The sequence below is a fragment of the Triturus cristatus genome, chromosome 3_1, assembly GCF_964204655.1.
Source record: "Triturus cristatus chromosome 3_1, aTriCri1.1, whole genome shotgun sequence".
Lineage (NCBI taxonomy): Eukaryota > Metazoa > Chordata > Amphibia > Caudata > Salamandridae > Triturus > Triturus cristatus.
In genome coordinates this window covers 139,210,532-139,282,620 of record NC_140583.1, presented here as the reverse complement: position 1 = coordinate 139,282,620, position 72,089 = coordinate 139,210,532, and the positions used below count along the sequence as shown (strand labels likewise).

General features: G+C 43.2%; 1 protein-coding gene and 1 long non-coding RNA gene across 3 annotated transcripts; both read left to right on the top strand.

The window, feature by feature from the left end:
* Window positions 1–17,825: 17,825 nt before the first annotated feature.
* LOC146859843 (uncharacterized) lies at window positions 17,826–61,092 on the top strand. 2 transcript variants are annotated; one of them, XR_014979058.1, is made up of 4 exons: window positions 17,826–18,225; window positions 33,197–33,252; window positions 44,595–44,651; window positions 60,823–61,092. It is a non-coding gene; the product is annotated as an uncharacterized LOC146859843 (long non-coding RNA). The 2 variants fall into 2 exon arrangements; XR_014979059.1 differs by having other exon boundaries at window positions 44,555–44,651; window positions 60,823–60,971.
* Window positions 61,093–61,262: 170 nt separating this feature from the next.
* Window positions 61,263–61,684, top strand: SMIM38 (small integral membrane protein 38). The gene has a single exon (XM_085646299.1). It carries the CDS (start codon window positions 61,414–61,416, stop codon window positions 61,555–61,557), a length of 144 nt encoding a protein of 47 aa, XP_085502425.1. The 5' UTR covers window positions 61,263–61,413; the 3' UTR covers window positions 61,558–61,684.
* The last annotated feature ends 10,405 nt before the right edge of the window (window positions 61,685–72,089 follow it).

The window sequence follows — 72,089 nt, the reverse complement described above, 5'->3', positions numbered from 1 at the left end:
CCCTGCAAGTGGACTCGTCCTCAATCCTGTTTGCCGCTGCTGGCTCACATTACTGACATGATGGTTACCATGTCAGGTGGCCCCCGTAACATTACGGGGTGGTGCAAGCTCCGCGGCAGGACGGCCGCGTGTTACATTCTGCTCCAAAGGTTGTCCACCAGGTGAGCAGCACTCGATCAGCAGCTTTGCTTATGATAGGCATGGACGAGGATACGCTTGTAGAAGCCGCTCCGTAGTGGAATTGCCTGACGTGTTTCGAAGCTCCATATGCTTCTCTTCAGAGGCTTTAACGGAGACGGTGCTGCTGATCGAGTGCTGCTCACCAGGTGGACAACCTTTGGAGCAGAATATATATATATATATATATATATATATGGAAGAAAAGGGTTCACCACATTGCGGGACGCACTCGCAGCAAGCCGGTCAAAGCAGGGAAGGTCCGTTGGCAAACCACACCTGACGCGTTTCGGGCCTGACGCCCTTAATCATAGGCAACTGCAGCGTGAATGACCAGCAAACAAGGCTTCCATGCTATTCCCACCTCCTTTTATTTGCATATCAATCAAGTGAGCAAGATAGCAAAGCATTCTGGGAATGGAAGTCTGTACATAATGCCCAAGTGGGCTGCCGGTCTCTCACACTGACAAAGTTCTAAAATTTCAAGGTTTCACCTCGTGAACTTTTCCCCCATAAGCACAGTCACTCGCTGCTCCGAATGCCACTGTAACTGAAAGACAGCAGCGGACCCGCTCAGTTAAGCGGTGGTGACGTCCCACGACCAGGCAGGGCCGCAATATTTGGAAGAAAAGGGTTCACCACATTGCGGGACGCACTCGCAGCAAGCCGGTCAAAGCAGGGAAGGTCCGTTGGCAAACCACACCTGACGCGTTTCGGGCCTGACGCCCTTAATCATAGGCAACTGCAGCGTGAATGACCAGCAAACAAGGCTTCCATGCTATTCCCACCTCCTTTTATTTGCATATCAATCAAGTGAGCAAGATAGCAAAGCATTCTGGGAATGGAAGTCTGTACATAATGCCCAAGTGGGCTGCCGGTCTCTCACACTGACAAAGTTCTAAAATTTCAAGGTTTCACCTCGTGAACTTTTCCCCCATAAGCACAGTCACTCGCTGCTCCGAATGCCACTGTAACTGAAAGACAGCAGCGGACCCGCTCAGTTAAGCGGTGGTGACGTCCCACGACCAGGCAGGGCCGCAATATTTGGAAGAAAAGGGTTCACCACATTGCGGGACGCACTCGCAGCAAGCCGGTCAAAGCAGGGAAGGTCCGTTGGCAAACCACACCTGACGCGTTTCGGGCCTGACGCCCTTAATCATAGGCAACTGCAGCGTGAATGACCAGCAAACAAGGCTTCCATGCTATTCCCACCTCCTTTTATTTGCATATCAATCAAGTGAGCAAGATAGCAAAGCATTCTGGGAATGGAAGTCTGTACATAATGCCCAAGTGGGCTGCCGGTCTCTCACACTGACAAAGTTCTAAAATTTCAAGGTTTCACCTCGTGAACTTTTCCCCCATAAGCACAGTCACTCGCTGCTCCGAATGCAACTGTAACTGAAAGACAGCAGCGGACCCGCTCAGTTAAGCGGTGGTGACGTCCCACGACCAGGCAGGGCCGCAATATTTGGAAGAAAAGGGTTCACCACATTGCGGGACGCACTCGCAGCAAGCCGGTCAAAGCAGGGAAGGTCCGTTGGCAAACCACACCTGACGCGTTTCGGGCCTGACGCCCTTAATCATAGGCAACTGCAGCGTGAATGACCAGCAAACAAGGCTTCCATGCTATTCCCACCTCCTTTTATTTGCATATCAATCAATTGAGCAAGATAGCAAAGCATTCTGGGAATGGAAGTCTGTACATAATGCCCAAGTGGGCTGCCGGTCTCTCACACTGACAAAGTTCTAAAATTTCAAGGTTTCACCTCGTGAACTTTTCCCCCATAAGCACAGTCACTCGCTGCTCCGAATGCCACTGTAACTGAAAGACAGCAGCGGACCCGCTCAGTTAAGCGGTGGTGACGTCCCACGACCAGGCGGGGCCGCAATATTTGGAAGAAAAGGGTTCACCACATTGCGGGACGCACTCGCAGCAAGCCGGTCAAAGCAGGGAAGGTCCGTTGGCAAACCACACCTGACGCGTTTCGGGCCTGACGCCCTTAATCATAGGCAACTGCAGTGAGCAATATAGCAAGCAAGGTAGCAAGATAGCAAAGCATTCTGGGAATGGAAGTCTGTACATAATGCCCAAGTGGGCTGCCGGTCTCTCACACTGACAAAGTTCTAAAATTTCAAGGTTTCACCTCGTGAACTTTTCCCCCAAGACAGACTTCCATTCCCAGAATGCTTTGCTATCTTGCTCACTTGATTGATATGCAAATAAAAGGAGGTGGGAATAGCATGGAAGCCTTGTTTGCTGGTCATTCACGCTGCAGTTGCCTATGATTAAGGGCGTCAGGCCCGAAACGCGTCAGGTGTGGTTTGCCAACGGACCTTCCCTGCTTTGACCGGCTTGCTGCGAGTGCGTCCCGCAATGTGGTGAACCCTTTTCTTCCATATATATATATATATATAGGGGTTTTTTCAATTATGTTCAAATATTTTTATTGTTATTTAAAAGAGATAACACATTGCTAATATATTGCAATTCAACATAGCATTAGATAATAAATAGTCAGTTAAAAACAAAGGGAGTACAGATCAAAAACAGAGTTCATAGCAGCGATTGATGCACTGGGGTAGAAAAAAGATAATCATATCTCATTAGAACTAGGGAAACCCACGATATAAATAGAGATGACAAATGTGATATGTTATGATATTGAACAGATAGTATTATAAAACCCAGGTATATGAAGTAAATAGAAATACCAATATTTTTTAAGGAAAACAGGCTGCATTTGGAAAAAAGCATTGCCTTATTTAAAAGGCAGAAACAGACATGGTGGTCTGCTGTCCCCAGCAGGCCACCATCCATGTGATTGTTGGCTATTCCCAATGAGTCACAAATTGCGACCTGCCTCATGAATATTGATGAGTCAGGTCATGTGCGAGTCCATTGGGAATCGCTAAATGTGTCTGAGACACATAAGCACATTCTGTTTTGTGAGTCGCAAATTGCGAGTTGCAATAAATCACAATTTGCGACCCACCAATTGGAATCATCTTACATCTGGCCCCGAGTCTCTATCACATCAGTACCTTTAGGCCCAAATCCAACTTGCTTGCAGTACCTCAAGTGAACTCCTAACCTTTCCAGAGTAGGAGATGATTTCTGCAAACCTAGAATATGAACCTCTAGTCCCCAAGAGAGCCGTGGAAACAGATCATCACCTTTCATTCTCAATGGATTCACAAAGTCCATAGTAAACAAAAAAAGACAGAAAAGAAGTTTACAATATATTTATTGAAACTACTGTAGTCCATTTTGAAGCAAATATGCTGCGTATAGTAAACAGACACAACCGAGCAACATAATCAACATTACTAGCAGACTTGTACTAGTATACAATGAACAGCCCAACCATGGCAACTAATATGTCTAAATAGGCCTACCCTCACTAAATGAGCACCAGGATATACTAGTGATCTCTGGGATTAGTGCTGGACCCCTTACCTGGTGGGTGTAGTTAGCTGGTTCGCATCATAGGTGTAAACTCAGTTTATTCATGACTGCTGCCTCTATTCCAAGACTGGTCTCTCTGCTCACAATGTCTTATGTATGGCAAAGCAAAGGCAGCCTAAAACAGCTAATCTGTGCAACTAAGGGAGAACCAAAGGTAGTCCAAGAGGGAAATCACCACAGAGGATGCACTAAACTTTTAAAAAGTAAATATTTACTCGCTGCACAATGGTTGTGTTTTGGTTTCCCAGCTAATAATATGCTTTGTCAGTCTTCCAACTGCAGACCAACAAACCTTCAAGCCTTCCCAAGCACCCTTCAGGCTTCTGCCTACTGAAATACAGCGGCACATCTTCTCCTCTGGATAGATCCCTCCACCTGCACAGCCCATGCTTGCAGGTTTCCAGTGCCTTTCTATCACCAGGAAGACTGCCAGTTGTGACAACCATTTCCTGGATGAGAAAGCGGGCTTTCCTCTTCAATAGACTCAATGTTCACTCATAGGAGCTTGTTGGTCGTGTGCTCTAGATTCTTCTTGTGAGGTCAAAGGACCATCTTGCATTGGGATCCAATCAGGACCAAGTAATCTGTCTTCCTTTGATATCCTTAGGTTCCTTATAGTAGGGCCTAACCTGGATGAGCTATCAATCTAGAGCTATCCATCATCATCCATTCAACCCACAGAGCACCCTTAGATGGTGACTGGATGCTCTGTTCTTTGAAAGGTGACTAGAGCAGAACTGGTGCCCATGCTGCCCATGGCGACTCTGCCAAGGTAAAGAAAAGATCTGTAGCGGGATCATATTGCACCACTTTCCTGCTAGGGGAGAAGGGTCAAGCTAGGTTTTGTTACTTGAAGGCCGATAAAGCTCTGGGTTCCTTGCGTCAAAATGTGAGAAAATGTGGAAGCGCTGAATGCAGATGATGTTTTTCGGGGTTGGGAATCTTACACCTCAGAATGTAACAAGGCTCTCACAGTTGCCTATCATTGGGTGTACACCCACAGACCAAACATGCAACCTTGTCACAAGTAATCTCAAAAGTCAAAATATTCAAGCCACCCTTGTAGACTTTGTTGTGGTAGATAGGAGCAGGACCATTGAACGATTTCTGTACTGTGCAGATGGCATTAAGTTGTGATCTCTCCTTAGCTGAAACAGCATAGAGCTCGAAGCGGCTTTGATATGGAGCCCTTGCAGTTTATTTAGGGTCTCCTTTGGGAGACCCATGTACAGGCTTTTTTAATAGTCTGGACTAGAAAACACCATTGCATGTGTCAATGCAGTAATTTGGGGGTCACTAAAAGGAGCAATATGCCCAAATTAGATGTAGATGATAAACACACTTCTAGGGTATAGTGTTCACTTGATGGCTGAAGGAAAGATGTTTGTCATACAGGCTACACAAGTTGCCAAATATGGAAGATGATGAGGTTGAGATCCCACAGAGTCCGGCAAGGCTAAAAGGAAAATGTGATGGATTCACATGCTCTAAAAGGATGGTTTCTATTTTTTGGCCGTTCTTGGAAAATTGAGTTTTGTTGATCCATCTGGAACTGCCACAGGAAACTGCCTACTTTAGTTCATGAGTTCTCTTTCAATTCACATGAGCATGTGCCTTTCTGTATATTTATGATAACCAATATTATGACCCTCTAGACTGAATTAGGAGAAAAACATATGAACATTGAATACACTCTGGGGGGAGCCAGCGAATATATTAACACACAAATAAGGGAAATTGTAGGTCTGATGCAGTTGTAATCCAGTATTCAAGTTACTCAAATCGTGGACCTGGGTCATCCTTATATTTTTGGGTTTTAATACACTATTGCCATCTCCTTTGGTTCTGTTTTGACTGCAGGTTATTGATGTTGGGAAATAGGTCTCATCAAGCCATGTTAGCAAGATTGCCAACAAAATGGACTACTTTAACAAGTATGCGCCAGGCATTTTGACAGCTAATCTAAATTGTTGGGGGGGTTAGTGAGTAAGGAGGAAGAGGAAGAGTCTGGGTGCTGGTGGGCTTCGTTGCTTGGTGTGAAAGTCTGAATATTTTTTCTTCTTCTGTAGTCTGTACCTGATGCGTTTTTTGTAGTCCTGTGGGCCCTATCTGTTAGGACTGCATGTTGACAGATCAGTGGCCAAACCAGAGGAGGGTGACTGCCCTGGTTTGGTGACAAACCAGAAGCACTCTGGGTGGGTTGGTTTAGGATGTTGAAAACATTGGATATACAATTCAATTGTGAGTGGTTTGATATCTAGCTAACCAATATGGAATGCATGAGTGATTTAGGAATTTTACAATTGCTTTGAAATTTCAGTGGCAAGTCATGGATAGCTTGCAACATGCTCTTCCCATTGTTGCAACGGATAACGTTTATCAACATTTGGTGCACTTTGAAGATTGGAATGAGTAGTCCGTTGCCTCCTGAAATGTCCAGGCACATAACAGAGGGGTATCTTAGCGCTGAATAACAGATGTTTATTGTTACCTAACTGAATGGTACTCATTTTATAGACCTCAGAAGGATGAAAGACTGAGTGGACCCACCGGGATATGAACCTGTGACCATAAGGCCGAAGAGAGACCCCTACATAGGGCATATTAGTACACTAAGCCACCGGACACAGTCTCTGACAAAAGGCGATTGGAAGATGTGAAGATCTGGGGTTATATGAACAGTTTAATCATAAGGAGAATCAAATAATGATTTTTCCAACCTTTATCAGCTAATCAGAACCTCTAACATTTGGGATTTTGCTCTTGTGATTGACAAGGAGACTTGAAAAAAGCATTATGAGTACGCTGCAGGTCAGGCACTTTGTCAAAAGAGCAGTGTAGGGAGAGTTCAAAGCAACAGGAACAGGGGCCTCTAACACACGCAAAATGGTATCCGTTCGAGATGGCTGCTGCTACCCCTTGCGACAACTTTACGCTGCCGTTACGTCACGTCTGTGATGCAGGTGCGTCATAAACAATGTGCCGCGTTGCAAAATATTTACAACGTGACGCATTTACGGAGTTGTAAAGCCCTGCGCTACATTATATCTGCGTCAGGTATAATGTATGCAGTGTGGGCGTTCCCAAGCAGGAAAGTCTCATAAAAGTGACAAAGTGAAATCTACAAAACCTTGCGCCTGCTTGAAGCAGGCATAAGGAGTGACTCAGCATGTTAGGAATAGGCATTCCTAACCATTGCTGGAGTTGCGTCGTACTTGCGACACGACTCCAGCAATGCACTGTCCTTACGCCAAAGAGATGCGACACGCATCTGTCTATCCTTGCGCCATGGTGTGCCACATTGTAAAGACATTGCTTGGCAGTTCGGGCTGGACTGTTCCCATGAGGCACAGGGTCAGACTGATTTGCATATGGCCATGTCTGAACTGGGGTGGTGGAGTGAGCTAAAGAATGATGATAGATTAAACCCAGATCAGTTGACTGAGGGTGAGTGTTTGATTTGCTCAAACACTCCGTCTATCATCCCCTTTGGTATTGCTTTTTTTGCCCTAAGTTGGCAGAGAATGCCCAGACGTGGGTCCCTTGCTCACTTTGCCACTGGATTCAAGATAGCCCGGCTGATGAGGGTTATGAACCCGAAACCGGTCCCAGGATGCTTGTTTCCGGTTCAGGGAAGACATGGCTTGGCAGTTCAGGCTGGACTGTTCCCATGAGGCACAGGGTCAGACTAATTTGCATATGGCCATGTCTGAACTGGGGTGGTGGAGTGAGCTAAAGAATGATGATGGATTAAACCCAGATCAGTTGACTGGGGGTGAGTGTTTGATTTTCTCAAATGCTCCGTCCATCATCCCCTTTGGTATCGCATTGTAAATGTGGCACATCCATGGTGGCGCCGTTTTTTTAATATGTAAATCTGCCCTAAAGAGGGTACACACATTTCAAATTACACACATTTATGGGCAGCATTCCACATGGAAGTACCGCACCCCTAGATACAGCTGCATGGGAGACCACACAGAGGGGTCCCCAACCCAGTACAGTTCTCTCAAAAAGCGTCAATGCAGAGGCATGGAAAGCCAGGACTAACAAACTAAATGTTGCCTAACTGTACAGCAGAAGTCACTCTGAACCTCCTTAACCCAACTAGAGAGATTTGCTCATGCACTCAAACACAGATACCCCTGGGGCAAAATCTAGAAGCCTGAACAAAGAGTGAGTGCTAAAAGAGCATGTCTTGAAGCCTGCAGAAATTTCTACCAGTTAAATAAACAGACACTCACATACACAAACACACCTACAAGAGGGATAGATGAGCTATAGTTTAAAGAATCAGACGCCACTTCGTTCACACATGTGCCTACTCATCAGTGGTGTGGTGTAGTCTACGAATTCCTGCTTATTTCAGTGTGTGGCATCGGGAAACTTAAGAGAATGAACTACAGTGCATCAAAAGTGCCTCTATGTGGCAAACCACTGTTCACCTGCCCTTCCAGTAGGGGATGCTGCAGATCCCATTTTGTCCAAAGTGTGACATTCCTATTGAGGATCTAACTTGCCACACCACTCCACGCCATAACTGAAAGATCAGTAACACATTCACCTGTCTTTATGGATGGTTTGCAATCTTTAATTTCAAAGAATTGAGACCTTTCAGTGATAGTTGCATAGGTTGTTAAAGAAGACAGACTTGTCATGTTGCTGGAGCTTCGATAAACATCAGGAGAGGTATTGTTGGGACTTCACCTTTCTAGATTTCGAAAACCAGTGTTGGTTGTATTTCATGAAAAGAACTCTTCCCCCCATGACTGTAATACGACTGTTACAGTAGAGGCTCTGCGATGCATATAAATCATTATGCTTAGTTCCAGAATGCATTCCTTCCTTCTTCTCATGGGCATCTGTAGAATACCTTTAATAAGACGATTAAACCTTGTCTCTTTACAGTTTCCCTCGGGAGGATACACCTTGTATTACTCCCTATTCTATCTTAAAAACCCTTCTACTGAGGGGCGTGGCCAACCAAGATGGCCAAATGGACCTAATCCATTGAGGCTCCACGGCGAATGCTCAGAATAATCACTTAACAGGGCGTAATACCACCATACAAATGAGAGATCGGGCTAATAATACTTGAGGCTTTGGTGGGAAGACAGTGTAACAACATGCAGTGGGCGGATGGCAGACGAGAAATAGTGAGAGGAAGAGGCCTAGCTGTGACGGTTTTGCCGCCAACGGGTTAAAAATACATGCCCAACTTAGCCGGCGGAGATAGATGCTGCCAAGCTTGCAGGGCCACCACTGAGCTCGATCGGAAGAAGGTAGGAGGTGGTACTAAGGGTGTGCAACCTACAAGGGGAGAACATACATTGCTTGACCAAGCGTGGAGGTGCTCAGGGCGGCGGTAGGAAGACGTACCGGCTACCCCCGCACACCAACAGTGCATCATACCTCTAAATGCGCCCAGCCTGACTACCTGGTGAGGAAGGAAGGGAGAGACCGCCTCGTCGAAGGATGTTCCAAGCCTGGTGAGCCCGGAAGAGAGGGCGTCTGGCAGCGGCAAGTCCATAGTGGTGATCCACGAAGGCCCGTGCCTCACCCTGAAATGGAGGCTGGCCAGCTCATGGAAAAAGTAGCAGAGAGAGTCAGCCCGGTAGGCACACAATGGCAATAACTGGTGCAAGGCACAAAGAGGAGAGCCAAGGGAGGAGCATAACTTCCAATAAACAGGAGCGCCGGCAGACCTCGTAGAGCACTCGGAGCTTGCCTGACTTCAGCATGGCGGCAGCCAGCAACTACATAACTATGAGAGGGAAGATGGCGGGAGACCAAGGGCAGTCAGATGCGCTCTGGAACATACAGTAGTGGTAAGGAAGTTCAAACCTGCTTTTTCTGGGAGGACCAGACTGAAAAGCAGTATATCTATGCTGGCTCCAGTCTGGGCAACTCGACGCCTGCTGACGGGGCATAGTCTAGGTGCTAAAAGGCATAAATCACCGACTGCCCGACCTAAGGAGAGTGAGAACGGAACAAATGGAGGAAGAGGCTAATCTACATAAGTAAGCAGACACCATTGTCCATATTTTAAGAAGTTCATGATTACCACACTTGGCCTCACTTTTACTCACCTGAAGTCGCCTGTTACTACGAGGGGGCTCAGCCGACTGCCTGGTTGCTCGCGGTGCCTCTAGGGACGCCATTTTGGGAGTTGGCGCTCTAGTGTTTCGGCACACTATCGTATTTAAATACACGCTGCCCGGACGCGCAGTGGGCGCGTCGCTGACGCGCCAAAGGCACGCCTGTGGCAAGCCCGTCTGCACCCGTCCGCGGCCGGACGGAGGCCAGGGCCAGAAATGCTGCCCGTTTCACCAGCGATTGAAGGCATTTATACAGCAGCTTAGAGCTGATGTCTTACAGATCTCCTTCCTGCCCCCATCCGTCCTGCCTGACATTACAGGATCCTTGGCAGGTGAATACATGCTCGGGCTGTGGATTTTCGATATGTGCTACTAATATCACTAGCTCTTTTGACTCTTCTTCAGCTCCTGTGACGGTGAAATTAAAAGCTGGGCTGATAAATTGTAGATCCATGACAAAGCATGCATTGGATATTTTTCAGTCCATAAACGATAATAATTGGGACTTGTTATTTCTGACAGAGACATGGCTGCGGGAGGACACCAATCCTACGTTTACCTTAGCTATTCCTGATAACTATGGCATAGTTTGTGCCAATAGACAAAAAGGGAAGGCTTCTCTTTTTGTATTAAACTCTCTGCATCCTCATCTTGTTCTGGCTCGCTGCTCTATAGACCTCCTAACGCTAGTCTTCACCAAATTCCTAGTCTGGCTGATTACATCTCTTAAGCCAGTATACGCTATTCCAACTTTATGGTGCTTGGGGATTTGAATCTACATGTGGATAATCTCCTCTGCCCTCATAGCTCCAACTTTATCTCTACACTAGCTGGTTGTAATCTATCACAATACATATCCCACACAACCCACAAGGCAGGCCACACTCTGGATTTGATTTTCACACATTTTCCCGAGATTGCTGTTGACTCTCTGTTGCCGGTACCATGGTCAGATCATTACTTGATCTCATTTTCATTTCAGATAACTGGCATTGGAAGAATCACCTCTACTCCTAAAGAGTATAGTAGAAACTGGAGGAGAGCTTCTCCGGATCATTTAACTCAACATCTTATGAACTCCAAGCCCAGCCCTTCCACGGACCTTGAGAACAGCATTCTAAACTTAAATAGGTGGGTAGTTGATGCACTTGACTTCTTTGCCCCCTTGAAAGTTATAAAGTCACATAGATCTCTTCCTTCTGCTCCCTGGTTTTCGGAGGAGCTCAAAACTAAGAAACCTGAAAGCAAAAAATTAGAGTGTAGCTGGAGACTTAATTATTCTACGGCTAGTAAAGCAGACTATCGTTCGGCACTCAAAGATTATCATAAACTCCTTATCGGACATAAAAGAAATGTTCTTGCCAATCGTATTAACAGTGCTAAAAACTCTTCAAGAGAAATTTGTAAAATAGTGAAAACTTTCACTGATCCGTCAGCTCTTTCCCTCACTCATCCCCCATCACAGAAGCTTTGCAATAGCCTCTCTGAGTTTTTCGAGGAAAAATAGCTCTGATCTATGCCTCCTTTCCTGAACCTCGGGAGACGCCCCAGCCCCCTGGGGATGACTATCCGAGGTCGACCCCCAACATTGTGCTATCAGAATTTGCTGATGATTCCACTGATGCCTCTCTTCTTGAACTGCAGAAGTGTAAATCTGGCTCGCCAAGTGACCCCTGGCCAGCTAAACAATATAGTGCTTTGGCAGAACTCCTTAATCCCTATTTGAATGATATCTGGAATTCTTCACTTAGACAGGGTATTTACCCTGCAGTATGGAAACATGCTTTTCTCCTACCCATTCTAAAAAAAAAGTGAATGCGGATCCTGAAATCACCAGTAACTATAGACCTATCTCGTTACTTCCTGCTCCTGCAAAGGTCTTGGAGAAACTGGTCTATCATCAACTGGCTGGCTTTATTGAAACTAATGATCACCTTCATGACTCAAAATATTGCTTCCGTCCCGGCTATAGCACGGAAAACAGCTGTGATTGAAATGGCTGACGCTGGGCGGTTGATGGAGGTTCTAAGGCGGTGTTGGTGCTGCTAGATTTATCTGCAGCATTTGATACCGTCTCCTATCGTCCTGAATCGTCTTAGGGATATCGGCATTCAGGGTATAGTGTTGAAGTGGATATCATCTTTTTTATCTGATCGCAAACAACAAGTCCGGACACACCCTTTCACTTCTCCTATTACACCTCTCAAGTGGCGTGTGCCTCAGGGCTCCGCCCTGAGCCCGCTCCTTTTTAATGTATATTTTACCCCTTTGGCTGAACTGTTTGCAAATACTGGGATCAAAATTATATCCTATGTGGATGATACCCAGCTACTGTTCACCTTTCGGGATGCTCTCACCTCTATTTTCGATCCGTTAAAAGAATGTCTGAAAAATATTGCGGCCTGGATGGATCAGAATTTTTTTTAACTTAATGCTGACAAGACTGAGATCTTGTTTTTTAATCAACCTTGTCCCCTCTCTTCGAGCCTGTGGTGGCCGGATGAATTGGGCTCTGCTCCCCTACCCAAGGATTCAATTAAGAACCGAGGTGTTAGATGGGGCAAACATTTGTCCTTGTCTACACAGGTTCAAATGGTGTCGGACGCCTGTTTTGGCAAAATCAAAATTATTTTAAAAAATCATCAATTATCTGCCCAATGCTACTCGTAAAACAGTAGTTCATGCATTGAAAACCTCCCATCTGGATTACGCCAATGAGCTATATCTGGGTCTTTCACTTGGCCTGATCCGCAAACAGTTCAAAATGCGGCAGCACAGTTAATTTGCGGGGCTCCACTACGTCATCACATCACCCCGTACTTTCGACAACTTCATTGGCTGCCCATTGTCAAACGAATAGAATTCAAGGCAATGACCTTAGCCTTCCGAGCTAGTAAAGGTAAAGGTCCGCTCTACCTAAGGAAGAGACTTCGTCCCTACCATCAAGTCAGATCTCTTCGATCAAATAACAAGCAGCTTTTTGTCATCCCTCGATTCTTAAAATCTAGAATGGGAGGCAAATCTAGAATGGGAGGTGGGTGCTACCCAATACTGGAATAACTTAACTCTTGAGCTCCGCTTGATTCAGTCTGAATTGGAGTTCCGTAGGTTTTAAAAACCTGGTTATTTAGTCGCTCCGGCTAGCTTTTCTGCTCTCTTGTCTTGCCCGTGTCTGCTTCAGCGCCGGGACACCCCGTTGGGGGTAGCTGTGCGCTTAACAAAACTCTTTTATTATTTATTATTACTATTGTGCAGGCGACCTCCAGAGTCTGGCGGGAATAGACCTGGTTGGCGGCCTCGAGGGGCCTAATTATCCATGAGCCAATATATAGAGATAAGCATGGGGGCAGCACAGGAAACAGTGACCTTCAGGACACAAGCTTCCATAGACAATAGCAATATCCGCCTTATGCAAGCCCTAGACCATATCAATCTACCTGTCGGTCGAGAAGATCAGAGCTAGGAGAGCCTGTTCCCAGGCCCCCTTGGGTAGCCTTCTGAGTTCACAGCACCTACGACCAATACTGGAGGACAGCGCCCACTATAGACACTGACTCTCTGCCACCCAAAAAGACGCAGGCAAACAGAGTCTCCAGCTATTTCTCACCCACAGAGACAAGAGGACATAGTGGAGGAAGCAGCCAAATGAATGACATTACTCTTACCAAGAGGACCTCATTGCCTCATTGAGAGATTTCAAGAAGGAACTGAAGGGTGAGCTCAAGATGGAACTAGAGGGCTGCCTTGAAGCACTTTGATCGGACATTCAGGCAAAATCCATGTCCCTGCAGCAAGATGTAGACTAAGTGGACTCACGTACACTGGATATTGAATCCAAAGTGCAAGAACTAGATCGCAGAACAACAGGGATAGAAGATCCGACTATAGCACTTCATAAGCAACTGCACACAACTGTCTTGAAATGTAAAGACCTTGAGAACAGATCTCAGAGGGTCAACATATGAATCAGGAATCTGGAAGAGGTAGCAGAGGGCCCAGACTTGGAGGCATTCATGAGAGCCCTCTTCGGCAAGGTCTTTGGCCCTGGGAGCATGAAGATTAAGATAGAAAGAGTTCACAGGGTGGGACCTCCAACGCCGAGGGGAACCAGATGACCCAGAGATATCTAAGCAAGATGAGGAAGGCGGTGATTCAGTCAACAAGAGTGAGAGATGAGGTCACCTTCAAGGTAATCACATGCTCCTTATTCCAAGATGTGGCGCCGGCGACATTGATACGCAGGAATCAGTTCCGACCATTTACAGAGGAACTGCGCCGTGACAACTTAAAGTATCGCTGGAGATACCCTTTCGGTCTAGCTTTCGCTTTCCAAAATAAAGAACTCCATGTCACCACTTATGAGGAAGCGGCGGAGGTACTGGGTCTGCCGCCCAACAACAACCAGGGCAAACATCCTTAACCACACAACCATTACAACGCGGTATGGTTACATCGTGGTTTTTACAACGAAAGCCGTTACACCGACTTGCACTGGAGGGCGCTCTAGACTAAGGAATAGTGTGAATTACTATTCCAACACCTTCCCTACTGTACGTAGACTGGAGTTGGAATAGTAATTCACACTATTCCTAAATCCAGCGCCCTCCAACGCAAGTCGATGTAACGACTTGCGTTGTCAAAACCGCGATGTAACATTCCGCGCTGTGATGGTACACGTTGTATCATCATACATCCACGACCAGACCTCAAAGACCGCTTCGAATGCCATAGGAGGTAGGCCTGTTGAAGGCAGTGGCGAGCAGTGGCCGGCCCAGAAACATAAAAAACAGCAATGGAGGAAATTGACCAGATCGGCAGAGGAACGGTGTGCTAATGGGGAGATCTGGGGGGAGTCAGATCGGACAATTAAGAAGAGACTCTGACACTGATGGCAGAACATCTATGAGACGATGAACTGTACTAGCATACATAGAGACACGGAGTTACTCTGCACCCAGGTCCTGCCATAGCAATGTACGGCATGGCTAGAGACCAGTGGTAGCCGGCTGAAGAGACAACTCTGTAATACCGTACTTCTGCAGCTAAAGTTAGTAATTATCTAGAACTAAATTGGCTCGCCATATGTGGTAATGGATCAATATTTTCATCATAAGCTTAATACAAATGACTGTTGAGATGAAGAAATTGGAGCATTGGGTCACTTTGACCCTACATGTTCTAATTCAAGGGTTTGGGGTTATTTGGCTTTGGGGTGCATGGAAGCTAACGCCTTCGAAAGAGAGTAGATTGGGCTGGAGCAGGAGTTATGCATGGCAAGGTTACCGGGAATGCAGAGGAGGAGAGGTAGGAGGGCACACGGGAGGGAAACACGCAATAGAGGCAAAAGCAGACCACACTATACTTTAGGTGACAATGGTATTGACCACACTCACATGAAATATCAAGGGGCTTAACTCACCAGCCAACCAACAAAAATGATGGAACACACTGCACACTGGTGAAGTATTGAATTTGCAACAGATTCATAGCCATGTTAAGGGCCAACTATACCCATCCAAGTGCCCGGTATTAGTCAACAAGGTGACCTTGGATACATTCGTACCAGAGACAGGGACGAGACAGGGATGTCATCTCTCGCCACTATTATTCGCCCTAAGCATCAAACCCCTAGCAGCAAAAATACGCAAGACACCGAGAATTCAGGGTATACCGTTTGGGCAGACGAGCACAAATATCTCTATTTACTGATGACATGCTGCTATTGGTAACAGACCCAGAGTCGTCATTGCCATCAGTGATGGAGTAGCTCAGTCGATTTGAGCAGGTGGCGGGCCTCGGGTCAACCTCACAAAAATCATATCTGCTCAATCTCACATTACCACAGAGGGAAATGGTATCATTGGTGGTATCTGCCTCCCTTTAGGTGGGATTTTAAGTGTATCTGATGGGATGGGACTGCCTGACTATTAGACCATTCTGGTAAGAAATACTGGCACAAATTAAAGACTTCCTTCGATCCCCATACTGGAAGACCCGGGCCCGGCACTGTGAGGCCTGAGGTCAGACACTCTCAAATGTCAGACAGTTGGAGATAGATCCATAATGTGGCAATGCCTGGGGGCGGCAAAGAGGGGGCTGGCAGCAGCATGGAAGCAGGAGGCCGCGCGGTCTATGGCCCAGTGGCATTCACGCTTGTGGCAAGCCATCACTATGGAATGCATGGCAGGCCTTATTACAGTCTCCTTCAAGAACTTTGAGTACATCTGGGGCCCGCTAGTAGAATACTTATCGAGGGGGCACCCTCTGTGTGTGTGCCCAACCCAAACCTGGGCACTTCATCTCTTTCACTTCATTGTCACCTGAATTTCTGTATGTGAGAGCCTGTCGCTCATAGAGGACACCTGATTCTGTGCATAAGATGCTTGTACCTCAATGACTGCTGCACTGTTTGTTAAAAAAACAAAAATAAAGATTAAAAAAATAAAAAACAGTTGAAAGGTGTAGCGCAGCACTCTGGAGCTCTGATCACATCCAAGATGGCCGCATACAGGGGTCACAGGCGTGACCTGAAGTTTTATGTGATGGTTCCACATTACGGCGTCACAGCGGACCCACTAACATGAAGCAAGGACGCGCCCCCCCTCGAGAATGCGCTGCTGCCAGGGCCTCAACCGTTAATGTGGTAAGGCAACGCACAACTCCTATTGCCTGTATTCGCCTCACACTTCAGTTTTCTTTCCCTTTAATTCCGTTCAAAATGGCAATCCAACAGCAGGAATTTCAATGTAGTGTTGAACTCCTTGGTTGCTCGTTTTTTTCTTTCTTTTGTGCTTTGCAGTCTTAACAGCCTCCTACCACAGCTTCAGCAGAACTGCAATTCGGTGAACTTCACTGGGTTTTTCTTTCTCCAGGGCTACAACTCATTGCCTAAATTGAGGTGTCTTTCTTCCATAAGGAGCACACAGCATGAGGCAAGCTTTGGCTTTTATTGGAACCCTGGTGCAAGTGAACATCTGCTGCTCCCAGGTCCATAATGAATTCCCTTTCATTTGTACAATAACATTCTAAACAATAAAAAACTTTATAACCACATTCAACAAAGTGCATAACATAGGAAAAGAACCCAACGCCACAGCTGCCCTTTCTCAAATGTACTTGTTTGTGTTAGAGCTTTTTGTGTGGTTAAATCAAAATGTGCATCATTAATAGTGTGCAGAGCAATTAATCTGCACTTGAATGCACATGTACATAAAGCTATTACCATTACACCGAACTTGCTACGACAAGTTAAAGTGTGTTTTTTTGGCTTAGGCGAACTTGTCCTCAGGCTTCAATGCCATCTTGCTGAAAATGGATGCTGTAGTATCATCATCTTTATTCTCTGCTCATATTTCTGCCTGACACTACATGCAGCAAGATGTGAATTGTTTATTTGAGAATAACGTATTAATTTAGAAGGGCTGAATCAATATTCATGTAGTGGGTTAGTGCTAAAGTGAATGGGTTATAAGAGGATTCATAATACTATAGCATGATTTGTTGAAAATGTATTGTTTTGCTCACACCATGCTGACTTTGTAGCTTCAGTGCTTTCTTATGGAGAAATGACATTGTTTACCATTCTACTAGGGATGCTGCCCAATTTCTTACTGATTTTGCTGCACATTTTAGACTTGGTCTATTTCTGATTTTCAGTTTTTCAACTTTTTGTTGGAGTCCTCTTCTTTAATTACAGTATTTTGAAATGCTGTTGGGGACCTTGCCTATGGGACACACTGCCTCTTGATTTGAGGTTAACACCATCCCCAATCCACACAACAGCTGGACACACCACTGAGGTGCAGAATTTCTAGTGGTACAGAGCGCCCACATTTGCATCAAATGCCCTTTTTACTAAAACTATGCGTGTTTCTTTAAATGTCCTCTGCTCATTAAAGGACCTCTGATGCCTGAAATGCCCTCTGCTTATCCCAAATACCCTTGGCTTCATGTTTGCAGCTAATGTTTGACTCAGATAAGCTTCATTGTATTCCCACGCTGCTTTTCTAAGAAATTTAAAGCTATCTACCTGAAGTATGTTTTGTTAGGCAGGGGAAAAAGCCTAACTCTACCTGTGCACGTTCACATTTTAGTAGAAAAAGGGATGTTAAGGATGGTAAATATCGACTCTCTTAAATTATTTTTCTGATCAATTGGAAAATTGCCCTCATTTTGAACTTAGAGGCTACCTTCACTGAGAAAGTCACTCAAGAGGACCAGACTCCGGTTGGATCGGAACAGTATTTTGTTTTGCGGAGTTTGACATTTGTGCTTCAAAAGGATCTCGTTGTTGGCCGCTGTTTATGTTTTTAGCCAACATCCAGAATTACATTTCTGAGTGTTTACTCCAGGACATCAACTTGTGCAGCAGATCTACAAATTCTGCTTCTAAGTTGGACCTAGAAAATTTGCGAGAATGCTCTTACTCAATATAGGATGATGGACTGAAAGATGAATCAATGTTTAACTCACTTCTTAAAGAAGGTAAGGTGCTTATTTTTGGCATAGATGTATCTTAAATAATTCTAAGTGTGTCTAAAGTTGTTTTGTAGTTTAAAAATAATAGAACAGTTTCAATCAAACACAAAAGGCAGAAGTGCCTCAAAAATTGAAATTTGGCAGATTGGTTGGTGATTCTAGCGGGGAACACAAGGATGTACTTGGGTGGTTGAGGTAGCTAGAAAATATAATAGTTCAGATGCCTTTCCGCATTGCAGGTGCACAAGTATAACAATTAGTTTTAAAGAGGCAATCAAATACAATAGCAGAGTTCAAAGGAGAATGTTTCATTTCAAAGGTAAAAATAGAGGTCAATAAAACTGCTTCTGAAAAGAAGCCAAACTATATAACAGAAAAAATAAAAGTAGTGGAACTTGGTTCCCATTGTTTAACATTAACTTTTATTTATACAACAACCCTGACATCCTTTATTTTCCTGCATTGTGCTGATGTATTTAAAAGTCAAAGGGTCTGATTAAGAACTCGGCGGACGGGTTACTCCGTCACAACGGTGATGGACATCCCATCAGCCGAAATATAAATCCCATTACAACCTATGGGATTTATATTACGCTAAAATATAAATCCTATTACATCCTATGGGATTTATATTACGCCAAAATATAAATCCCATTATATCCTATGGGATTTATATTTCGGCGGACAGGATATCCGTCACCGTTCTGATGGGATAACCCGTCCTCCGAGTTCTAAATCAGGCCCATATGTCATTAGTAGTGACGATTAAGGTCCTGGTTTTGGCAGCAGGGTTTTTGGGGCTAGCATTTTGCATGCATTTTTATTAAGAAGTGGTTTGAATGCATGGCCATGTATTGTGAGAGTAGAAGACAGACTACGGCTAAGCCCCAGAAGCGGAAAGGAGTATACATGGCTCCTTCGTGTCTTTAGGGGGAACAGATGGCAGGTCACTATGTTATTTCTGGACTTAGGGCCTCTTTAGTGTTTGTCAAACAGCAGAGCTTAATTTGAGCCGGTGGTTTCCAGTGCTCTGCATGGCACTTAATTGTCAACATCAAATCTTATGACAGCTGCCACATGGTAGCACTGTTTGTGTAATATAAATACGAGCACAACAACAGTTGTTCATTAATAAAATAGGCATTAAAACAACTAATAACTGCCTCACAAGCCATTCTTGTAGCTTACGGGGTCCTTGAAACGTCTGAATTGTCGCACCTGAAGCAGTGTAACAGCTCGTAGTTGTGTATGTACTGTCATCGCCAGTGCTGGAAGTACAATGGGTGGCGCAAGTTGGGGGGACCTCCTGACGAGAGCCCCGGCACTTATTGTTTTACAAATTCAGCTCAGTCGGACGGGGTGCTCCATAACAAATGTGGTACAAATGTGGTACCTCTCTGCCAAACTGACAGTCCACCTGCCTTATTTAGTGTCAGGATGACCACGTTTCCCTCAACAGTGCCCCTGCTGACTCTGCTGGTGGAAACCTTACATCGAGCACACGGCAGACTTGTACATGTTGGTGTAAGTACATCAGACTTGGAGCATAGGGTCTGATGTATTTTTTTTCTGTTTAGCACTGCTAGTAAAAACCTAGTGGTCGCGTGCAGATAAAAATAAACACACGATGCAACATCCTAGGATAAACCCCTAGGTATCAGCGTTATTAGTATCTTGTTTTACAAAAACGAACTGTCACATTGCGAGTCTGTGTTTTGTAAAACACAAAGTTTTGCTGAATATTTTGCTGACCACCCACAGGAAACATGGCGGCAGCAAATGTTTAGTGTCTTATGAAGAACTGTCATTGCAGCAGCATCTTTGATAGCACAGACATCTCAACCAGGCTAGCAGATATCTCTAAATATGGCCTACCTATATGTGGCCTACCAAATTCAAAATGGGCTTTTAGTTGTCAACAAAAAAGGAAACATAGCCTCATTTATAAGGCCCTCCACTTATCACCTCCTCCTCCAGTAGAGGACCCTTGTCCTATTCAGAGCTGATAGGTGAATTGGCTGGGATTTGTTTGCATCCGCAAAACTTACGAATAACAATACAATTCATGTGCAAGCAGCTTTCTTACACTGTGTAGGAGCCATTGTTTGTTTTCTCTGCCCTGGTCCCAGACAAGGTAACTATGTATTAGGAATTTCTCCTTTTGTAGCATGGATCTCCTAGTGCTGCAAAGGCAGAAGACAGGTCTCTGTCAAGGACAGACAGCTGAAGGAGCCGGCAGAGGCTCTACCAGCTGTTCACCCGGCTCTATATGCTGGCAGTCCATTTACATTTCAGCTCTGATAGGACTTAGCAGAGCATACACAATAGAGGGAGTTGTAAATAACTATAAAGTTTCCCTGTGACCAGGTCAATGGAGATATAGACAGAGCTCAATTGTTCTCTAGCCTCGTCATGAGAGTTTCCTAGGTCTGCTCTAGGCATGACCTTCTGGTCTCATCTTGGGGAGACCGAGGTCATCACCGTCTTCTGGATTACCGATGGTTGTCGATGGTTCTTTCCTTGCCGGAAAATAGTTCCAGATCTTAGCTGCTTGTATAGAAAAGAAGGTTCCTCACATTGACTACTTGTAGTTAGGGATGAGCAATTAAGATGGCAGTCTGGATCTGAGAATTCTGTATATATATATTCGGTGCTTTGCCATCAGGAAGGCAGGACAACTGCCCTATGCCTTATGGTGAGGATCTCAAAGGTTCTGTTGAAGCAATGGAAAGCAAGAGAAGAGCTTCTATGGCCTCTGAGATATGGTCAGGTAGGTCTGTGGGCAACAGTTGTCTTGCCATGAGGTTTTCAATTCCTTGTAGCCTTCTCAGTAAGGAAAGTACTTCTTGAAGCCAGTTTGCATATTGATAAATTGATAAACAACGGAGGTGGTAGCCTGAAGCTTCTGTGGGGCATCCTAGAAGAGGGAAATGTTGTCTTGATCTAAAAGGTACTTTTGATTACTTGATTAACACATAGAGACTGTGAAAGGCTGGAGTCCATGATCAGTCCTTAAGTTCCTATTTCTATCAATGCTGTTGGTGGTACTCCAAGTCTCTGAGGCCAAACTTGTAGTTCTTCCAATCTCTGTATTTGAGGACCTTTTTATGATGATTAGATAGAATCTATTGATTAATGACTTGGAGACAATGATCGTGTCTTGAGCTATAAACATTATTCAGATTTTTCAGTTTAAGAATGGTTATCAGTAAGACATGCAAGGTTGGAAGCAAAGAGGGATGCAAGATGAAGACATTTAAATGACTGAATACAGAAGAGGAGATAAGCATGAGAAGAGTGATTTGAGAAGCTAGGTTATACATAAGTCCCAATGGGTTAGACTCAGGATTACATGCCAAGGACCCAGTCTAGAGTTGTGAGTATGCAACAAATATAGCCAGTAACATGGTGAAGTTCTTCTCAAGACTACAGTCCGAAGCATTGTCCACTGTCTCTGGAAGAACAGAAACTCAGTTGGGGTGCAAGGGGTGCATGGAGTGTTAATATTGACATTCGTGTAGCTCATTGCCTGGCCAGTTTGAGCCATCCTGTGTTGTTTTGTTTATTAGGTTCTAGTTTGTTTCTAAGACTTTGTGATGTAATTTGCATAGTGTGAGGGCAGGTAATAGATTTATGTGTGGCATATAAACCTGTGATCTTGCCAGATGGTTGCTGTCTTTATTGAACTGTGTATAAATGAAATAAAACTGGAGAGATGTGTCCAGAAGGCAATATGGTTTGCTTACACATCATGAATGCTATTACTTCTGTCAAATCTTTGTTGGCACACCTGTAATTGATACTGTGCCAAAGTATATCTGCCTATATGTCATAGGCCGGATTTCACACATAGTCCTGTCTGCACCACCGAGGATTTCACATCTAAAGCTGAGGCTTTCAGGAGTCACTTAGATGTGCGCAGAAGAGTAACGTGTTAGGTGCAAACCCAATTTACAAAGTAAGCTATTTCAAATGTTGCCACTTTTTTTTAAATTAAAGTTGCTGATTGTACCAACTTGAAAAATCTGGGAAAGATATAAAATTGCAAAACAACCTATGAAAAATTCTGAAAACGGAGCATTTTCCAGTGGCAAATTGACACCAACCAATTGTTTTGTGCTAGGGTTCTCCTGCTAAAAAGTGTATATAAAAAATCTTGTGCAGAAACTATTTTTGTTGTATTGCGCTGCCATCCATATGGCTGTTCAGCATTCCCAGCAGCCTGTGCATGTACATTCAATTCAGTGAGGTCACTGTCATGGATGCAGTCGCTACATGCTGCATCCAACGATGCATCACTGCGCGGCACAAACTAGTGATGGGCCTACTGGGCTGACAGAACAGCTTGAGATCAAACGTCTGGACACGTGATGGATGCAGTCACTACATACTGCATCTAAAGATACGTCACTGCGTAGCACACGTCAATGGATGAGCCTTCTGGGCAGAATGGACCGCTTGAGGTTATGCGACCGGGAACATCAAACAGGGCGAACTATGCTTGTTGTGCTTCCGTCTAGGTCTAATGATACAAGGACCTTTTATTAGTGATCCTTGAATTTAACAAAGAACAATTTAATCAACACTCGGGTACTGTTCTAATGTTTTTTTCAGGACCCATCGATACGTTATCAAACAGTGACACACATTGTTGTTAAAAATGTACCCTAAATAAAACCAACCCTCAGGAATTCCAAATGTATCTTAATTAATTACTATGTCATACAAGCATTGGCAAAGCCAGTAGGTATGACATTGGATGTTCATGTTTTGTTTTTTTCAAAGCTTTTTTTGATTTGTCGTTTTCGTGTAAACTTTTATTCTCCAAGGCCAGCGTTTAATGTCATTAGGGGGGTTTGGATAAGATGCCTCAATCAGTACAGGTTCTCACTGACTTCATTGTGGATCTACTGGAAATCGCCATGATGAAAAAATGACTTTTTCCAAGGGGATTATTTCCTTCACACTAAGGGAGCACGATGGGGACCAGCTTTGCAGCAAATTTAGCAATACTTCTTATCTGGACAACCATGAAAATAACTTTATCTTTAATGACGATAATCCATACCGGGGCAATATTGCTCTTTGGAGACAGTATATTGATGATGTTCTCTTGATTTGGACTGGGAACGAAACAGACCTCAAGCATTTCCATCCGTGGCTGGATGAGAGATACCAAGAGATCAAGTTCACTATTCAATATAGTTCCACCTGTATTGATTTCCTTGACATTTCCATTAAGGCTGTGGAGGGAGAACTTTACATCACTCTATTTAGGAAAAGTAGCGAGAAAACCACCCTCCTTCGTTACACAAGCCACCATCCTAGAAATCTGAGGGATAATTTGTCTTATGGGCAATTCCTCAGACTTTAAAGGAATTGCTCACGCAAAGCGGATTACTTTAGGGAGTCAGAACACCTATTGGCGGAGATAGGTTACCCAAGGAGCTTCCTTAAGAAGGCCCAGAAGAGGGCTTGGTTTAACCCAAGGGAAGTACTGCTTGAACCCAAACTACAGGCGGGTGACACACGGAATAGGATGATATGTGTGACGACCCACTACACTTGGAGTAATGAGATAAGACGGGTTATGAACCAGTACTGGGCTTTAGTGGCAGATGGGATTGACACCAATGCATGCATTCAGTAAAGGCAAGAGCATTAGAGATCATGTAGTGAGTTCCTACGTAGAAGGCCCTTCTAAATCCTCCATACTTTCACTAAAAGGTCATTGGCCATTGTAAATGTGGGAGTTGCAAGGCATGTGATTTGACGATGGAGACAAAAACATTCAACCACAATGCACGTACATTCACACTGATAGGACACACAAACAGTAATAGTGTAGATATGATATATGTTATGGTATGTCCTTGTGGATTTTTGTAAATTGGCCAGAACCAATAAAAAGTGAAAGCACGCACACTACAGCACTGTAGTAGCATCAGGTGCAAGGTTCAAGGGGCGCATATGGTGGAACACTACCATACTTTTAATCACCTGGCTGAAGTCTGAAATGGATAGTTTTAGAAAACCTCACTCTGGGCCCAAGGATTAGCAGTTTGGTTGACATTCTCAATTTGCAAGAATGCAAATGGATGCACATCCTAGGCACTGTGACCCATGGGTTGAATGAGTGCGAAGAGATTACAAGGCAGGTGCCTCTATTGATAATGGCTGACATGATGATCACACATTGTGACCATATCACAACTATGGCAATCGGACGCTGGTTTTTATTAAGTGAGTTGGTCAAACTAGGTGATTTTGAGGGTAATTATGGGTCGTGGCATTCACACTTATTTCAACAATGTGATCTATATTACCGTGCGGCACTATACGACATAGTAATTAATTAAGTTACATTTGGTATTTCTGATAGGTGGTTTTACTTAGGGGACATTTTTAACAACAATGATGTTTTATTCAAAACAGTTGTATTTCTGTCTAATCGTAACAACAATAAACAATTGGTGTCTCCATTTAATTTTTCCCTCACAAGAATGTCATTGTGACCCATGAACTGTGCTTAATTTGTTGCCTGCTATTACATAATACTATATGCATTGTAATAACGGAGCATAACTTACAATAGATCAGCAATTGGTAAACACTGTTGTGTCAGTGTTTTGACAACGAATATATGGGTACTGAATAAAACATTAGAACAGTCCCCGAGTATAGATTACATTTTTCTTTGTCAAATTCAAGGATCAATAATAAAAGGTCCTTGTATCATTAGACCTACACAGAAGCATAACAAGGATAGTTTTCCCTGTTTGGTGTGCCCGGTCGCATAACCTCAAGCGGTCCATTGGGCCCGGAAGGCTCATCCACTGACGTGTGCTATGCAGTGACGTATCTTTAGATGCAGTATGTAGCGACTGCATCCATCACGTGTCCAGACGTTTGATCTCAAGTTGTTCTGTCAGCCCAGTAGGCCCATCACTAGTTTGTGCCGCGCAGTGATGCATCGTTGGATGCAGCATGCAGCGACTGCATCCATCACGTGTCCAGACGTTTGATCTCAAGCTGTTCTGTCAGCCCAGTAGGCCCATCACTAGTTTGTGCCGCGCAGTGATGCATCGTTGGATGCAGCATGCAGCGACTGCATCCATGACACTGACCTCACTGAATTAGATTTAAGACACCAGATATGGGCGGTCTCTTCTTCTCCTTATTTAAATACCACTGAGTAGGTTTTAACGCAAGCATAATTTTCTTTTACTTTTAGAGTCTGTGCCTTGAATAATCTAGACAACTCTGTGTACAATTGATATTATGACAAGTTAATACGTCAACGAAGCCCTTCACAACAGGGGGAGTAATAGCACTGGTATGCAGTCCTTGTTACCGTCACAGTTTTTTACCTTTTATTTATTAGACATTTGTGCTATTGCTTTCAGCTCAATCACATACTGGGTCTATTCAGACTAATATAGGGGAGAGGAGTCGGCCTGACAGCTAGGGCGGTCGACCTCAAATCTGGGGAACTGGGTTCGAGTCTCGGCAATGACGCTGAACATCCTATGATTCTGGGCAAATCACTTAATCTCCTCGTGCCTAACAAAAATGAATGTGTCCTCATGTAACGCAACTGGTGCTGAGGAAATTTGATTACGGCTCCATCTTGCGTATTGACACCATTGTGATGTTGCCCTTACTCAGGCACCAACGACCTTCGTAGCGTTTCTTTCATACTCTGTACTGTAACATGTTAAACGACCTTTTCCTGTCTCTCTGAGCAAAGTACACTCTGAGACCCGGCTCGAAGCAACTAATTCCCGTGATAACCATCTATTGACCCTTGGTGATCCTTCTCTGCCTCTCCAATTGTTTTACGAATCACCACCTGCAACACGCAAACACGTCCTGTTGTAAATTAATTTAACTTAGGAATGCTCATGCCACCTGGCCTATAGGGTCAGGTAGAGAACACGACCCTAGGGAAGGAATTTCTATTACCTATTATCCTGTATCTTGTACAAAGAATGTTTGCTACTGGATGATTTGTTTGTTTATATTGCACATTGAGGGGGTTGTTGCTTTATGGGATTCAAGCGCTATAAAAGACTGTGAGCCACGGATTGAAGTGGCAGTCTCCTGAGAACCTACCACTGATGTACTTCTAGGACAACTGTACCTAGCTGCAGCTAATAAATTGAAGTTCCTATGCCAACAGAGTGTTCCGTGTCTGTACATTTAGAAGGCGAACTCAGAAGATTTCAGGCGTACCCTGCGCCGCCAGGCCTTATTCAGCCTGGTTCTTCAGTGCTATATAAAGAGCTCCGATACCCGATTCGGGTCAAGTTTGCGCTAGATAAAACTCTGCAAATAAATATATAAAGGGGCATTGTCTATAGATGAGGAGCAGGTTGGCCTTCATAGCTGATATCAAATCTAAGTGACTGAATACGGTGGAATTCATGTGATCCTGGACACTGCCGATTAGTGTATCTTGTATCACCAACACCTTAATTTGGTTTCTGACTGGTGTTCTCCTCCCCATCTTTTAGGTTGCTCCTTAGTGTCCTGATGAAGATCCTTCAGTAAGGTTTAATAAGCCTTTCATCATCTTGGGTCGAATCTCTGACATTCTTTATATGCGTGGTCTGTACTGATATCGCTATCCAAAGGGGGACAGCATTGAATTGTACAGTGTACCTATGCATTATGGATGTAAAACGATCTAAACCAAAAATCAGACAGGGGTGATTACTATCTGGTTGTAAATCATTGTACTGTATCTCTTTTGTCTTTCCTCACTTATGCAGAAGCACGTTTTCTAGCACTAGCTTTTTAATTTTTGGAGCGACCATTGTAAATAAAAAGTATATTATGTGTGTATGTTCAATTGTTATACGAATTTTGAGTTCTTTTCAATTGGACTTGGTGCTTTTTTGTGTTGTGGTGTTTGGTACATTCATCTTGTTGAGTAAAATGTTATTCTGTGACTTCTGAACCGAGGGTATTTGACTATCTTATTGAAATCCAGATTGGCTAGTAGCGTTGCCATATCTGCACAACCTCCGTTAGAGCCAATTTTATCTGTATCAAACTGTACCCAGGTTCTACGGAATACTAGGTTCCCCCATTACTGTGTAATGGGTCAAGAACATAACAGGCTCCCAACAACTTTGCACCTAGACTCTCCAATCTGTGAGTGTACCTTAACAAGTGATGCCACCCCAGGCCTGGAACCTTGGAAGTGGGCTTAAGTTGCTTACCAGCCTCTGTCGATCCAGTGGATCCGATGCATCTCCTCTGCTATGAGGCACAACCCTGAGTAAAACCAATGCATCTCTGCTGCTGAGGGGATTGGATCTGTGACATAGACCTGCATCACTGCTACAGCCCGCATTGCATTCAGAACCGCCACTGTGCTACACATCCTTGGTGCTGCCCTATCAATGCTCTGCATAGCAGCCTTGCAGCTCTTTGGAACCAATGCACCACCCCGCCTGCCCACCTAATCCTCGACACCGGATTTTGCATTGCAAGCCCCATTGACAGGATCCTCGACGATGATACAAGCCCTCGCAATGCAGCCTCACCGCACCTTGGAACCGTTGCATCATTATAGCTGTGCGGATCCCAGCAACACTCTGCAACCCAGGATTGAAGGTACTGTGGTTCAAGTGGCCTAACTGGATCCTTTGTAGCCGACCTGAACTCAATCGCAGTCGGCCATGAACTTGTGACTTTACCCCAGTCTGGCCCAACCACATATCCACAATTGCCGCTTTACACCTTTTGGTTCTATTTCTACTGAAAACGTTTAACTTATATATCCCTGTTTCTACTAATTGGATTTTTGACTATTTGGTCTTGTTTTATAAATTACATTTTGCTCTATTTTTGTAACCTGGTGTGGGATTTCTATGTGTGGTGTTTTTTATGTTTTACTGTTTGAAGTGTTGTTCAAATAGTTTAAACATTGCCTCTGAGTTAAGCCTGACTGCTCTGTGCCAAGCTACCAGAGGGTTGAGCACAGGCTAATTTGGGGTTCGCTTGTTCTTTACCCTGACAAGGATCGTGGTTGCTGCTAGACCAGGGCTCACCCCCCAGTAAACCAGTAACCCAATTTCTTACACTAATTCTACAGTGCTCTTTATAAAAGCAGGAAGAAAGGCCGAGTCATCCAATCTCGAACCCATGTTTCAGATATGCTGGTTAAAGATAGAGATGGTCTTTAGATGCATTAATGCACTGTGCCACCTTACTAGAATATAAAGCTCTAGCCTGCAGCTTACACACAGATCTCTGCTGCAGCAAGCGTGTTAGTCACTGTCTATAGCATTCTAGGACTCACGCCTATAACCTGCAAGGTGCACACAGGTCTATGCCATTTGTGCATTAACCTCTCTGGTGCACGGATTAGAACCTCATACTTTCAGTATAAGCAGAGATGTCTGCACACCAGACCCAAGCTCGCACCAGTGCTTCCTTCTGGTTGCACACAATTCTTTCTCTTGCGTGCATGTATTAGTGCAATGATCTGTATACTAGAACCTCCACCCAACCAACAGATCTTGCTGGCAAGGATTGGGTTCAGTGGGAAACCTGACTCAATGTTTTATCATTCTGGGGTCGATAAAATGAGTGATAGCAATTTGCAAGACTGTGCTAAGGGGCATTATGTAAACATGCCAGAAACGCTATAGAAGTTCATGTGAAAGTGATATTATAGTTCCAATAGATGTTAAGGCTCGTTTACTGGTTTGAAAGTTTCTATTTACATATCAGATACCAGTGACATACCAATGCACCACAGTGTGCTTACACATGCACACATGGCCTCACGTACTCACACAGTTGTCACTAGTGTCAATTCACTTATGTATACATTGCACTTTCTATAGGAAATGCCATTTTTTAATTGCTATTAGTTGACTCTTTTGTTCAATCCTTTTCGAAATTTGACATTCCTCTAACAAAGCAAACACAAATTCCACACCCATCAGTCAGGAAAAGCACACAATTATTTGGGGTGATCCAAAAGTAGCATCTCCCATTTTAAATTCCTATGTAAAGTTGCTCTCTCTTCAACAGCAAAAGCAGCTACACTGGTTTGACTCAGAAAAGGCCCATTTAGTAGTATGGTGTAAATGAATTATGTAGGTTTTGAGTTAGTTGTGTGTTAAAAAAAGGTATTGATGCGTTTCAAAGGGATAAATTATGTATACATTGGCGGTCGGGTTTGATGTTGGTTCGAGAACCAGTTTTGTATTATTAAACAAATGTAGTTGACTGACAGAGCTGTTTTTCCTGCTATGCTTGTGGCTCAAGAAAAGCAGCAACCTGACTGACCGCAGCAGATTGAAGGCTTTACTGTGGATGCCATTACACGATGGGCGCGGTTCACAAGACAGTTCTCAAATCTGTGTTGGACAAAAATCACCACGAGACACGCGCCTGTATGCATTTTATTTGATAAACAAAGTTTAAATATGCACTCGACCTGACCGGTATACTCTGTGCCACTGATGAAATGTGTAGGTTGACAGATAGCGGGCACTCAGTGGTACATGGCCTGCTTGACCTGTCAGCAGCCTTTGATACGGTGAACCACCACACTCAGCTCCCTAGACTATCCTTAGTGGGTGTTGGTGGTCTCGTGACATTTCTAGTTGGATGAGTGTAAATTCCCTGAAGCTAAATGGATGTAAAACCGAGCTCCTTTGCTGTTCTCCCAATAAAATTCCAGTAGCTATACTCTCTTTTGCCCCCATAGACCCTCTTGGTGCCTTAATGATGGTCTGTAACCTGGGAGTAAAGCTAGATGAAATTCTTGCACTTAAGAAGCATGTGAGTAGTTGGGTTTTGCTTCACCCTTGTTCGTGGTCACAGGACACTGTACCCAATGCTACCTGCCCCCACAAGCTTCCTCATTTCCAGGTGTGTAGTACTCAGTAGGTTGGGCTATTGTAATCCTCTCCTGCTGGGAGCCCCTAACTACCTGTTAAAGGCATTGGAACGATTCCAAGTAGTCATAACCAAATTAACATTAAATAGACCTCGGAACTCCTCTGCCTGCAGTGCTCTTAGAGATCTTCATCGGCTACCCATCGATCAGAGGATTACCTTATAATCACTCAGTGTTGTTATCAAAGGTCTGCAAACAAAGGTCCAAAGCTACTGCAGGCTAGGCTGAGGACATACACCCCAGAGAGGTCGCTTCGCTCAGCCACACTCAATTTTGTCCAAGATCAGAGATTTAGCAAAGTGTGCCATGGAGGGCATGCCTTTACCATTGAAGCTGCACAGTTATCAATTCAATTCAATTCAAATAGACTTTATTCGGATTTCAACAAACCATCCATAAAAGCACAAAACAAAATTTTAAAATACACATTAAATACTACAATTTTGGGCCGCAGCTTATTACATGTAAGAATATAATTTATAAAAACAACAATGAAAACACAAATATCCTTCTGACTGGGCTGTGCGTAAGGCCATCATGCAACAATATATAAAATTATGCATAGAAAATAGCTCATAAATTTATGATGACAAAACTAGTGCAATGTATTAAATTTCAACAAGACATGCTTTAAAGTGCAAAGTGAATGTCTAGACAAAATTAATCAATTTTCAACGACCTGCGTGAACGTACAATGGCTTTAAGAAAGCTACTAACTCTAAAAATTAATTCATCTGATCCCAGCATTAAAAAATGTCTATAGGCAAGGTTGTGGTTAAACAAGTCATATTTCCTACAATATGGGATTAGATAATGTCTTGTAAATTTCATATAAAAACCACAGCCGAAAATAAAATGGAGCATACTCTGGGTTCCACCGTGGTCACAAGGACAATGTAATTTTTCCGAGTTTTTGATGTAACCCAGTGGAAAGCAGATGAGGTTTGTGATGCTCCTGTCCCTGAATCTAAATAATAGAAGTCTGGTCCATCTGCCCAGTTTTTTACATAGATAGGGCTGGGGAGACGTCAGGAATTCAATATGTGATTCCTGGATTAGTAAATAATCAATTGTGGATTGTTTCACAGAGTCTGCTCTTTACCTTTCATTGTGAAAATGCTGATAGAGTGCCCTTCTCACCAAGTTTTTATGGGAGCCGTCAATCCTGTCGGGGTATGTGAAAAGATGACCGTAGTTGACGCTCACAAGGCTCCTTTCGACCGCATTGATCCATGCGATTAGAGCGACATTATCACTTTTCAAACAATCTAGAATAATCTCACGAGTCAGGGAAGCTGCCGGGTTTTGCCATATCCTTAGCCAAAATAATGCAGGTCTCACTCTAATAAAATCCTCAACATATTGCAGTTTTAATTCATTGTGACATACAAAGGTCGGTGCACTAATAACTCCCCCCAGGATCTTTCGACAGAATCTGTTCTCTTCTCTCTGTAGTTCTGTACAGTTCGAAAACCCCCAGACTTCAGCACCATATGTACCAGTTGGGAGACATTGGGTTCGGTAAATTTGTAATAAACTAAGAACCACATCAGCCTGGCGTGGTTGGCGTAGGGAGGTAATAGAATTAATCGATTTTGAAAGTTTATTTCTCCCCATCGCAACATGTGGTTGCCACGAGCCGCTGTTAGAGAATAGCAGACCCAGGTAAGGAAAAGTGCAAGTGCTTTTTAGAATGTTTGGGCCTATCACAATCTTTGAGATTTTATGGTTTTTTGGGCCGCAGGGCATTATGAAGGATTTGTTGAAATTAGTGCACAACCCTAAATCGGACATATAATTAACAAATCCCGATATTAGGATACGCAGAGCATTCGGAGTGCGGCCCATAAGGACCGCATCATCCGCGTAGAGTAACGCCGGGATAGGTTTCTTATTGATAATTGGAACGTCCTTAGTCAAATTGCATAGGGAATGAGTTAATTCATTGATGTATAGAATAAAAAGCAAGGGGGCCAATAAAAAGCAAGGCTGCACAGTTATGGAATAAGTTACCATCTCAAGTAATATCTCAGCCTGGCCTGCTCTAGGTCAGAAAGGCCCTTAAAATTGGATTTCCCCTAACTAACTAATAAAACGAGGTTGACACCATATTTCTTCTTTAATTCAAGTGTTTATTGACACCCACCGGAGGACAATACCAACAGCTGACCAAGCAGTCCCCACTGTCTTGTTGCCCAGCTACCCCTCAATGTTCTGGTGATGCACCTAACATTCTCTCAGGTGCATCACCGTTAAAGGGGAAGTTACGACACTAAAACTGGGAGGACATTTGGGCTCCCGTTACTGCACTTTTTCTCCTATCTCTGCCTCTCCTCGACAAGTTTAGCAATATTAGTGCCAGGATACCATTTTGGTCACAGTGCGCTCTATAAATAACCAAAACAACTACAAATACTCCAAGCGAGACAATCAAAAATGATTTTTGTATGTGTTTGAGAAGTGCAAATGTAAAAGAAATTAATACAAAATAATAACCCTCAGTCTGTGTGTCGTCGCAGTGGCTGGGTGCAAGCCATTTCCAAAGGCCATGTCTTGCTCCCATACTTAGCTTTGCTAGACCAAAGGATATTAGTAGTTTCCTGTGGATCAAGGATTTGGCGTTTCATAATGAACAGAGTCCATTCCTTGTATCCAGAGCCAGCTGACTCTTGCTTAAGACTGGTGATGTCATCTAGGATGTCATTTGTGATGTCATCTATGACCTCATGTGTGAGGTTATAAGCAGCGCATTTTAGGTGCTAGGGATTGTTGTGCTGCTAATGAAAACTGGAAACCATCATGATGTTTAGATTTTAGTAGCCCGAGTGTGGGCATAGGCTACTGCATATGTTTTTGCCATGCAGAGGAGGGATTGGGGCGGGAACTTGCTTTTGGACTGGCCCTGCCTGTGATCCTTGTGCCTTACGGGTATGGAGCAAATAGCACAAGGTGCATAATAATTTTATATGTGTGCCTTTTATTTATTTATTGGAAGTCTTTTGCAACAGGTAAAGTTCACCAAAGTGAATTATGCCCTGCTCTTTTTTACAGGTCTAGGCTTTGGATATTCCCAGCGGTCCCTCAAGAGAGAAGTGAAGCAGAAGCAGGTAATCTTTCTGTATCTTTATGGTCAAACCTTCGCCATGCCCTTATGTGCAGTGTTCTAGAGTTTAACAGAGTTAGTGCTCGGTTTGGGATTTAGGGCCATATGTATCAAGCAAAATTGCGATCGAAAATGCAAAAATTCGCAGAATTTCGGCGTTTGCAATCGCTATTTTGCTTAGTGGTATGTATGAGGCAAATCTGCGTGCAAAATAAGGAATCGCAAAATTTGCTATTCCTTATTTTGCGATCGCATTTAAGGAATCGCAAATTTTGCGATTCCTTAAATGCAATGTAGGAAGCACCAAAAAAGTGCAATTTGGCCTTAAGGAATCGCAAATAACCACCAACTTCAAGTTGGTGGTAATTTGCGATTTCTTTGAAAAATGAACTTTTTTGCATTTTTCAAAGTGCGATGTGAAGCACATACATTCCTTTAGGGCATGTATGTGCGCCACATGTGCACCCATGCTTATTTCAGGGGTGCAAAAGGGTGTCCTTTTAACACCCTTGCACCCTTGAAATTGCATTCTCAATTTGCGATTCTCTAATTGCTAATCGCAAATTGAGAATGTCTGCCCATTCATTCCTATGGGCCTCTAGGCCCATAGGAATGAATGGAGAGGTATTCCTTAATTGCGAATCGCAATTTGAGATTCGCAGTTAAGGAATATGTAGGATTCGTAAAATGTATTGCAAATCCTACATACATAGCATTTTGCGATTCTCAAATAGCGAATCGCTATTTGAGAATCGCAAATGAGAATTTTGATACATATGGCCCTTGATCCCCAAGAGACGGATAGAAAGAAAATCCCATGTAACTATAAATAGTCGGGGTAAGATGGTTTTAAGCAACCCGCTTGTTATAGATGGCATAGGGTATAGTCACTGTATGAGGGGAGAAAGAATCTCAAAAATGACACTAAACAAAACCACCTAAAAAACACAACTCTTGACTGTGACCGCCTTTATGAGCGACCCGCGGTCTCAATCATTTTTATGCTGCTTCCTCGTCTTCCCCACTCCCTGACCCTGTCATGCACCTGCATAATTCACGCTCCTCCTGGAGCGTGGCTTTGACAACTGGCCCACCGGCAGGGATCTTGCCTCGAAAAAGTAAACTGCCCTTCTGTGAACTGTTGTCGATTCCTTCGGAGTAGTTGGGTCGTACCGCCTCACCTCCACCTTCTTCTGTAGTCACCATTACTCTGTCGGTCCCTCGCTAATCCCGTAGTGTTCCTTGTCTTGCGGCTTCATCCTCTTTGGCGTCTCTCCCGGGTTCCTTCAACGTTCCCGATACTCGCTCTTCAGACTCCACTGCCAATGACGCTTCCTGCGTATTTTTGTATTGGAGCTGTTCCTGAGGCCAAAATGTAGGGTCCGTCTCCCCAGTCTCAGGAGGATCGTCATTAAAGGGGCCGGTGGAAGCCTACAAAGAGAAGGGTCTTTGTATATGATCTCCTGGCAAATAGAGCTCTCGATCATATATGCCCTCCCTATGATTTTCCCATTTGTTGAAAATGGAGAAAACGGGTGAGTAAGTCAGCGTTGCCTTGCTCCTTGTCTTTCCTGTGTCTGACTTTAAAATGAAAGGGTAGTAGAGACAGGAACCAATGTAGAACTCTGTCGTTACTACCCTTATTATTGTAAAACCTCGTAAAAGGGGCATGGTCCGTATAAAGAACAAAGGGTCACGCTTCCAAGTTTAGGGAAAGACACTCCTTTTCAATAGGGGGGGTATTTTTGTTCACAGGAGAATAACTTCCTACTAATATAAACAATTGGTCTTTCATTGACATCATGCTCTGTTTGTGATAAAACTGCCCAATAGCTACATCAATGCATCCATTTGCACAATGAAAGGTTTGTTAAAGTCAGGTGATAATAAAACTGGACTAGTCATGAGGTTGAAAGTTGCTCAAAATGTTTTGAGTGGACTGATTTCTTCAAGGGGTCTGTTAGAGGTGCAGATAGATCAGAATACTGAGGAAGAAAATGCCTATACTAACCTAATAAACCCAGGAAGGCCCTCAATTCTCTCTTAGACTTAGGAAAAGGGGCATCAATTATAGCTTTGACTTTGCTAATTTGGGGTTCAATTACTCCGTCCCCTAGGAGATATCTTAAATATCTGACTTTGCTATACGCAAATCTGGATTTCTTTGCGTTAATGTGGAGGCTAGCCCTTTGTAGCTCCATGAGTATCATGTGAAGATGTTCTAAATTTTATTCCCAGGACTTACTATATACAACAATGCCATCCAGATAAGCTGATGATAATCCTGTTGACGTTGTAATAGGGAATTCATGAGCCTCTGGAAGGTAGCTGGGGCCCCATGAAGGTCAAAGTAGAGTATGGTGAAGTGATAGAGACCATCAGGGGTAGAAAAGGCTCTTTTCTCTTGGTCACTGGGATGCAAAGGGACCTGCCATTAGCCTTTGGTTAAGTCTATTGTGGTAATATAATGGGCCTGTCCTAATTTCTCAATCAATTTTTAGACCCTCAGCAAGGGATAACCGTCTAGCTTAGAAGGCTTGTTGATAGTTCTAAAGTCAATACAGAAGCGCAAACTTCCATCTGGCTTCGATACCACCAAAATCGTGGAACACCAATTGCTGGCGGAGGGAACAATTACCCCCATTTTCAGCATTTGCTCAATTTCGATTTGGAGTGCTTTGTGAAGGGCTCCTGGCACTCAATAGGGATGTTATCTGATTGCTACTGCTTCTGGGGTATTATTAGGATGTACAGCAAGGTGAGTCCTAACGGATAGATCTGAAAAGAAATCAGAGAAAGTTCAAATAACTATGGTTAGGGCAGTTTTTTCTTCACAGATGAGGGCATCATTGATGTTGGTATCCCCAAGGGTCTGACTGGGTGACAGTACATGTATGTCCTTAGCAGGTAAACGTAACCATTTTTTTTAGGTGATTGATATGATAGATTTGTTTATTATTGGGCATTAATTTCAATTGATAAGTAACTTGTCTGATTTTCTTTAATATCTTATTGGGTCCTTGCCACTCAGTTTTAATTTTGGTGCTGGAAGATGATAACAGCACTAGGACCCAATCCCCTACATTATATTCTTTCCATTTCTTCCCCCATCATAGAAGTATTTCTGTGATTGCTGACTTTTCTCTAGGTTCTCGTGGGCACGGGTTCGTAGCTTGCACAGACGGGATTTTAATTGAGTGTCATAATCTAGGACAGAGTCCATTTCGTCGTCTGTATCCTTTTCCTACATTTTGTTCTTAATCTCTGAGAGACTATGAGGTTGTCGGCTAAAAAGAAGTTCAATAGGGGAGAACCGAAGGCTGCTTTTACTTGGCTACGGAGAACAAAAAGTGCTAAAGGTAAAGGTTGGTCCCAGTGTTTACCATCTCCAGACAGTATTTTCTTAAGGGTTAATTTAAGACTGCCATTATATTGTTCGTCCAGACCGTCTGTCTGGGGATGGTATACAGATGTCCTTAGGTGCTTAATATCCAATTGCCTACACACCTGTTTCATTAAGGTTGAGAAAAAAGGGATACCCTGGTCAGAGAGAATCTCACCAGGAAAGCCCAGGCAGGAGAATACTTCTGTTAGATAGTGGGTGATGCAGTTGGTGGTAATTGTCCTTAATAATATAGCTTCAGGGTAACATGTTGTGTAATCCATTAGGAACCATGCATGCTGGCCTCCTCTGGCTGTGCACGGTAGAGGATCAATAAGATCCATGCCAACTCTTTCGAATGGCTTCTCTATAATAGGCATGGTTAGTAAAGGTACTCATGGAGGTTGATATGGGTTTTACTTCGACGTAAGTCACACTGCCGACGATACTGTTTAATTTGTGCATAGATGCCAGGCCAATACAAATGTTTTATGATGGCATGACTGGTTCTCCCTAAGCCACTATGTCCAGCTAACAGGTGCAAGCGGACAAAGAATAATACATGTTCTCTAAACTCCAGGGGAACAAGGAGTTGAAGTTCCTCATCTGCATTCCCAATACGGTATAGTAACCCATTTTTTATACTAAAATGCGGAAAAGGTAGACGGGGTTATCCTGGATTCCTTTTGCAGCCTGCCACACGTTTTGTAAAGAGGCATTATTTAATTGATCTACCCTGAACTGCCTATCTAATACCAAGGGCTCTGGTTTCAGGAATGCTGCCTCCTGAGGTTCTTTTACCGGGAACTTCCTTCTTATGTTCATTTTTAGGTCATCCTGCAAAAGCGCAAAGAAATAGGGATTGTCAGTTCCCAACATTATCTGTTCAGGAAGGGTAGTGAGTACCCTGATTTCAGCCTAGCTTTTCTGTCCTGATTTATTAGTCAGATAGAGGTGGTCTACGAGGTAGGTTTTCATATCTCCATGTACACAATGGATGCATACTGTTTTTCCGGGACAATTTTGGATAGAGAAATTAGTTCATCCTTAAGACCAGATTGTCTGCACACTGAGCTTAAGAGAGCAGTTACCCAATTATCATATATAGATAGACTTACATAATAGATGGTTCCTGTCTCTTGATCATATAGGATGGACCGAGGGGAATAACTAATGTCCATGTAATGGTCTTCTGGTTTCTCTGCTTTATTTTTACAAAAACGGCCGCTATGACCCCACTCACCACATTCATAGCACTGGGGTCCAACATTAATATTGGAGTTCAGATGGATCATTTTATTTTTAGAGGGTACGGAAATCACTTAATATGGGTTCTTCCCATTCTTGGATCCGGGGAGTGAGGAAGCAATATCTGTCTTTTCCCATTCTGTCGGTGCATTGCCTGATTGTGCTCGGCCAAATGTTGTGGCCATTTCCACTGCCTGTTCAATCGAAAGGCCTGCATGTTGTGTCAGCCACCTTTGAGTCTGATAAGATATTAAATCTAATTCATGATTTCTTCTCTTATCTAGTTCTGGGGTTTTAACCTCCAGTCTGCAGCATCTTTCATTTTATTAATTATAGTCTTAGGGGTGTCTCCTGGTAAACCCCTTCCTTTCCTGAATTTATTTCTATATGTCTTGTCATCAACCCTAAGACGATCCAAAATAATCTTTTTTATTTCGGTATGTGCTGCAGTGCCTTCTGCGTTGGCAACTTGGTAAGCGGATTAGGCTTCATTAGTCAACTAAAGGGCCATATAAAAAACACCGTTTTCCATTGGCCATGAACTAGCTCTTGCAGCGCATTTGAAAGTTAGACAAAAATGAAGTTGCATCTTCTCCGGTAACACCTTTCTGTAGGGGTACCATGGGACCAGGTGCCGTTATCCCTCTTCCTTGACCTAGTCCTGCAACAAGTTTTACCTGTCCTATGACATCTTGGTCACGATTTCTCCTTGTGCCTGAATGCCATTAGGGAAGACAGTATGATCCAGTTAGGCTTGAGCAATATGTATCTCGAGGGCCCATTTGAGGTTCTCCTGACCATCTCTGAGTTGGTTTATTAGATTCTTCACCTTGTATCAAACGTCATTATGCCCGCATTCTCCACCACTTGGGATCCTTGTGCCTTATGTGTGGTGGGCAGTCAAAAAATCGAATTCATTATATCGACCTACAATAATATTGAGTTCCTGATATTGTAGGGGCAGAATATCGATGTCAAGAATATCGTTTACCAGAATATCGACCTTAAGGTAAGTAATATTGTTTTTTTATATCGAAGTTAGTAATATCGCAGTAAGTAATATCGTTAGCAAAAATGTTGTTGTTAATAATATTGATATTTATATTAGTGTTATGTATATGTATGTTTAACATTTTTTGTAATGTATTTTTATATATATGTATTAAACGTTTAGCAATTAGTAATTTTTTTAAAGCAAATTTTGTGTTTTTGTATTTGTGTTTTTGTATCAGAGCGGGTTGTGGGTTTATAGGGGATTAAGGTGGGAAGTAATTTATTTATAATTAATTAATTAATATGTTTATATATATATATATATTTTTTTTTTTAATTCTTTTTATTGGCGTTTATAGTAAACATATTGCAAATATATGCACATACGGATTTACGGTATTCATGTGCCCTTGGACCAACGTGTAAAGCTGTTGCTAATATAGTCAGCGGATCTCACAGGCTCAGAGTGTCAAGGTCCCTGCCTTATCCTATGTCTGGGCCCATCCCACTGACGTGCGCTGTGGATGCCGCACTACATGAGGGCTGCTATATGTATCCATATCCCCTGAGTTAGGTGTCCCTCAGATCATTGAAGCGCGGCCAACTCATTATTCTTAACGAACTGGCGACATATAAACTGGGGAGTGCACCCTATCTGGGATTATAGACATTGTGAATCTAACGTCGGAGAGCAGTGTCCCTGCCTGTCGCGGTGCTAGGTGCTTGCAGACGCGGGGAAGGTTCGAGGGAGGGGAGGGGGCAGGGGTCGATGGCGGGAGTATAAATCCCTGTCCGTGCATGGGCCGAGTAGGGTACCAGCTACAGTGTAAGGTTAGGGCCCACCGGGTGCCCGGATGTTTATATGTATTGTTATTGATTATTAATTTGTTGTTAATTAATTATTATCGGTAATTACTTTTTATTAATTGATTAATTGATAATTGAATTAATTATGTTAATTTTTATGTGTAGCGGGTTGTGGGTTTATAGGGGAATAGGGTGGGAAGTAATTGAATTATTATAAATTAATTAATATTTTTAAATGTATTGTTATTGATAAATAAATTTTTATTAATTATTAACTGGTTGTTAATTTTTATTAATTGAATAATTTATAATTATATTAATTATATTTTTTTTATTGTATTATTGTTAATTTATTATTAATTGGTAATTATTTTTTATTAATAGATTAATTGAAAATTAAATTAATTGTGTTCTTTTTTATGTGTAGCGGGTTGTGTGTTTGTGGGAGAATAGGGTGGGAAGTAATTTAATTTTATTTAGGTAATTATTAATTACATTTCATTGGTATTTATTATTAATTTCTTACTTAATTAATTTTTAATATGTTACTTATTTTACAAAAAGTATTTAATTAATAAGTATGTTAATTTAACCCCTACGCTATCCAACAATTTCCCTACTGTTACACTCCCTGGAGTGGGAATAGTAATTTTTACTCCTACGCTATCGAACATTTTCCCTGCTGTTGCACTCACTGGAGTGGGAATAGAAATTTTTACCCGTACGCTATCCAACACTTTCCCTACTGTTGCACTCTGTGGAGTGGGAATAGTAATTTTAACCCCTCCGCTATCCAACACTTTCCCTACTGTAGCACTCACTGGGGTGGGAATAGTAATTTTTACCCCTACGCTATCCAACACTTTCCCTACTGTAGGACTCTCTGGAGTGGGAATAGTAATTTTAACCCCTACTCTATCCAACACTTTCCCTACTGTTGCACTCTCTGGAGTGGGAATAGTAATTTTAACCCCTACGCCATTCAACACTTTCCCTACTGTTGCACTCACTGGGGTGGGAATAGTAATTTTTACCCCTACGCTATCCAACACTTTCCCTACTGTTGCACTCTCTGGAGTGGGAATAGTAATTTTAACCCCTACACTATCGCACACTTTTCCTAATGTTGCACTCACTGGCGTGGGAATCGTAATTTTTACCCCAACACTATCCAACACTTTCCCTACTGTTGCACTCACTTGAGTGGGAATAGTAATTTTAACCCCTACGCTATCCAACACTTTCCATACTGTTGCACTCACTGGAGTGGGAATAGTAATTATTACCCCTACGCTATCCAACACTTTCCCTAATGTTGCACTCACTGGGATGGGAATAGTAATTTTTACCCCTACGCTATTCAACACTTTTCCTACTGTTGCACTCACTTGAGTGGAAACAGTAATTTTTATCCCTACCCTATCCAACACTTTCCCTAATGTTGCACTCACTGGGGGGGAATAGTAATTTTTAACCCTACGCTATCCAAAATTTTCCCTATCGTTGCACTGTTTTGAGTTGGAGTAGTAATTTTATTAACTCTGCTATCTAATATTTTTTATATTATTTTAGTTAATGTAGTATGTAATTAATATTAAAAAGAGTATTTTTTTAAAAATTTGTTATATATTTTTTTTTAATTTGCATTTATATTATTGTTTAATGTGTATATATGTATTTATAATATGTATGATATTTAAAAAATATATGTAAGTTATTTATTTATTTATTTTTATTTATTTATTGATGAGATTTTTTGTGCGCAACTAATACCCTAAGGTGTCTAGGCGCAGCGAGATACTCCAGATTACAGCACAGATCAGACCGCATTCTCATTGATTAAAAAGCCAGGTCTTCAATAATTTGCGAAAGTTAATAAGGGTGGATGCAGTTTTAATGTGCAAAGGAAGTAAGTTCCAGAGCACAGGCGTTGTTACCAAAAATCTCCTGTCACCCCAGGTGGCCGTTCTTGTACGGGGGACAGTCAAAAGATGGCTAGCTGCTGATCTTAGATTTTTTTTAGGGATGTACACCTGAAAAGCCTCTTTTAAAAACTTAGGTCCTATTTGATGAATGGCCTTATAGGCTATACACAGGGCCTTAAATTTGATCCTGCTCTCAACCCTTAGCCAGTGAAGATGGCGTATGGCTGCAGAAGTGGAATGTCGCCTAGGGATGTTAAGCAGGATCCGTGCTGCCATGTTTTGGACGGACTGAAGCTTGTTTAAGATGTATTTGTGTGTGCCAAGGAAGAGAGCATTTCCATAATCTAATTTTAAAAAAAGCTAGTGTGGTAACTAGCGTTTTTCCTGCAGAGACTGGTAAGTACGGCAAGAGTTTTTTTATTTTCTTCAATACAAAGAAAGTAGCCGAAACGACCTTGTTAACATGGCATCCAAAAGATAACTTGTTATCAAAAATCACTCCCAGATTTCTGACCTTGGTTGCTGGTATCGGAGGCGGGCCCATCTGACTAGGCCACCATATGTGAGACCATTCTGGATGGATTGTGCCAAAGGTCATAACCTCAGTTTTCTCCGCATTAAGTTTCAGGCAGTTACTGTGCATCCATGATTGTACACCCAGTAAACCCTCCTGAAACCCAGCTGCTACCACAGGGCCATTCTTGTATACCGCTAGCACGAGCTGGGTATCGTCAGCGTAGGTAGTTAAGCGCATCCCATAAGATTTAATGACCCTCGCCAAGTCCGAAACATAAATGTTAAAAAGTGTGGGACTTAGCGAGGATCCTTGAGGGACCCCACAAGGTAATTCAGTAGTGGGTGAATAGTAATTGCCCAGCTTTACTGCCTGTCTGCGGTTGGATAAAAAGGAGGCTATAAGGTCTTTGGCCAAATGATTGATCCCAAAGGTTGCGACACGGTCGACCAAGATGGTATGGTCGACCGTGTCAAAGGCCGCCGATAGGTCCAATAAAATGAGAACTGCAGCTCCTCCTAAGTCCATAATCTCTCTGATTTCGTCTGAGGCTTTAATTAGTGCTGTCTCAGTTCCGTGTTCCCTCCGGAACCCGAACTGAGTGTCATCTAAGAGTTTATGATGTTCAATAAACTCTGAGAGCTGTTTATTCATAATGGCCTCTATGATTTTGGACGTAAAAGGGAGGCAAGCAATAGGCCTATAGTTGGACGAAATAGTGGGGTCCAAGGAAGGTTTTTTAATTAAAGGTTTAACAATGGCCTTCTTCCAACTCTCTGGGTAGGCGCCGGATTTAAATATGGTGTTACATATTTCAGTTAGAGGCTGTGTGATAACATTCTGTAATTTATTCATTGTTGTAGGAGGGCAAGGGTCAAGTGGAGAACCTGATTTGATCTTACAGATGAGCGAACTGATCTGATCTTCAGTAGCTGGCTGAAATTGATCAAAAAAGGAGTTGCTGGGTATTGGATGAATGATGGATGTAACATCAGTTTTTCCTAACTGTTCCTTGGAAAAAGTAGAATAAATATCCGTTATCTTGGTTTTAAAAAATGTGGCTAATGAGTCACATAGTTCCTGCGAGTTGTCAATTATAGGTCCCTTTGGACTAGAGAGAGAATTCACGACTTGAAAAAGCATCCTAGATGAATTATGTGCTTGTTCAATTTGGCCAGTATAAAAAAGATTTTTTTGCGTGTTAATGGCTTTTTTATAAATAGCTAGAGCGCTCTTATACTCTTGCTTGGCAGAGGGACTGTAATTTTTTCTCCAGCGCCTTTCAAGGTTTCTACAGTATTGGCGTTGGAGACGCAGTTCTTCTGTGTACCATTGGGCAGATGGCGTAGCTCTATTGGGGCGATAATATTTTTCAGGTGCAACTTGGTTGGCTGCCTTTAAGATCCAATCCTGAAAATTTGCGGACATGGTCTCAGTATCACCTGTGTTTTCTGGAATAGATGACATCAGGAGATTAGTAAAATACGGCATATCTGCCTTATTCCACCTCCGTGCCCCCACTAGCGGACGGACTTTATTCTGAGAAAGTTTGAGTGGTAACTGTTTAATCCTAAAGGTTATAGCTTGATGATCAGTCCATATCAAAGGAAATAATACTGATGTCTCAATTTTGGGGTCGTTGGTAAATACACCATCCAGTGTGTGGCCAGCATTATGCGTGGGGCCCCTCACTAGCTGCTGCAGTCCTATTGCCTGCATATCAGCGATGAGTTGGACTGTGTCTTGATTATCCATGTTTTCAAGCGGGAAATTAAAATCCCCAAGAATCGTATAGCATGGTGAATCTATTACCGATTCCGTAATTTCTGTAAGAGCTGCCAAAAATTTAGTACGTGTTCCTGGAGGTCTGTACACAAGTGTCCCTTTAAAAGCTTGTTTCTGGGTAAGATTAATAGTAAATGCAACAGCTTCGCAATTAGTGCTGTGAACAGGGTCACATTTGGTCCGATAGGTATCCCTATATATAATGGCTAAGCCTCCACCTCGCCTCACCTTATTAAAATCATCATTAAAAATGATTAGTAAGTATATATGTTATATAATATATGTATATGTTTAATTTAGTTTTACATTATATATATATTATTTATAATTTTTAAACATTTTGCATTTTCTTAACTATGTTTATTTTAATTATATGTATTATTTACTTTATTTTACATTATTTTTTTAACTTTAGTAACAAACGATATTTTTAACAACGGTATTTTTGACATCGATATTTTGTTTTCGATATTTTTGTACTTACCATAATGTAGATAGGATGTCGATATTCTAGATCTCGATCTTTCGCCTCCGATATTTTTGACGTTGATATTCAGGTAGTCGATATTCTGTTAGTGATTCCTTATGGGCATGTAACAAGTGGCACAGGGAGCATAATAATTTTTTATGTGTGCTTTTTATTTCTTTATAGGAAGAATTTTGCATCAATGGGAATTCTGTCTTCTTTACAGGTCCAGGCTTCGGAATTTCCCTGCTGGTCCCTCAGGAGAGAAGCAAAGCAAAAGCAGGTACGTTTTCTTTACCTTTATGGGTCAAACCTTCACCTTCACTGTGCTCTAATGTCCAGTATTCTAGAGATTCACAGGGATAGTGTTCGATTTATGATTTAATCCACTGGAGAGGGATAGAAAAAAAGCCCCAAGTAACTATAAAGTATGGTGGTAAGACTGTTTTAAGCCACCAATGTTGTTATAGGTGCCGTAGGGTACAGTCACCGGGTGAGGGGAGATAGAATCTCAAAAAATACACAAAAAATACAACTCTTGACTCTTGAATATGCCTGCCTTCATGAGTGACCCGCAGTCTTAATCTCTTTTATGCTGCTCCCTCATCTTTCCCACACCCTGACTCTAACACCCGCTGCATAAGACACGCTCCTCCTGGAGTGTGGCTCGGACAGCTGGTCTGTCAGATGGGGTCCAGGCTTCAAGAAAGTACATAGTCCTTCTGTGTTCCATCATGGCTCCTTCAGAGTTGTTGGGTCATCTCACCTCTCCTCCGCCTTCTTTTGGAGTGACCACTGCTCTCCCGGTCCCTAGCAGCTCTTGTAGCGTTCCCGTTCTTGCTGTTTCCTCCTCTTCGGCGTCACTCCGCGATCCAGACTCTCGCTCTGTGGACTCTGTCTCAAATGATGCGTCCTGGGCCTTTTTGTATTGGAGCTGTCTCTGTGGCCAAAACGTAAGGTCTGTGTCAACAGTCTCAGGAGGATCATCATTAAAGGGGAGGCAAGGTGGCAGCATGCAAAGAGAAGGGTTTTTGTGTATGAGCTCCGGGAAAGTATGGTTCCTGATCACACTGCCCTAAGCTAATGTGGCCGTAACCCAAAGAAAAAGGCTCTTTGATCATGCATACACATGGCTAGTTGCAGGCCCAAGCCTGTGGATCAGGCCTTATATATTCACCCACATGATTTCAAGATTGGCGATAGGGTCCTGGTTTAATGTGGTTATAACCCACTATGAATATCCGTCAGCCTTGTGCAATGGCAACTGAGCATATGGCCAGGACTTTATAAGGCCCCTCTTCCTGACCGATGTTGACATGGCAGAATGAACATGGCCTTTCACATGTCCAAGAGGGGATGAAAGCTAGCCCTTTCCTTTGGGCTGCCACTGTACTGAGACCCTCTGGATGTAACTATATGATCAAGGACTTTTCTCATCCACCAGAGCTGTTGGGTTAAGCATCTGGCCTTTAACTACGCCTTGCTTTTAGCCTTTACTTTTAACATTTATAAGTCACCCCTGAGTTAGGTTCTAAATGCCCATAGCACAGGGTTTAAGTTATTTAAAAAGTAGGACATGTAAGTGTAATGCTTTAAATGTCACCTGACTTTCTGATGGCTTCCCTTTGGTGAGATATTGGTGAGATATTGTTTGCTCGAAGACAGTGGACAAAAGGACTTGGGTGTGTGAGTGTGTTTTAATTTCCTGAACAAGTTGTCCTTGTGGCTGTGTCCAGCCCCTTCCTGAACTTCAAAGAATGCCTACCCTGTTACTGGTTGGTGTTGCTCACACTTGGCCCTCTCTCTCTTTTGTCTTACTAGCCAGCTTGGCCCCAAACCCAGTGGGAGGGGCAGCTGCCCCAAAACTGGTTTGAAGTGATCAGAAGGGATGGCTTGCTCATTAACATAGCTGCATTTCTACCTGGGCACTGGGAGCTCTGACCAGGGGAAGAAAGGTTCTGCCATGTTGAACTTAGTTAGAGAGGGACACTGTGGGATAGTTTACAGTAAAACACAGGAAGTGCTGCAAAAGTGGGTAGGGTCACTCTTGGAAACTTTAACTCCAATGGTTTGGGAGTGGCAAGAGTTTTCCCAACTCACAGGCTGGCACTGGGTATAAATGTGACATCCCCAGTACCCCGACCAGTACATAATCAGAAGGGCTGCCCTGCTGGGTGAAAAACCTTAAGGAAGACCAGACCTGCGTGCTTTGAATCCAGTCCTCCAGAAGTGACCCGATTGGTCAGTTGGGGGACCTCCTGTTTGAGCTGGAGTGTTAAGAGGCTGTTTGTCATTTTGCAGCTTGTTATAGAGGGTTCTAGCCAATCCTATGCTTAAAGACTTTGCTGTAGAAATGGCAAAATACGTTGCCCCTTTCCAGCTCAGCATGGATGGCACTGGGCTAATCTTCTGCTTAAAAACTTTGGTAGGAAAACAGACATTTGAGGTGAGCAGATTCAGAGTGTCGCTGGTGTTGTAGGATGCTCTATATATAAGCTGCTCTACAGCTAAACTTAGGAACTAACCAGAGTTCTCTGCTTTCTTTTGTATACAAATTATATGGCACTCTAAGCATTAAAGGGTATAGCATATATATTTGTCACTGAAAAAAACAAAGGTTAAAGTAATGTTATAATTAGATAAATATGTCAGTGACACCATTAATGTTTTGAACTCAAAAAACCACAGACATTCACCATTTATAGTTGCAGAGCTAACTGTAACTTGTGTCCCTGCCATGCACTGCTTATGACCTCACATATTACATCACTTATAACATATTCTATAACATCATTATGACATCACTGATGACATCTCGAATGCCATCACTTATGACATCATTCAAAGAGTTTGCTTATTTATTTTATAATTTACATAGTGGCGGCTAACTACCATATTACTTCTCTACCTAATTTTTTACTGCCTGTGTCCAGCTAATGGGTGTGAGTGGTTAAAAAATGCATCATAGGAGTGTACAGGTAATGAACACATTAAAAATGTTTGTATTGAAAGGTGTCTCTGTGTGCAGATGACAGTTAACGACTTATGTCCAGTATGTTCCACAGAGGTTTTCTGGTTCTGCAGAAAAAGTTTCCAAAAGGGCAAATATTCTGCATAGTATCTTCTAATTATTGTAAGCAGCCTTGAGTTATTAGAATGAATTGTCTAAGCATGATAATTTCTACATAACGTTGAAAGCTGTGTGCACCAGGCACTAACCTATGCATATGTGCTTCTTTTACTTCAGAAGATGGGATATCTGTAAAGATTTCACCATCGTATGAATGCTGTAGGTAGTATAATCTATAGCACCTTCAGACCATGGTTATTTCAGGTGAGTAATGTCTGTTTTGACAAGTGTTGCTTAGAGTGTACAGTGTTCTTAGTAGATACTTCTTAACACTCTGTAGTGTAGTGGGTCTGGTGGCAAAGTGGACTAATGCGTCCACTGTAGGAGCCTGTGTTTGACCTCATGGTTCAAATCCCGGTGGGCCCACTCAGCCTTCATTCTTCTGAGGTCGATAAATGAGTACCATTGAGTTGGGTAGTAAAAATCTGTTATTCAGCACCAAGATATTCATCTGGGAGAACATGCACTTTACAAATACATGGTATTATGGTATGTATCTCTCATGAGAGTTTCACTGTCGGCAAACAGTGTAGTACAAAGTAAACTCTCTCTATAGAGTTCATGTTATGGTATGTATCTCTCATGAGAGTTTCACTGTCGGCAAACAGTGTAGTACAAAGTAAACTCTCTCCATAGAGTAAACACTGTTTACAGTATCCATTTTTCTACTCATGTACACTACATTTCTCACTGTAGGTTCGGTGACTGTGAAGGGTTTGATACAGCAAAAAGCTGTTCATAGTAGGACATTAGTCATGAAACAGAAATTGAGAATCTGCAGTAACTTATTTTTCTCTGATCAGTTGTATACCGAACAAACACTGTGTGCAGTAGGGGGTTTATCTGTGGTTGATTATTAATGTGAACTAGGCTACCCGTGTATTGTATGATATAGGGTCAATGCTTCGTATTATTCTGGTCTGTTTTGTTCTTTTTTCAGGCTTCAAATGCCATACTAGTTTATAGAGTACTGTGTACAAAGAAGCTTGGATGATGTCATCAGTGATATCATCAATGATGTAATTTGAGATGCCATCAGTGATGGCATAAATGATGTCATAGAACATGTAATTAGAGTTATAATATGTGAGGTCATAAGCAGTGCATGTGGGGTGCTAGTTATAGTTAACTCTGCAAACTATAAATGGTTCATTTCTGATTTCTTTTGAGTTAAAAAGGTTTTGTCACTGACCTAATCCCCTAACTATAATGTTACTTTAACCTTTGTTTTTTCAAGTAAATTTCTAAGGTTTATTTACATCCAAACATCTTTTAATCACACTAAACTGTAACGATACTTTAACCTTTTTTTTCCAGTGAATTTCTAGTTTTTAAGGTCTCGTGTGGCGTTGCAGGGCAGAGCCCTGCTCCGCCTTCGCGAGAGATTTAGTAGGAGAGGACTTTCAGAAGAGGGCTTTAAGCCCCGCCACTCATTTCCATTGGCCGGCGTCACCGTTTTTGCTAAACGGTGGCCTGCAATTGGAAATTAGGGTTTTCTGGGGACGCCTTTTCGCCTCCGAGTCGACTCGGTGGCCTGCTTCACGGCTGACGTGAAGCACTTTCTTATCTTTATGGGGCCATGTGTTTAGAAACGCATGGCCCCATAAAGACAAGGGATCGAACTGTAACTTGTGTTTGCATCGCGCTTTCAGTTTCACTTAAAGTGAAAGCGCGATGCTAAACACACTGCTGTGTGCGTAATGGCGACAGCTTGTTCCTTTTGGTGAGGGCTTGTTTTAGGGAAGTCTGCACTCAACGATGCGTCGCTCCACTGCACATACAAAGGTAATCTGTATTTCTACTCTACTGTTTGTATCTTCATCGTGTTACGGTACCATCTTCGTCACACAGAAGCAAGTCTAACGGGCAAACAATATTCTACGATCTGCTGCTACGCTTTCCTCTTCGATGTTCACAGAGATATGCCCTGCAGAATATAATTACATGCGATTGCCGAGCAACGCGGGGTAAAGCGCACCATTTGTGTATCTACTTGGCTTTCCATCTTTTCCTCTCAACATTTTTCACTTTGGCAATGCGCTGCGTCACTGCCACCGCCATACCATCAATAACTGGAGGAGAATCACAATGTGAACTATTAATGAAGGCAAAAACAAGCGCCATCATTATTTCTGGCCAGGAAAAGTGCTCAGCCACCATCACACCTTAATTGAGGATGACGCAGAGGTTTGGCCGCTTTGCTTTTTCAAAGGTCGGTGATGTACATTCGCCAGTCTCTGAAGGATTGATTGTTTAACCCAACACAAAGGAGAGCTGAGCGAGAACGAGAAGCCGGGCTGTCACGGCAGCCACTTACCCATGCAGGGATCGCTGCTCATTTCAAGGAGCTGCCCCTTGTGTACACGTACCCAGATGCTGCTTTATAATAACGCCGCTTCCTTGTTGGGGAGAGTGACGGAGGAAACGAGGGCCATCACCTAAAAATAGAGTCCCCCCATTTATCTGCTTGTAGCAGTTGTTGCTGCACACCCTGACACCTCTCAGTTTGTTCCAACTGCGGCCCCTGGAGGCAACCGCTAGCTACAAGTTGGTAAGCGAACATGTTTAGAATAGGCTAATAACATCAGTTCTGCTGCTACACTTGGAAGTTAAGTCGATCATACAGCCACAGAGAAAATTAAATGCCAGTATATCGAAGTAGGGCTCTTTTTCTTTTCGCAGATTTATATAGCGCGAACTCGAGCCAAAGGTATTGGAGCGCATTACAAGAGCCCCAGTTACGTTATACAAGGATACATTCATTGTTTTGGTAGGCATGGGGAGATTAAGTGATTTGCCCAGAATCACAGGATATGGAGTCGACCCCGAGGCGCGAACCTTGCTTTCCCAGCTCCAAAGTCGGCAATCTAGCCCTGAGACCACATCCTCTCCCCTGCTCTTTTTCTTATGCGATGCAACAAATTACTTAAAATTAAAAATATATAAAGGTCAGATGCACAGTAGTTAACAACAGAGGCTAGAAAACAATGCTAATGTGAGCGTGGCCAATTTCTAACTTGAATTGGTTGTAAAACGCACAGCAGTCTCTGAAGCTTGACCCTGCCTCCATTCCATTTTAAGTACACAATTCCAAAATGGCCAAGCAGGGCAAAAGGGGAGGCTGGCCGGCACAGGAGGAAACGAGGAGCTAGAAATGTATGACAAAACTAATAACATAGAAACCTGGAAAATAGACTTAACGTTTTTTAGGGATTTATAGAATTCACAAAATCAACTCCTCGTTTTATGACAAACCTCCCAGTAGTGTTACGTTTTAATGTAAATGTTTACATTCCCTTTATTGTGGCAACTGTTCATGTTCTGCTAGCTACTCCGTCGGTGTTTAGTTATGTGGAAGCCAGACCTTCAAAGATTCGGCCTTCGGTTCTGATAGGCTGAAAACGATATTGTGCCTTTAATGTCGATTGGAGTACGCACTTTGGGCATGCGCAGTGTGTTTTCAGTGCAAAGCTGATCTGCTTCAGTGTTGAATAATCAGCTAGTGGGGGTGGATGGTAGTTGCCGCATGGGTTGGTTGCTGCCGCAGCGTAAGGGCAGAAGATAGCAATACGAATGTTGAAAACGCATTTTATTCCAGTACTTTTGTTTTCACCACCCATTTATAGAGCGGCCAACACGAAAAAGCTCCGAAAACAAACCATGTGGAAAAGCACCTTGCACATACCAGAAAGGTTTCTGCAAGTTTATGTAATGTGTAAACTGACGGTGAACATTCGCTTATAATTTTAAAAAGTTCTGGGTAGCGGTCGAAGTGCATTAAAAAAAAGAATGTGAACTAAGATGGTTCTAGCAATGGGGGCGGGTGCCGAAGGCGTGACTAACACAACTAAATATGTTTTTTTTTGGTCTTTCATCTTTAGGTAACGACATATTAAATAATGCACCGGTTAAATAAAAAGATAAATACAAGGTAAATGAATCAGTGGGAAATGCACTGTTGTACATTATGGAACCTAATGCACCACAGAGATTTGTGTGTAACCAGAGAGCCACAGAACAGTATCTTGGTTGGAGCACTAGAGAACAGAAAGTGTGTGAGATAGAAGCCCAGTCACAGGTAGTTCAACAGAGCTCTGTGGGCAGTTTATAAAGGGAATATTAACGAAATTCCAACTTAAAAAACAGACACCTTTTAGATATCCCCTAACCTTACAGGGGTAAATACCATTGCCTACACTTTACAACTGAGCCCCCAGTAATCGTGCAAAATTTTGGGAGTGAAACCCCTAACCAGGGTACGAGTCTAAGACCTTAATCATTAGGCCAGACCCACTTTTCTTTCTGCTAAACTCTAACTGAGCAGAATCAATGGAATTGAACCTGTAACCTTGAGAGTAATAATCTCAGACCTTAATCATTAGGTCACAGTGACTCTCCCCCTACACGAGATCTAACTGAACCGAATCAATGAAGATTGAACCTGTAAGCTTGAGGGTAAAATTCTCAATACCTTAACCATTAGGCAACAGTGACTCCGTTTGATTACCAGCCTGCACAAATGCACTCACCCGATACAAGCCCCATACGCTGCGCTTCCTTAAATACGGCGCTTACACACGGCGCTTCAACAGCTGACTCAAACGCCCTGATACTACCAGAGAACTCACTGAACGGAAACAATGGGAATCGAACCCTGAGAGCGCATTGGGTTACTAAGCGCCAAAGGCCTTAATCATTAATCTACACCCCCCGCGAACCGCCGCGCCTACCGTCTTTCACGACGACCTCCCAGCCCACGGACCCGCCTGCAACACTGCGAGTTCGCGCTCGACCGAAACCGCACCGCACTGAAACCTTCCTCGGGTCCACCGTCGGTGCAGATAAGACCTTCCTCCTTCGCCGCAGTAACCGTCCGTCACCGGGATCCTTATGACCATCGACGACCGCTCCGACCACAGATAAAATCTTCCTTGAACGCAGTACCTGAAAAACAAAAGAAAGAAAGGTTACGGGTCCGCAGCCGGCCTGGGGACCCTATCTGTGGGGAGGAAGAACAAGAGACTGTTCTGCTCCCCACCACCTATTTTTAAACAGGGCGCCCAGGCCGACCGGCTGAGACCGGTCAGCCTGGACGCAAGCTGGACGTGTCTGCGCCGGAAGCACGGGAGTGCTTCCGGCGCACAAACAACACCTTTCCCTATTGGTTGTTGCGGGGGGGGAGTGCCGCGTCACTCGCTGACGCGGCCTCCCTCCCCCTTCTAGGTGGCCGGTGACTGGTGCGACCGCCATAATGGCGGCGCGTCCTAGTCAGCCCGCGCCTTTTCCAGGATCCCCCTCAGAACGCAAGTTGTAGAACTGGCTGCTACGAAAAGGTGTCTGGGTCTGCTATGGTAAGAAGCTGGAATGCACATTTTAAAAAACGCAGGAATAAGACATTTTTTAAAGGGAAAGTGTGCCTAAAGGCATGCATTGTGTTATCTTGAAAGCAACAGTGCACTGAATGATGAAAGATGAAGCTTGCGGGAGATCTCTTTCAAAGTAGTGTTTACGTGAAATCTTTCTGGAACGCGTCATGTGACAAGGTCTGATGCAGTGCTAAATGAATCCAGTAACGTGGCGGGAGGGGTGAGAGATTGGGACGGAGGCAGTGCTAAATGAAACAATTAATGTGGCAGAAGGTGTGAGGGGCGGACGTAGCAAATAACTGGGGCAACAAGCACTAGAGCGGGAGGTGGGGCCGCAATGATGACATATGAGCAGGGAAGCGGGTGCCGGGCTGAATAAACCCAAACAGAACACAAACACTTATGGGAAGAGCTTGTTCAGAATAAAAAACAAACATTTGCAATGCAATAGGTCTTGCATTTACGCGTGTTTGAGCTATTGACATTGCAAATGACAATGCCTTTTATTTTTGTTTTCGTTTTTAAAACATTACTAAAAGGCATTGTCATTTACAATGCCAATAGCTTAAACTCGCGTAAATGCGAGACCTATTGCATTGCAAATGCTTGTTATTAATGTAAATAATATTGTATTATCATACACAATCCAACACGCCCCTCCACCCATGGCTTGCGCAGTGCGCACTGGAGGGTTGTCTACAGAGCCTGTATCAAACCCTGCAGAGGCAGCCAACGCCACCCTGGGCCAAAACATATAGATGAAGGGAGGGAGGGTGCAGCCCGACCCTTAATTGACCTTAGGATACTCTATCCTTTGGGTCCAAAGCCAATTAAAAAGGGTAGGTTTGCTGTGCGGCTCCCTTCTGCAAGCCTTATAAGGCCCCAGGGCCAAACCAATAAGGAAAGGGAAGGGGGCAGTGTGGCCCCCATTCTTGAGCTTCCTTATGGCCCAGGAATCACAGGCTGTTTTTTCTTTAAAAGGTATGGGGGTTGCACACCCCCACCCCCGAATCTTATCAGGTCATAGGGGCCCCATCCTCCCAGGCCATAGTCAATTAATAAGAGGAGGGGGAGTCCAGCCGCTCTTCCCGAGACATTTTTGACCCGATTACCCCATCCCTCAAGGGCAAATTTAATAAAAAGGGGGAGGAGGCGTGCAGCCCCCTTCCCTGAGGCTTATGAGGTCTGGGGTCCACATCCCAGGATAAGTAATCCCGTTCACATGTCACTTAAATATCATAGGATATCAGTTCTTATAGAGCGCTTTGTCATTTGTACATCACAATCCTTTATATATTATTTTCCATTCAAGTGAAAAAGAAATCCTTCCATTATTACCCATTTGCATATTTACACTCTTTGCTCTATTCATATTAATTTCTTCAAGGCACTTTTCTGATAGTACTCAAGATAACATATTCTCTTATTTTTAAGAGTTTTATGTGTAGTCATCTATTTCAACAATGTGGGATTCCATAACCTTTCTTATAAATTCGTCTTATTTTACTTCATGGATATCTGATTTAATTATTGAGACCCACATTTTCATTTCTGTCCTTATTCTCATGTAATGGGATGAGATCTTCCTTTTAAAAATCTATTCTTGTTGTTGGCAGCCTTTATCTGAAGCCCTCTCTACTGTAAATGTACATACAGATCTATATCTTTGTTATGGCCCCAGTGTTCCTCTCTGCCCATCAGGGTGATCATTATAGATTCTGCTTTTGTTCATTTTAGTTCTCTGTTTACCTCGTCTCCATGAGTTCTCGATGAGTGGAATTTCCTAGTACCTTAGATACTCTGTATTCCCTGCATTTCCCCCCAAACGTATTTAGCCATTGGGTAGCTGAAATCCCTGTTTTTATAGCTCTAAGGTGATGCAGGTTCTGAGTTTCACTTTATTTGTGGTGCTTCCTACATACCGTTTTTTTGCAAGTACATTGCAATACATATAGAACATGGTCTGTTTCCTATGTTATATGTTGTTTGATGGTTTTCATTTTCCCATTTGATGGTTCAACAATGTTTATATTCATGCCATGCCTGCATGCCTTTGATGTGGAGCATTTCCAAAAGACATTCTTGTTCTGGTTGGTTCCTGCCTGGTTCCTTTCGTATAAGCTTTGAATCACTAGAGGTCAAGAGGAAGAGGTGTGGCGCCGCGGCCAGGGCGAAGGAATCTGGGGGTCACGGTTCGATCCCCGGCGCCGGAGGCAGATTAGTCCAGCACCATGTGACTCTGGGCAATAGCTTACTTAATCTTCCCGACGGCCCCCAGCGCCTAGAGACCCTTACGGATGATTGTTCGCGCTTTACAAATGTGGATTATTATTATATCTGCTACTGATGAAATTTTTTGCCATATGTCATTTGTGGAGAGTTTAGCAGTTTGTCTCTTAACTCATCATTCATTAGCAGTATTTTCCAATTTCTCTGTACAATTTTTTTATCTCTTTATGCAATTTATAAAAATCCATATTAAGTCTTGTTGAGTGTAGGGAAGTGCCCATTTTACAGTAGTGGCCGCCATAAACAAAGGGTGGTAGTGTGGGTGGGGTTGCACAGGAGGCGTCGCGAGGGGACCAAAATATAAAGAAATAACAATAAAACATACCTTTTGCCGCCGCCTACCTCCAGCGTTGCGTCTCATCCCGCTGCCTATACTCTTCTCGTCTGCTGGTCCCAGCAGCCCCCAGGACAGACTCCCTGTCCAATCCCCACGCTGAAGATCAACGCATGGATTGGTCCGAGCAGGCAGGAAAGACGCCTTGCTCTGATCGGGGAGCCTGTGGGGTTTCTCCAGCCGGGCTGCTCAATGCAGCTGGGCTGGAGAAAATCGAAGTGCACATGTGATGTTTTGGTCAGCTGGAGACAGCCGGCCAACACACACATGAGTAGTCAGGGAATGGAGTGCACCAGCACTCCTCCTCCCCCCTCCTATACCTTGGCCTGCCCCTCCCAACACTGCTGGTTAAGAGCCAGCAAATTTAAAATAAAACCATACAAGAACATTGTTTTATTTTAGAATTGCTGTCTCAGAGCCATTGCAGCCTATGTGTCTTGGTGCAGAGAACAAGCAAAGAGTTGACATGGCACACATCCCTGTGTGCCATGCCTGAAAAGTACTACAGGTGGTATAGGTAAGTTAGCCCCTACAGCAGGCCTTACAGCCCAAGGCAGGGTTCACTGTAACCAGGTGAGGGCATACCTGCATGAGTTGATGTGTCCCTATGATATCTGAGTTCACTCTTAGATACCACAAGTGCCCAGGGAAGCCGTCCCAAGTGCATGGGCTTGACACTTGTGATTACGAGTTCCCCAGCTACATGATGGCTTCACTGCACGCCCACATGTTTAGTACCAAACATCTTGTCACTGATGCTACCGTTGGATTTATTAAGAAATGCACCCAGAGGGCATCTTAGAGGTGCCCCCTGAAAACCTACAGACCACTAGTGTGTTGATTGACTGCTCTCAACAAGCCAGCCACCTTAGATAAGTTTCTGACCTCCTGGGGTTTGTCCCTAACCACAAGGAGCATCTTTGCACATCCAGCCCAGAAAACCTAACACCTCAGGACCCGAGCAGCATGGCCGGGGACCAAAGTACCGACAGTGTCCCCCTGCCCCAACACCCTTGCAACCCAAGCCTCCATTTGGGAGCTCTGAGACTTGTCCCTGAGTCCCCCTGTTCAGCCTGCTTTCAGGTGGCCCACATTCACCGCGCATCCAGCCCAGCTACAACCTCACCAGCACCTCACTCCCTGTGAAACCCGGGCAGCTCCAGAAGAACTGCAGGTGACTTCAGACCTTGGCCCACTATACCTCGAATCCCAGAAGGTAAACCCCTGAAACTGATTGTACTCACATTTATGCATTGATGACTTTTTCCCTGCCAGGTTGAATTCCCTCTGGAGGTCAGCAAATAGTATGTAGGCTTGCTTCCTTCAAATATCTCCCAGATGTTCTACACTAATGAGTTCCCACTTCTGGCACCCTGTCAGCTTCCCTATTTCTGACAGCAGTGCGCTGCTGAGCCAAAGTGGCGTTAGAACGGTCAGTTTACCCTTCCAGCCAAACCAACGGGTGGCCTCCTTCCACAAATATACTACTAATTGTGCACTCCCACTGAACCATACTGGAGGCCCCCATACCCACCCGACCCATGGCCACCTTGTCCACCCTGTAAGCCTGGTCTTGGTGATTGGCAAACAGACAGTCGTTCACGACCAAGAGTTGAGAGGCACAATAATATTTTAAAACATCAGGGACGGTCAACCCTCTATCGTACACCCCTCGCTGTGGTTTGCCCAATGCTACCCTAGGGGATCCACTTTCCGCAACAGTTTACGGACCTCCTGATCAATGCCCCTAAGTACAGCTGGTGGAATCCGGTAGGGTGTGTTTTGCATGATATAGAGCAGTCTCAGCAGGCACATCATCTGAAAAAAATGCTCTGCTTATTAACGTCAGTGGCAGGAATCCCAGTGTGTCTTATCTCCGCTGAGTCTTTCCAACTGTGGCTCAATTTTCTTCCTATGGAACTCCGATGGGTCCTGTGCTATGTATATCTCTAAATATTAGAACCCTTCCCGGCACACTGGGGCTAGACAGTCCTCAGGCAGGCGGGGAGCCTGCTCGGACAGGGGATACACCACGGACTTGGACCAATTGATTGTGTACCTAGAGTGATCATCAAAAATACAAAACACCTGCATTACACGAACAATGGAAGAGTGAGGGAGTGCAATGTACAAGAGAACATCATCTGCGTAAAGGGAGATCCGTTCCTCCCATCCTCCTGGTGCCTCTATATCCCAGATTAATGGGTCCCCTTGAACCTATTTTGCCACTGGTTTAAGTGCCAAAAATCAAACTTTGTTCCCCAGCTCTAAAATCGGCGCCTTTCACTGCTATGTTATAGCTTTTCCCCAATGGCATTTGCCTCTCCTATGCTTGTGTGGTTGCATCTATTACTGTAAGCGGCTGCAGGTGGTTGTTTTTCCAAATGTGTGCATGTCTGTCTGTGCATGCATGGTTCTATGGCTCTGTGCTTGCACGTTTGTGTGTGTCTATCTGCGCATCTATGTTTATATTTAAGAGGTTTTTTTAACCCCTTCTGTGCCCATGACGAGATAGTCTCGTCATGGAGCGCGGTTGCGCTGTGCCCATGACGAGACTATCTCGTCATGGACCCCGCCCGCTAATGAAAGGGCCAGCACAGGAGGGGGAAAGGGCGGGGCACTCAAGGGGTTAAATGCGCACAAAAGACCCAGGGGGTGAGTGAAAGTGCTTTACTAAAAACACTATCTGCGACAATAACTACTGGCTGGGAAAAGATCAACCTCATTAGCACTTAAAAGGGGCCATCCAGGGAAGGGAAAAACAGTTCTCTTTACCTATTACTGGCACTACATATCCAGCAATCGCCAACAATTTTTGATTATGTAGGCCATGGGTCTGAGACCTATTGTGACATCATTCACAGGATGGCTATACAAGGCAACAAAAATGATTATTACTGTCTTATAACTTCTCAACATGCTGCACAATAGGTACACTGCTCTACAACGAAGCCTAAACACATTAGCAAAGCCAATAGGTCTGGCAAAACACTTATAAGGTCCCAAAGGCGAGACCTATTGGCTATGCCAATGCTTGTTTTTATAAAGGGTAGGGGCGTATGGCCCCCTCTCCAAGTTATTGTATCCCTAGGGACCCTGGGCCTCCGGTGTTTCTAGGTGAGTGCCCTGGTGCCCACCTAAGGCACCCACCAAACTGTATGTTGGGGGTTACTGGGGGTGCCCTAGGGCTCCCGTGGGCCTGCCCTAGGGTTCCCGTGGGCCTGCCAGCTCCCTGCATGCACCCACCCTGGGTGCTGCTGGAGCTGGCATTGCTCCTCATCCTCGTCCCCTATTAAGTATATCGGCTCTGGGGATGCGGTATTCAGAGCCTATACAGGCTCGGGGGAGGCTTTGTACCCCCCTTCTCTTTTTTTAAAAGAAGTGGCCCAAGGTAATGGGGTTCCCTTGACCTCCAGGATATTCTACTGCTGCTTCACCACAGTGTTCTTATGAACAACTAGAGCCTTAATGTTCTGTTTTTATGACAAAAGTATGGGACGCGGAAAGCCATCTTGCTGGAGTCAAAGCTGTACGACTGAATACATCGCCTTTAGCAATTAATGAGATGAGGGACTTGTTTTGTTACAGAAATGATGCTTAGTGCACTAAAAAGCCAAACTGACAACAAATGTTCTCTAAATCTTCAAATATCGTCCTTATCAATGTCAGAAAAATGTCTCTTATTCTGAGTAAACAGTGTTTTAATGAACAAGCAGAGTACTAACATTCTGCACTCATGCCTTTGCATGTTACAATACTCATGACATGTTAATTGATATCATTAATCAAATCACTTGTTACATATAATAATGTTTAAATAACTAATGAGTACCACAGTCCTGAGATGCAGTCAGAAGGTGCCCAATATTATAACACACACCCACACACACACACACACAGACACACACACTCACACATGCATGCACGCGCACACACACACAACCGGTAACTGTGTAATATTGGCTTATATTGCATTGTCATTGAGGGTGTCTGGGGCACCATAAACCAAGAGGTCGAAGGCCTGCAAATGTGGGCTGTAAATATCACCTTAACGGTTAACCCCGAGATGACAAAAAGGGCACAAGTCAATGGAAGCAAATGCAGGCCACAACATCCAGAATGACTTAGGTTGCCACATGAAAGCCCAAGATAGGAAACATTATCCTTGATGACATGTCATAGAGGCACCATCTTTCTATTAACAATGCAGTCAACTATAGTTCACCACGACTACGGTGCCAGGTCATGATGGTTTATGGGCACCATGCCATGGTGTGGAACTATGATGTCTCCTTGACATGGATTCATAGTTAACCTGGCCTTGTAATTAAAGAGGCTGGCCAGTGGAAGGCACAGAACAGTTGTCTTTACCAAGACCTGCATCTCTAAAAATCACCATTAATAAACATTCTATAATATGTATTCCTTTGATGAGGTTCTGGGACATATTATGACATCATTCATCGGATGGCCCCTTCAATCGTTCTCTTGAAAAGTTAAATCAACCGGTTGCCGCTCCGTTAGGAAGATTTTGACTCCCCAGCATTAATCAGTGTTTCATGTTTCATATACATAATAGATTTATTTACTTTTCTACTGAGCATGCACATCCCTTTAACGCCTTACCTCCATGAACCTGAAGTGCTCCCTTGAAGCATAAAAGATGGACGGCCTTCACAATTACGTGAGTGGCCCCTGAGATTGTGGTATATCATGGGTATACAGCCTCACAGGCTCAGCAGGGTACCCCTTAATGATGGGCCCCGTGCACCACGGGACCCTTGCATACAGCCTCTAGCTCACTCGATTCTTGGCACAGCGCATGCGCACGCTCCCACGTCCTTGTCTGCGCACCCCGGTCATGGGCTCAGATAAAAGCGTCACAGCCTGTGGTCGGGCCCGAACGACTATGTTGAGCAAATACATGCGCCGCTTCCTTGTCATGCACCTCGGGTACACCTTGGGCGCGGGCCAGGAAGCGCGGCCACCAATTCTAAGGGAACAAAGTGTTTTCTGAATAGGCCCCCTTGCACAGGGTAAGAGGGGTTGGACAGGAAAAACAAAAACTGACAAAAACACAAGAGACGTGTGATTTTCTTTTTGTTTTAATAACTCCCAGACATTTCCTATAACAAGCTCCGTTTCCCTTTGAGGCGGCTGTCTAAAAAAAAAAAAAAACAGTCTAAACTAATCTTCCAAAAGTGTGAACACTGCTTCTGTGGTTTGTCGGGTTTGGCTCCGGAGAATAAAGCAGGATAGATGGGCTAATTGACTAGAACACGCATTTTCAGTGATTTCTATGCTCTGATTTTTTTTTTCTTCCCCTCTCTTTCAGTTTGTCCCAAAAAATTCAGTGTTCGTTTCCTGTAAGACCATTCTTAAGGGCCTGTCGGGCAGCGCCGCGTCTCTTGAAGTGATAGCTAATTGGCGAAATAAAAGGCGCGATTGTCTGCCCTGAGCTGCAAACTGCTGCGTGTGCTGCTGAAAAGAAAAAGGAAAAGGGAAAAGAGGAAAAAAAAGAAGAGGAGGGTGCCCAGATTCGCCGAGCAGCTGCCGCTGAAGATATTTTGAGATTACGTCAGCATCGGAAAAAAGAGGAGGGAAAAAAAGTCTGAACTTCAGAGACATCAGGGGTAGGGGGCTGGAGCGGCTTTATGGTCTTATTTCTTTTTTTTCTCGAATGTCTACCGACAATACAGTCATTGTGAGCGGGAGAGCTGTTAATTCTTTATGAGCGAGTTACTGGGGCTTCTCTTGACTTCATGGTACATTACAGGTCCCAAATCTGTCAGCTGTACTGTTATATCACATTTAGGGAGACCATTTTGGAAATGTACAGATCTGCAGCGTTGTGGCCTTCCAGCGGGAACGCGCTGTTGTAGAATCCAGCCTTCCAACACATCCCTTATATCCACCCGCAGCCAGTATGGAGTCTTCAATCCTGATGGGCTTGCTGGTTTTCATAATACTGACCCGCTTCATTTTGTGGTCTTGTCTCAGCGCCTACCTTGACTACAGACTCGCCAAGAGGTTCCCAAAGCAGTCGCACAAGGGCGCAAAGGAGGACTGACTCGCCGCACTAGGTTCACGAAGGCCACAGACACTCTCTTGGGTAGAGCGTCCTCCATTTTAATATGTCCGAGAGCAAACTGAAAGAATGCCAACTACGGTCTGCTGTGCGGAGAACAACATTTCCGCAGAGTGGCCCATGCTGAATAGCTGTAGACGAAAGAGTCCGGCGCTCATCAGAGCAACTTGTTAGTTAGTTATCACCACAATGTGTATAATACAACACATTCCAACGGGCTTTCAGACCCCAGAGCGCCTTGCTTCTCCATTGTTACTCCACCGTGTCCTTTTATCAGCTTATCGGGTAATTATTTGGTGACTATTCAGCGTTATTCTTAAGATGGCGCTTAGCAGGCCATTCAGCATAGTGCAGATAAACAGAATTTTGGGTAGGGTCTTATTGGGGAGCGGTGCATCAAGGCAAACTGGAGCATCTGTAGAAAAAAATCCAGCACAAAAGGGCCCCCATTTCAAAAGACTGTGCTCACAGGCAGTGAATAGACGAAGGCTATTGAAAATCAAGCCCAAACAGGGGTAACGACAAAGGCGAGTGCGCGTTTTTCACCCTAACCCTCTCCTTGTCACAGTCGTCAGGGCTGGTGTGCTAAACCAGCATGTAGAGGCCAGAGAAGGTTAGACTATGGAAGGGACAAACTCAGCACAGACTGGTAAGATTTGTCACTTTCTGAGCAAAGATTATGAAATGGAAAAAAGGATTCTGACCCCACTCTAATGTGTGCACGTGACAGGGCATATGTGAGTGTACTATGGGGGAGAATCAGCAGAAACAGAGTTTGTCATGTTAAAGTTGTACTTTTTTTTATCTGTACTAACACTTAATAAAGATCACCTTACTATAATGGAATCTGGACCATGGTTGATGATGAGATGATGAAGACTTGTATAAAGCGCTACACTCAAACACGTCTCTAGGTGCTACACAACGTAAAGTCTGCAAACTGATGAGGAAGGATTAAAGAAAAGAGTTCTTGCAAAGTCATTGCAAAGTATAAACATTTGTTAAAAAGACAGCTGTGAGGGCATAATGGAGCTTTATGCATAGACCAATAACTCCGTCAAATGCCCCCCATCATCGATAAGGCATGTACCTAGTTAAACATTATAAGGTAAAGTTGCATTGAGAGTGAAGCATGCCCTTGGTTTCATGAACGACAGTCTATTGCTCCTAAAGATATATGATTTCAGAGTGCTGCCAACACAAATGGACAGAAATTGAAGCAATTCCAACTTCACATTTTGACCTTGGTGATGACGGTTAATGTCATCCGTGCAGGAGGTACTTACATGCAGAATGAGGGACAGGTGAAGCTACTGCACATCCATGATGGAAGAAGCAACCACTCACTTAGGATATGCCTGTGTTGTGAAGAACATACAAATGAGTTATTGATGGGACTTAATTATGTGTAGGTTGTTATCAAATTAACCAACAATAGCTCATTAGACAAAAATTCACTTTAGGGCTCAGCCCCATGAATGACATGTTTAAGGCAGTATCTGAAGTATTGAGCAAAGACTATGCAAAGCCAGGGGGATGAATAAGGGTCAATAAAATAAAGCCTTTGTAGAAGCTCTTATTACAACTATCAGATTTGTGTTTACAAAATGTGGGGACAATTTCCCTGCAAGTGAGTGGGAGAGTACGCATGGAGACAAGACCTGAGAAGATAGGCAGTGTGCAAGGACAGAGATGGTGTGACTGATGGTCCCTGCCAGGATGTGTTGGTTGCGTAGCTGCCGAGGTATTGTAAACAATAATCTGAAGCAGAAACCATCTGGAGAAATCTAATTGCTCTAGGATTTTATGTACAATGTAGGCCAAGAAAACTACTGGTTGAGCCTTGCAACCTGTACTACGGTACTGCTGTACCTTGAAGCTAGCATCATGATGCTGTCTCGGAGGCCATATAGTGAGAAAGCCTTTCCTATGAGACTTTAGACCGAAGAGTGGGACAGGCACACACCGGGATGACTAAAGCCACCAATGATCACCTTGTCTGGGGCAGTGGTTCCCTTACTTTCTAGAACCAGAACCACTTTTTCAAAGGACAAACTTTTACAACCCCACCTACATTTAATGTATACGAGGAGGGAACATTTTGAAAATAACTAAAGCAATGTGTGGTAGCACATTGTCATTTACAGACAACACATTTTCCATTGAAATGGCCAATAACTTTGCTGAAACATACAGATTTACTGATACAACAATATAGCGCTCAAATGATATAGCATCACCAAGTTGTGTCTTGATTTGTTTTGATCCTATTAAAATCTCTTTGTCCAGAGCACTTCAGAATTGCAAAACAAACATGCTTCATTTTTCCTTTCCGAACAACAATGAAGTCACCAGAGTCAGCATAAACAAATGAGTCATCAGCGCCAGCAGGTCATTAAAGCATGATCTAGAACTGACACCTGCTGCCAAAGGGAAACAACGAATGAGTCATCCAAGTCAGCACAAACAAATGAGTCACAATCTGAAGCTCCTTAATGGCATGAGTGCTAAAGAACACAAAACAATAATAATAAAGACATTACAGTAATACAACATATCTTATTGTTTAAACATTGACATATTATTGGTAAAAACATGCTGATGAGATGGACTTTTAATACTTATTCTAATACTTTCAGCAAAGTGTTTGTGAGAAGTAGTCTCATGTATGGAGTAACCTAGACAAAGACATAGCTTGGTTGATCCCTTTCACCTCCTCACAAGTCTCATCGCTGCCAAGATTGTTACCCTTATTGTAGGAAAAGTGAGACAAGCCTCTGGGTACATTTGATGGGGTCGAGGTACTCCTTGACCTATCTCTATGAGAAAACTCAACAAACTTGGTGCAGTGAGACTGCCGATCAATAGGAGACAGTATAACTGATAGAGAAGTGTGACCCCCCATGTGAGTTCTACATCTTGGGTTTCACATTTCGATCTCAATGACAGTGTGTCAATATATTGATTCTTGTACAACCAGCTAAATGGCTGCGATGGATGCACTTTATGATAAATACTTGAGCATGTCAAATAGTCAACCCGGTGAACCTTTGTACTTAATTTATATATAGTTCCTTGAATTTAAGTACCTGCTAGAGTAATATATGGTGTGTTATCATATCGGTTTGGAACTGACTCTTGTCAGACATACTCACATAGAAAACCTGCCAGCACATAACACTCAGGCATATTAACCCGCTCGACCCACACACACAAGTTGATGGCAAAATATCCGCACAATAAGTGTGCACCACACATAGGAATAGTGCTAGATATTAGAACATGAGGGTTCAAATGTAGAAGGCTAAAGTACACACAACAGCCCTCTACGCGACTACTTTGTTGCAAATTACAATAAAAAAGTGTGAAGATCAAGTAAGGCAATATCAGTGCTCCACTGGCAGTAGATGTGATGTGTATCAGCAGAAGAACTCCTCGATTGACGTTTGTGGTCAAAGACAGAGTATTTGCGTTGGGGGCAATTGTTCAGGATTGCCATACTCTTGAATTGTGAGTTTTGCAGTGTGAGGCACATGAAACGATTTTTAGACATGCACACAGAAAGGAAAGTGCCGTGATCAGTTTATAACAGCTTACTTTGCTTGCTAGACACAACTTTAAAGAGATAGCAAGTGTAGCATTGAGTGTAGGGAATTATCACACCACTTGAGAAATAATTAAATGATAGTAACCAAAAGCATAAATCAACGGCGGACCAGGGAGACCGCACCTCACTCAAAGTTACAACAAATGATGGCCCTGTGCACACTTGAGAAATAATTAAATGATAGTAACCAAAAGCATAAATCAACGGCGGACCAGGGAGACCGCACCTCACTCAAAGTTACAACAAATGATGGCCCTGTGCACACTTGAGAAATAATTAAATGATAGTAACCAAAAGCATAAATCAACGGCGGACTAGGGAGACTGCACCTCACTCAAAGTTACAACAAATGATGGCCCTGTGCACACTTGAGAAATAATTAAATGATAGTAACCAAAAGCATAAATCAACAGCGGACTAGGGAGACCGCACCTCACTCAAAGTTACAACAAATGATGGCCCTGTGCACTTCTTTTCCGGTATCCGCCGTTGTTCAGTACCACTGTCCATCAGAAATTAATTACAATTGCAAATGGAAAGGTGCACCGGAAAGATTATAGTCCATAGAGATCACGTATATGTTTCAAAATATATGTTTTATTCTTTATTTGCTTTGTGTTCATAAAACATTTTTTTCATACACAGAACATCCAGTCAACGCATTTCATTCAAATAGGATTTTATACTTCGTCAGGTCTCTTGCATTTGTGTTTGCTTTACACTCCAATATTGAGAATTCTTTCATCTTCTTTATGAAATCCATCCAAGTATTTTGGATAAAAGTCTAATGTAAGATATATCTCACATCTTCACGGATGAGTTCCATCCAGGCAGATACATTTGTGCTATCAGAAAATATTCTGGTAGGGATCAATCCAAAGATGATACCTTGATCCGGATCTTTTAACAGGTGACGATGACGATTAACCTGGCACCTGTTTAAGGTCTCATCTTTGGAGGGATCCCTCCCAGAATATTTTTTTATTTCATATTAAGAAGTTTTAGAAACCATTTTATTATTTATATATCATAACTAGGGCTCCCGGTTTTATGGTATTTATATTTTAGTCATTTCCGACTGTATTTATCCATATTTATTTTTAGCTAATTTTACCAGTATTTATCCATATTTATTTAAGGCTTTGTGAAAAAATGAAGTTGAAATATGTATATTTCTGCATTTATTTAACCAGTTAACGTACACTCGTGCCTGAACGTCTGACAGGTTTCAATGATAAATATACACACTCAGGTGATAAAATATGCACTTATAAGAAATCATGCACATATTAGTTTTAAGGTTGTGCAAATCAACTGCTGTTTAAGGCTCTTTATTAAATGTCCTTTATGTTTTTTTAATCTCCTTGTCTGTCAATCTGCACAGCTATTGGCCTGGCAGTCATGACTGATCTCATTTAGAATCACTCAAAAACAACCCAATTTCCGTTTTTATCCATATTTAAAGATAAATACAGACAGGAAAATAAATGGTTTTCTGTCTGTATTTATCTGTAAAAATCAGTAAAAACGGAAAACAGGGAGCTTTAATCATAACTTTAGTAGTTATGCTTTTACTCTGCCTAGATCGTTCTTGGTGTAGTCATGCTTGAAAAAATCTGATGACATTCTAAACCTTTACCTGTGACACATCACTTTCAAAGGCTAGATCCCAGTGTATTTAATTTATATCAATGCCCAGCTTGTTTTCAGCAAAGATGCTCATACTCTGAGAATGTCTGCCCAAGGCCACCCCGGATATAGCGCGTTGGTGCTCCTCAAGGTTTAGAAACAGTTCCTTGGAGAGAGCGAGCATTCATTGAATGAAGGGCTTGTCAATTGTCTACCAAAAGAACCGAGAAGAGAGCCCTCGAGTAGCCTAGTTAAGAAGAACTTGTTGACCCTGTTGTTCACTCAAGCACTTTCTCCACTGTCCTCTTTCCTGTGACGTGTTCTTGCATACTTTCTTTATTGATGTTCGTTCTTTTCTTTCTTCTTCGTCCCTTTGAGCTTTAGAGTGCTAAAGACAAGCATTGCTCGTGTACACAACCATTTACCAAAACAAGCAAATACGTAATTAGGAAATGCTATAGTTAGAGAAGTGCTCTGGTTTCCAAGCTTAGTCTTTCTTATTTTACCCTTTATGCCAGCCATCTTCAAATGTGAGGTGCTGATTAAGGAAACTCTTGATTAAAGGAAAGAGAGGTGGCTTATCTTCTCAATGCAGCATCTTACAAGTAAAAGTAGTGTAGTGTTGAGACCACAAATTCTATCCTGTGAAAAGGAGAGTTTAAGTGGATCTCAAAGTACTGATTCCTCTCTAAACAGTAAATATCATGGATGGGTGGAGCCAACGTGAACGAAAACCAGAAACAAAGGAAAGCATTCTCCGTTAGGAAGCTTCGCCTAAAATCACACATGCTGTAGGCTGATTTGAAAAAATATCAGTTTCCTGATGAGGTTGTCACATGGGTTCTAGTCTCCTGCTCCTGGTTTAGGAGCTTAGCACACCCTATTCCAGTCCTAGAAATAGCCCTGGTATACGTGATCCCTGGTTGAAACCATCAGTCCTAGAACATACATTGACAAGTGCTTGTTGTCACTGGATGTGCTCAAAATATTCCCTTTAGCATTTGAAAAGAATGTGATGCTACAGTGAAACGTGCAGTTATTAATTCATGACCAGATACAGCAAATTCTACAGGGTGACATCCTTTGTCTGTTTAATATCTAGGTTTGGGATACCGAAAATATTATGGGGGAAAAACTGGGAAGCGTGTACACAAGTAAAGATTGTAAAGCTGATACTAAGCGAAAGGTATAGCATAGGAGACGGGTTTACTTTAAAGGGGAAATTGAAAGGGAAAGTGGCAGGTCGTACTAGGGGCTTTCCTAGGCCTAAAGGAAAAATATTGGATACAAAAAAAACAGAAGATTAAAAGTAAAAGGAAGGAAATATGTATACAATAAAGGAAGAGATGAAGGTACAGGAGTGCACCTATCCCGGTAAATAAAAGCAGAAAAAGAGAATTCAATGATTACAATTTACAGTGTAATTCCCAAAAATAAAAAAAACCCTGAGATTAATGCACAGTTAATGAACCGCGATTAATCAGCATGAGTAATCTCAAAGGGAAAACATATAGAACCTAGTGTATGTGCTAAATTGGCAAAAGCAAATCGGGAAACTTTAAAAGTCACACAGCCAAGCCATCGAGTTAGCAGTGAGCATGAGGAGGAGGAAAGACATTGGGGCAGACTCAGAAGAAAGTGACGCATCTGTAGAGATGCGTCACTTTCCTTGCGCCACCCTGAGAAACTCTTGCGCCACTATGGATGCGCCGTATTTACAATACGCTGCACCATGGCGCAAGGATTGACAGATGCGTCAGAAATTCTTATGCATCTTTTGGGGCAAAAGTCACGCATTGCTGGAGTCGTGTCGCACACATAACGCAACTCCAGCAATGCATTCTGAGGCCTATTCCCACTACACTGCGTCACTCCTCTCGCCTGCTTGAAGCAGGCGTAAGGTTTTGACGCAGTGGCATCCTAGGAGCGAACTGTGTCACTTTTACGAGGCTTGCCTGCATGGGAATGCCCACCCTGCAGGTATAATGTGACCCAGGGCTTTACAACGTGACACAACTCCCTAGATGCGTCACGTTGTAAATTGGCCAAATTATTTATGCCGCCGCTGCGTTACAAAAGTGATGCAACAGTGGCACAAAAGTATCGCAAGGGGCTGGTAAATCTGCCCCCTTGTATCTACACCGTGAAGAGAATAACCTTAAAGCTGTATTGCTTATCTAACAATGCGAGGTTTTGGGGCAAACTATTAAGGTAGTATTGCACCGAGAACTACTGATGCAGGGTACCGTAATTATAGTGTGGGGTACCATTGCACCACTGTTGGTTCTGACACAGAGATATGCAGGTTCTCACTCATTCTAGGCACTTTAGCCAGAACAAATTCTACCTTCTTCTACCTGAGAAAGTATGATTGAAGGAAAAACTTTAACATTCATGTTACTCCACAATCTCGACTCAGTTAGAAACTCCCTGTAGGACTTGGCCATTTCAGCAGGGTCATCCCCAAATGTTTTGCTTCATCCTCCTGTTTTCTGAACCCGCTTTTGTTGTCTTTTAGGAATCTGTGCACTTTACCACTGCTAATCAGTGCTAAAGTGCGTGCGCTTTCTCCTTTAAACATGGTGAAATCGGCTTACACTGAATTTGGCATTTTTGATTTACTTGTCTGTACCTAATAAAGTGGTACTACATTTACCCAGTGCCCGTAAATTGATTCTTGGAGTGACCCTGTAGCACTGATTGTGCCACCCACGTCAGCAGCCTTATGGCTAGTCATTGCTGCCTGTGTATTCCGTTTTAAACCGCCAATTCAACCTGGCAAAATAAACCTTTCGCTAGGCCTCACCTTCCCTTTTTAATACATAGAAGTCACTCCTGGGTTACCCCCTTGGGAAGGGGGCAGTTTATTTAAAAAGTAGGACATGTACTTTTACAATTCACATGTCCTGGTAGTGCAAATCACAAGCACTGACACAGTGCACCACATCTGGACACCAACAACCGGCCTGGCGCGAAGCAGCATGGCACATCTGAAGGCAAATCCTCACAAGCCCCTGCTGCTTCTTCAGCACCGTCCCAGTATGATGCACCACAGCACCAAAGCATCACAATGCAAGTCTTTGCAACCTCCAGCGGCTTTCTCAACGACGAAGCAAGCACCCCATTGATGGATCTGTACTTCACTGTGTGATGCATCTTGACAAAGCACCTAGCATCCCAAGCTCCCATCAATGATTCCTCACTGCTGGCGGGCCTAACCCTTTGGAAGGGCTTCGTATCTCCACACCCAGGCAAAGGTACTGTTTAGCTGATGGAACTCAATCCTGTATCCAGCCCGTGTTCCATCTCGGTCAGACAGAGCTTGTGACTTGAGCCCAGCATACCACAACCAGATCACCACGATTGGTTCCTTTACTTCTTATCGATGGATTACTACAAAACCTTTACATTTGCACATCTTCCATTCCAGACTTTTCTTTTATTGTGTATTCACTGTGTTACTGATTGAAGTGCTGCATATATACTTCACACATTGCCTCTATGTTAAGCCTAACTTTTTTCATGTGAAACCACCAGAGCGTTTACCACAAGTTAATTTGGGGTCTGCATGTGACTTCACCTAAACAAGAGTTGTAGTTCCTGCATAAGTAGGGTTTCACCCACCTCAACTAGTAATCCCATTTCCTAACTTCCTTTCTTCTCCAAATTTAGATTAATTGGATACTTGTACAAAGGGCCTAACTCTTGTCTTTCCCCCTTTCTCTCTACTTGATCCAAAAAATTGGATCCCTAGTTCTGTCTCACATTATGTCACCTACCGTCCTCTTTCTAGGTTATCCTTTCTTTTCATTATATTTGACCTTTTGGCAATATTTGAAGATCCATTAGTCTTTCTCTGCTCTACTCTCTACTCTGCAATTCTACACTGATGAATAGCATATCTTTATCTCCTTTGTCTCCTTTTCCTCCATTAACTTGCAACATCACCATTTTACCTCCTCCTACCTTCCTGTAATTTAATGTTGGATGACTTCCCACTTTTCATCTGAGCTGTAATTATGTTCTTTCTTTCGCCTTCTCCTCATGCTTATCATTCTCCCTCATTATATATCCTCTCTACTCTAACTCTCCCTCACCCTCACATAGTAAATAGGACAAAAACTTTCACCCATGCCTGTCCTTTCTCCATCCACATTTCTATGAATACACATACTTGTAGATGTTAACTGTTGAACATCTGTAATATTGCTACCCTATTTTTCCCTTACAAGCAGCCATGTTTAATAGATAACATTTGTATTCCCCTTTCTAGATTAGTGCTCCTTTCTCCATCATCTGCAATCAGCCTTCCGGGCTCCTTTGCCTCCTCCTTCCGACTGCCCACATCTCTACCTCTCTTGTACTCTTCACTGGCTTCCATTTCCAACACTCCTTCAATACTGCTCACTTGGTACTGTCTTCAAATGTATCTATGGTATTACCCTTACAATTTCAACTCTCTCCCTAGCACCACTATTCCTTCCTTTAATTTTAATATATGCTCAACCTCTCGGTTTCTCATGTTTGTCCCCAATCTCATGGTGTCGATCCCTGTTTGTTCGTTCAGGCATTTAATATGACTTTTACAAACATTTTAGAGATGTGTCAATTTTGAACTGGGAGGTGTGGATAATTGGTTGAAAGCATGAAGATACCTATAGATGCTGGAAATGGGATGCTGTTCCCTTTTATTTACACATTCTTTCACCTGGACAGTGAATGTATTTCAATAGATATGCATGCAAATTGATCTGACACTGCAATTCGATTCAAAACTGTCTGGGATCCCAAGATGATTGGAAAAACATTACAGTCACTTCAGAAAGGAGTTTGCCTTGCACAAACATTCATTATTTGGGTCGAAGTTTTCGAGTATTTATTTTGTGTTGGTTATTGGTGTACAAGTAATCTCTTGAGTCTCCTCTTTAATTTCTTATTACTTCTCTTCATTCTTTCAGTCACTGTGTGCAGTAGTTTAATTTCTTCCGATTTTAATTTAAGTTTGTAAGTTGATATCAATATATCTCCAGACTAACGTCTGCTCTTAAGGAAATCTCATCACTCTTTTTTGTCTCTTGTGCACCAGACTGTTCCACCTTCTGGGTAAGCCATTATTTTTTTATTTATGAAGTCTACCCATTCTTGTGATACTTCGCTATTCATTAACTCACCTTTCCTTTTTAGGTCAAAGCCAACCAGACAGCACAGATGTCTGGTTTGCTAAAGACTTTTTGGGGACATTCTGAAAGCCTTCCTGGGAATGCATACCACCCATTAC

Coding starts and splice junctions, on each gene's coding strand:
- SMIM38 (XM_085646299.1), top strand. CDS start 61,414: ATGGAGTCTTCAATCCTGATGGGCTTGCTGGTTTTCATAATACTGACC.